At 35.0% G+C, this 70,023-nt stretch overlaps 8 protein-coding genes and 1 long non-coding RNA gene across 17 annotated transcripts in view; 4 read left to right on the top strand and 5 right to left on the bottom strand.

Moving 5' to 3' along the window:
* LOC148764762 (chlorophyllase-1, chloroplastic-like) overlaps positions 1-11,072 on the bottom strand; it is a 12,999-nt gene extending 1,927 nt beyond the window's left edge. The window contains 5 exon segments of the mRNA XM_088810208.1: positions 10,174-10,385; positions 10,496-10,614; positions 10,718-10,754; positions 10,842-10,922; positions 11,029-11,072. Of these exon segments, the coding sequence (XP_088666334.1) occupies positions 10,174-10,385; positions 10,496-10,614; positions 10,718-10,754; positions 10,842-10,922; positions 11,029-11,072 (493 nt within the window).
* Positions 11,073-16,570: 5,498 nt separating this feature from the next.
* Positions 16,571-18,616, top strand: BIL4 (Bax inhibitor-1 family protein). Its single transcript, XM_007050453.3, has 4 exons — positions 16,571-16,969; positions 17,061-17,174; positions 17,946-18,103; positions 18,215-18,616. Exons 1-4 carry the CDS (start codon positions 16,717-16,719, stop codon positions 18,419-18,421), a joined length of 732 nt encoding a protein of 243 aa, XP_007050515.1. The 5' UTR covers positions 16,571-16,716; the 3' UTR covers positions 18,422-18,616.
* Positions 18,617-19,812: 1,196 nt separating this feature from the next.
* FKD1 (FORKED 1) lies at positions 19,813-23,857 on the bottom strand. Its single transcript, XM_007050454.3, has 7 exons — positions 23,067-23,857; positions 22,818-22,922; positions 21,121-21,553; positions 20,721-20,951; positions 20,582-20,631; positions 20,411-20,468; positions 19,813-20,323 (listed from the first exon to the last, which is right to left on the bottom strand). Exons 1-7 carry the CDS (start codon positions 23,427-23,429, stop codon positions 20,073-20,075), a joined length of 1,491 nt encoding a protein of 496 aa, XP_007050516.3. The 5' UTR covers positions 23,430-23,857; the 3' UTR covers positions 19,813-20,072.
* Positions 23,858-26,827: 2,970 nt separating this feature from the next.
* LOC18613289 (2-oxoglutarate (2OG) and Fe(II)-dependent oxygenase superfamily protein) lies at positions 26,828-28,896 on the bottom strand. 4 transcript variants are annotated; one of them, XM_018113798.2, is made up of 2 exons: positions 28,441-28,896; positions 26,828-28,100 (listed from the first exon to the last, which is right to left on the bottom strand). In XM_018113798.2, exons 1-2 carry the CDS (start codon positions 28,804-28,806, stop codon positions 27,012-27,014), a joined length of 1,455 nt encoding a protein of 484 aa, XP_017969287.2. In that variant the 5' UTR covers positions 28,807-28,896; the 3' UTR covers positions 26,828-27,011. The 4 variants fall into 4 exon arrangements, with proteins under 4 accessions (XP_017969287.2, XP_088664061.1, XP_088664068.1 ...); XM_088807935.1 differs by having other exon boundaries at positions 28,452-28,667; XM_088807942.1 differs by having other exon boundaries at positions 26,828-28,110; positions 28,452-28,591.
* A 414-nt stretch (positions 28,897-29,310) lies between these two features.
* On the bottom strand, positions 29,311-35,930 carry NEK4 (NIMA-related kinase 4). 6 transcript variants are annotated; one of them, XM_018114119.2, is made up of 16 exons: positions 35,758-35,930; positions 35,600-35,655; positions 34,768-34,900; positions 34,476-34,542; positions 34,023-34,088; positions 33,815-33,861; positions 33,650-33,695; positions 33,475-33,555; positions 33,354-33,396; positions 33,182-33,231; positions 33,013-33,094; positions 32,856-32,905; positions 31,995-32,068; positions 31,765-31,816; positions 30,824-31,285; positions 29,311-30,159 (listed from the first exon to the last, which is right to left on the bottom strand). In XM_018114119.2, exons 3-16 carry the CDS (start codon positions 34,851-34,853, stop codon positions 29,527-29,529), a joined length of 1,839 nt encoding a protein of 612 aa, XP_017969608.2. In that variant the 5' UTR covers positions 34,854-34,900; positions 35,600-35,655; positions 35,758-35,930; the 3' UTR covers positions 29,311-29,526. The 6 variants fall into 6 exon arrangements, with proteins under 6 accessions (XP_017969608.2, XP_007050521.3, XP_017969607.2 ...); XM_007050459.3 differs by having other exon boundaries at positions 34,768-34,908; XM_018114118.2 differs by having other exon boundaries at positions 35,600-35,667.
* Positions 35,931-40,536: 4,606 nt separating this feature from the next.
* On the top strand, positions 40,537-41,346 carry LOC148764763 (uncharacterized). The gene is made up of 2 exons (XR_016024179.1): positions 40,537-40,754; positions 41,177-41,346. It is a non-coding gene; the product is annotated as an uncharacterized LOC148764763 (long non-coding RNA).
* A 9,508-nt stretch (positions 41,347-50,854) lies between these two features.
* LOC18613292 (sulfate transporter 3.1) lies at positions 50,855-56,455 on the top strand. Its single transcript, XM_007050461.3, has 12 exons — positions 50,855-51,349; positions 51,450-51,657; positions 52,220-52,391; positions 52,819-52,884; positions 53,494-53,607; positions 54,180-54,296; positions 54,605-54,731; positions 54,901-55,187; positions 55,297-55,487; positions 55,601-55,686; positions 55,787-55,863; positions 55,963-56,455. The coding sequence occupies exons 1-12, from the start codon at positions 51,013-51,015 to the stop codon at positions 56,146-56,148; spliced, it is 1,968 nt and encodes a 655-aa protein (XP_007050523.3). The 5' UTR covers positions 50,855-51,012; the 3' UTR covers positions 56,149-56,455.
* Positions 56,456-57,858: 1,403 nt separating this feature from the next.
* Positions 57,859-59,869, top strand: LOC18613293 (nuclease). Its single transcript, XM_018127050.2, has 2 exons — positions 57,859-58,184; positions 58,524-59,869. The coding sequence occupies exons 1-2, from the start codon at positions 58,037-58,039 to the stop codon at positions 59,600-59,602; spliced, it is 1,227 nt and encodes a 408-aa protein (XP_017982539.2). The 5' UTR covers positions 57,859-58,036; the 3' UTR covers positions 59,603-59,869.
* Positions 59,870-60,150: 281 nt separating this feature from the next.
* On the bottom strand, positions 60,151-68,334 carry NET1D (kinase interacting (KIP1-like) family protein). The gene is made up of 5 exons (XM_018127360.2): positions 68,022-68,334; positions 67,615-67,703; positions 67,226-67,504; positions 62,348-66,816; positions 60,151-61,639 (listed from the first exon to the last, which is right to left on the bottom strand). Exons 3-5 carry the CDS (start codon positions 67,326-67,328, stop codon positions 60,437-60,439), a joined length of 5,775 nt encoding a protein of 1,924 aa, XP_017982849.2. The 5' UTR covers positions 67,329-67,504; positions 67,615-67,703; positions 68,022-68,334; the 3' UTR covers positions 60,151-60,436.
* Between the last annotated feature and the right edge of the window lie 1,689 nt (positions 68,335-70,023).

The raw sequence follows: 70,023 nt of genomic DNA on the forward strand, positions 1-70,023 counted from the left end.
CTTCTTGCGTATTCTTTGAAAGAAAATTGAAGTTAAAAAAAGAAAGAGCAAATAAGAAAAGAAGAATTTAAAAGTGGATATTATAAATTAAAAACAATAATTAATTTTATATATAAAAATAGCTATTAGAGATAATTAAATACGTTAATTGATTGAAAATAGAAAAAATAGTTTAAAAAAAATCGTTGGAGATCATTAAATACATATTGATCTTAGTTTATTGAAAATAATAACAGTAATTGAGAATTAATAATATTGTAGGAATTAGGTAGTGATAAGAAAATTTAGATTTATTAAGTAAGAGAATATGTTATTTTTTTAATTATGTTGACTTTTACATGGGAAATGAGTCAAATAATTGAGAAATAATAAGAATGTGAAAGAGGAATAAAATAGATATTTATTAGGCCTAAGAGAATAGATAAATATTTTATTATCTTAAATTTTTATATTCTTAATAAAATTAATTATATTATTATTATAATAATAAAATTAAAGATCTATAAAAATTTGGGGCTTAAAGCCACTGTTTTGGTGGCTTCACCCCTAAGCTGGCATTAGTGGAAAATTATACTATACTATGACAATAGTCTATTTCCATTCTGCCCCTCGACCAAATGAATTGTTCCTCCTCTTTTCATGAGCAACTTAAGCTTTTCCCTTATCAATGATATTTTTGTTTGACTTTTCTATTTTCTTATATAAATATACATATATATATATATGTATATATTATTATATTTTATAATACTTTTTTTTCTATATTCTAACATTTCGATGATTTTTAGGCTTTATTTATTTTATTAGCTTATATGTAATTTAGTATCTTATTTCGCAAATATTTTTTTACACTATTAAACTATACTCACAGTTTTTTATTTATGAATTATTATAATGAATTGTAGCCAATAATGGTGCTTACATTTTCTTTAAAAAAAAATTAACCACTTTCTTTGTTTTTATAATAAATAAATATATTTTTTCACTTATATATTTATTTTAAGAAAATATCAATATTATGTATAATACCAAAGCTCAACTTTATAAGAATTTCACGTGCAATAATTATTTTATTTAATTATTGTTGTTTTCATTAACATTACTAATTATTGATAAGAGTAGATCATTATTTCAATATTATAGGCTAATTGAATCCAAATTAAGTTTACTTATTTTGTTCGTATCTTAGAGATAATATAGAAACGAAAATATAGATAAAACCAAGAATTAAAATGTATAATATTTTCTAATTAACTAACATCTTAATGCAATTTTTGCTAACTAAAGCAGAATTTGATAGGTCTAGAGTCTCATACTGACTAAATATTTATTATTTTGTTAAATTCGATATTTTATGATTTTTAAAATTGATATTTTAAATTTTACTAATAATAATATAAAAGTTTTTAGTTCCCGACTGCAAACATGTGAGTACTAGAGCTTTTATGATCTAAAAAGATATAGAGTATGTTAGAGAAAAGACGAACAATGAAAATTAAGCATCTTTTGGCAAATATTTTACTTTCCTCTCATTGTCATTTTTGCCTATTTATTTCTCAGAGGTTATAAACCTCTTTATATAATGAAATAATAAAAAGTAAATTTATTATTAATAAAGAAATGATGAGCAAATGTTTTATATAAAAACTAACAAAATTATAATTTTATTCAAAAAATTAAATTTTCACTACAACAAATATAATCTTCAATTAATAATTTCTTTTTTCAACTTGTTGCTAAAAAAGAAGTTTTTAGCATTACTTTTTAACAATTTTAATTACAAATTATTATAGATTTGAAAATGTAGATGTTACATTTTTTTTGCTAACTTATTATATTCTTAAGAGTTGTATTATAGAATGAGAATAAATATAAATAAACTATATCACGTAAACAATAATAAAAGTAACTCGGTATAACTGGTAGTGTTTGTGGTTGGTATAAGTAGTAGGGTTTATGATTAGTTTCACCTTGAGATGTTCTAGACATTTTGATTTGGTGATTTTAATATGGACGTAGTTGAGAAATCTTTCTATTAACTTTTATTTAAAAAACAAGTGTTTGTCCCTTTTCCCTCATTCCCAAAAAACACATGACGACACTATTTTAAATGTCACTAAGCTCCACTATGTCATTAAATCAAAATATTCGCTTACTACTTGATATTATCAAAAGTTAGCATGTGATTCTCGTGTGTCATCGACATCAAAAAAGTTGGTTAGAGAATTTGTTAGCACGTGTTGTTTAGTTTGTTAATAATTAATTAGATTGAAGGGTAGATAAGTAATTTATATTATTAGTTATAAATATTGACTATAAATAGTCTAATGTAATAGCACATTAGAGAAATGAAAAAACACTTTCTTCCAAAATATACATTTCTAGCTTTACTTTTTCTTTTGCAACTTTATTCTCTCTCTAAATCACTATTCAATCCTAGTTAATATCAAACATGGTATTAGAGCCATGGCTTGGCTTTCATCTTTAATCTTGAAGTTATTCTTTATTTTCTCTTAAGCTGTTGTTTGCAATTTGAAAATTTCATTCTTTCTTAAGCTAGATTTTTTTTATCGATTAGTTTTCTTTCTTTTTTTTTTTAGATCCAAAATTCTTCTTCTTAATTCAAGAATCCACTTTTTAAATCTAAGATTTTCTTCTCAATTCGTGAATCTTTTTTCAATTTCTACTCTTGATTCATTATTTTTTTAGAATATTTTATTAATTTGTGTTAAAAAAAGATTACTGGTTCATCAGTTTCACCTACTAAAAGTCCACAATCTCCATATTATGTTCATCATTCAGACAATCAAAGCTCAGTTATGTCAAATCCTAAATTGATTTCATCGAATTATTTGACATGGAGTTGCTTTTTGTATTAGCTATTTGCAACAAGATGAGTTTTGTAGATGGGACAATCAATGAGCCAAAATCTATAGATCCACTATTTGGTCCCTGGAACAAGTGTAACAAGTTAATTATAGTTTGGTTACTTGATTCTATTTCATCAAAAATTGCATCCATAGTTTTTTTCATAGATTCAATATAATAAATATGGGAAAGCTTGAAGGAATGGCTTTCACAGCCAGATGATTTAAAGGTTTGCAATTTACAGTTTACATTGAGTAATATTACTCAAAGACTTAGGTCAATTGATAGTTACTTTACTAAGTTGAAATCTACATGAGAAGAATTAAAAAATTATAAGCCATTGCCTTACTATGAGAGTGGAGATTGTAACAATAATTGTTTCAAGAAGTTTGTTGATCAGTTCAACAAGGATACGGTGTTTCACATTTTTAATCATTTAAATGAATCATATTCTGCCTTGATATCACAAATAATGATGCCAAGGCCCTTTTTTACTCTCAGTAAGGCATATAATATGGTTCTTCTTGAAGAATCACAGAAATCTCTATTCATTCAATTATAGCCTCTGGTTGAAACATTTGTTATGATAGTATGTTAATGGGAGAAAAAGAAATAAAAGTGATTTGGTATGTTCTCATAGCGGGAAAAATGGACATGTTAAGGAAAAGTGTTTTTGTCTAATTGGATTCCCTGTAGATTTTAAATCCATAAAGAATAAAATGAATTAGAGAAAGAATATTACTGTTGGTAATGTTACTGCTAACAGTGCTATTGTTACTGCACAACAAGATCATTAGAATTAGTGTATTAATGATTCAAGGTCTTAAATTTATTTCATAAAGTAGCAAATGCAAAAGCTAATGTTTCTTCTCCATGATCAAGATGTTGATAAGGAACTAGTGTCTTCAAATATCCATTAAGCTAATCAACCACAACTTTCTTTGGTAAATTTTGTCCTAACTGGTATGATTCTAAATCTAGCCTATTTGAATGCTAGAAATGCATATATATATATATATATATATATATATATTATCTTAATCATATTCAGGAAAATCATACATAATAGATAGCAAAACTTGGATAGTAGATACTGGTGCCTCGGATCATATAGCTTGCTCACTTTTGTTGTTTGATTCAACTAAACATATTCATAATATGACTGTATTGCTGCCAAATGATATAAATGTTATTATTAGTCATGTAGGGATAGTGAGATTGACCTTTTTTTTATTGCTTGAGAATATGTTATTTATACCTTCCTTTAAGTTTAATTTAGTTAATGTTAGTAGGTTTACTAAAGCCAAAAAGCATTTGCTTATTTTCTCTAATAGCCATTATTTTATTCAAAACAAACTAACATGGAGAATGATTGGGATTTGTTGAAGTAAGAAGAGGTTTATACTTCATGCAAACTAATTTGGACAAAGAAGTTTTATCTTGTATTAGTTCTATTCATTTCAATTTTATTGTTAAATTTTCAACTTCTGTATATATTGTCAAGTTTTCAAATTTTGTAAAAAATGGTTAATCTGTTGGTATGAAAAAATTGGCATTTTAGATTAGGACATACTCCATATGAAAAAATAAAACTAATACATCAACAATGTCTTGAAATATCCTATATAAAGAATAAATCTTGTGAGATTTGTCATATTGCTAAGTAAAAAAGATTGCATTTTCTTGTTCATATTCAATCTTCAAATTCTCTATTTGATTTGATTCATATTGATGTTTGGGGACCATATTGTGTTTCGATTTTGTATAGTTATCATTTCTTTCTTACTATAATGGATGATGATACTAGGTTTTCTTGGATACTTCTATTAAGCCATAAGTTAGAAGTCATGACAATCATACCTTCATTTTGTAGAATGAAACAAAATCAATTTTCAATCACTATAAAAGAAATTAGGTCTGATAATGCTCAAGAATTCAATTTGGCATAGCTTTATTTTAAATATCAAATTGTTCATCAGCATTCTTATGCAGACATTCCACAACAAAATGGAGTAATGGAAAAAAAATATCAACATTTGTTGATTGTGGCAAGGTCTATATTGTTTCAGTCCAAATTACCTTCACATTTTTAAGGAGATGTTGTTCTTGTAGCTGCACATTTGATAAACAAACTACCAACTCCTACTTTGCAAAACAAAACACTTATCTAAAACCCTTTTGTTATTCTCATCTCAAAGTTTTTAGATCTTTTTGCTATGCTTCCACATTATCACATAACAGAAAAAAAATTAGACCTTTGAGCTAGAAAATGTATTTTTCTTGGATATCCAGTTGGTGTTAAGGGATACAAAGTATATGATATGAAGGCAAAATGGTCTTTCATTTTTAAGGATGTTATTATTTTTTATGAAAATATTTTTCCTTACTATTGTGATTATGATATGTATGCATCTCATCATTTTGATCATATCAACATTGCTAACTATCCTAACTTTGATATTTTTTATTTTTTGCCTAATAATGCTTTTAATCATATTCCTTATTCTTCTGATTAAACATTTATTGATTCTTTTTCTCATGATACTGATTTATCTATGGATACTATTAACAATGAATTTGCTAGTCCATTTATCATACCTAAGAGAAGTATCAAATTTAAAAATCCACCTAAGTATCTTGATATATACTAATGTGACCTACCTTCTTAACCAAATCTAGTTACTGCTTACCCAAGTCAAAACCATTTATCCACCTCACAACTACCTTCATCCCACAAAGCACTTACCATTTCATTTACCAATACCTTTGTACCCTAAAGTTATCAACAAGTTATCACTCATCACTAAAAAAAAACTATGCAAGTTGAATTGAATGGTTTCGAAGAAAATAAAACTTGGATAATAATGCCTCTACCAATAGATATACATGTTGTGGGTTGTAAATGGGTTTATAAAGTGAAACTTAATTCTAATGGCAACATAAAGAGATATAAAGCACGATTGGTGGCTAAAGGCTATAGTCAGCGAGGATGATTTGACCATCAAGAGACTTTTATCTTAGTTGTTGAACAAACTACTGTCATAATCCTTTTGGCCATCTCTGCTGCAAAAGGCTGGTTTTTGAGGCACTTAGACATCAATAATGCATTCCTCCATGGTGACTTAAATGAAAAGGTTTTCATGGATTTGCCTTAATGGTATAAACTTTAAGAGGAGTATAAATGTCCACCAGGTTGTAGATTTGTGTGCAAATTACAGAAATCCCTAAATGGTTTGAAGTAGGTTTCACGGCAATGGAACTCTAAGTTCACAAAAACTTTATTGAGGTATGGTTTTGTGCAATCTAAGGCTGATTACTTTTTATTCACTAAGTTTGAAAATGATGAATTCATAGCATTTTTAGTTTATACGGATGACATTTTCATATCTAGTTCATCAATTGCAGTAATTGATAGATTAAATAGTTTTTGAATAACAACTTTAAGTTGAAAGATCTTGGCAAGTTAAAGTATTTTCTTAACATTGAAATTGCAATATTGACTCAAGGCATTTCATTGTGTCAAAGAAAGTATATATTAGAGTTGTTGTCTGAATATGGTATGCTAAGCACAAAACCAATAAGTGCCCTCATAGATTATAATAGTAAGCTAACTAAAGAATGTGATGAGGGTCAACTAGTGGATGTAACTAGATATAGGAAATTGATTAAAAAAATTGTTATATTTGTCCTTTATAAGGCCAAATATTACATATGCTTCACATATATTAGCACAATTCATGGATAGGCCTTGTCAAAACACACATGCAAGCAGCATTAAGGGTGTTAAAGTATATGAAGAAAGCACCAGGACAAGGTTTATTATTACCATCAGATTTAGATTTATAATTGAAGGCATATAGCGATAGTGATTGGGCAGGGTGCCTAAACACAAAAAGATCAATGACTAGTTGTTGTATTTTTATTGGAAAGTCACTTGTGAGCTAGAAGGCAAAGAAACAATCAATAATGGCTAAGAGCTATGACAATAGCATGTAGAGAGGTTATTTGGCTTATTTTCTTGCTAAAAGATCTGGGAATTAGTCATACTAAAGCAGTAGAGTTATTTAGTGATAATCAATCTACTTTACATATTAGCAAAAATCAAATTTATCATGAAATAACCAAACATGTAAAGGTGGATTGTCATTTTATACGAGGAAAAGTGTTACCAGGGATTGTGACTCCAAAATATGTGCACATAAAATTACAAAAATTAGATTTATTTACTAAAGCATTACAACTTGGACAATTTTATAACTTGATAAGCAGGCTAAAGATTTATGACATTCATGTGTAGCTTGAAAGGGAGTATCAGAAGTCAGCATGTAAATCTCGTGTGTCATCGACATCAAAAAATAAACATGTGTTGTTTATTTTGTTAATAAGTAGTTAGATTGAATGGTAGATAAGTAACTTAAATTATTAGTTATAGATATTGAGTATAAATACTATGATGTAATAACATACTAAAGTAATGAAAAAACACTTTCTTTCAGAATATACATTTCCAGTTTTACTTTTCTTTTGCAACTTTATTCTTTATCTAAATTTCTATTCAATCCAAGTTAATATCTGTAGATGTCCAATTTTGACTAACTATTATTTTTTTGGAAGTATGATGCTATAGAATAGGAATAAGCATGGAACAACTATTTCATATGTTGCACTATCGAAAAGGAACAAACGAGGAACAACAATTTCACACGAGGAAGTGAAAGAAACTCAGAACAAGTGGCAGGGTTCACGAGTAATCCTGACGTTTGGGATGTTGTAGAGAGTTTGGCTTGGTGGTTTACATTTAGAGGTAGTCAAGAGGAATTCTCTTGACATTTCCTCAAAGTAAATGTGCTTTACCCTTTCTCTCTCTTCATAAAGTACACGTAGGGCATTATCAAGTGTCACAACTCTACTACCCAAAGCTTATGCTCACTACTCCGTGCTCTTTTCATGAGATGTTCTTCTCACAGTGAACGTGTTCTGCTCATAACTGACACATTCTTCTATACGTGCTCTTTTAATAAGACATTAACGTGTGCTTCACGTTCTTCTATACGTGCTCTTTTAATAAGACGTTAACGTGTGCTTCCCATAACAGGCACATTATTCCATGATTGAACGTGTTTTCCTAAAAGTACTCTTCCTTTACCCAACTACTTCTAAGAGAGCCCTCCTATTTAGTATAAATATGGAAGTTTGGCAATTAAGCAAGGGGGAATAATAAAAAACTCAACAAAGATTACTTTCAAAATTCTCTCTACCTAACTCTTTCCATTTATCGTGCTCTGCCACTTTTTCCACCTTTTCTTATTCTTTACCCTTGCCACCAAAGCACTTGCGCTTCAAGAATTGCTCCAATCTTCCTTTTTGGCGCCTTTAGTGCATTCCGCTTCACTTATTACAACACATCCTCTTTCTTTACAAAAAAAAAACCTCTATGTTTTGACAATTTCGCTGGTAAAAGTTATTGCACTAAGTGAAAAAGTTACCAAGAAAGGATACAAATGCCAGAAGAGAACAATAAGCAAATGATGAAGACCATCACCCAATTTATGTCCTTAACTGCCACAACCTCTCAACCTTAACCCATGACATCCCAGAATGGCAAATTTGCCATTAACATGGTTAACAACATGAATTGAAATGGAGGAAATGGAGAGAGTATGACTGACCCACTCTTCAATACCATCACCTTTTTTATTGTTGGGAATCCCATTGCGGCAACTCTTTCAATCAGTTTTAGAGTTTTGTCACAAAAGGAAAATCAAAGAAGTTACTTGATTAGAAGAACCAAAGTCTCGATTTTTGAGAGTTTGACCTGAAGCTACCCTATCCTACCAAGGTAGCAACTAAGTCATATCTTAAGGATTATACCAACCCAAAATTCAAACAATTCAATGGCAAGACCTGTATGCTCGAGAACATATCATGAAGTTTGTGAAAACCTTAGGAGTAACAGGCTTAGACGATGATTTAAAGCTTAAGAAGTTCTCTAAGTCCCTTATTAAGAAAGCTTACACCTCACTCCCGATTCAATTGACTTTTGGAACCAAATGTGCAGGATGTTAAAAGAAAAGTTATTATCTATCTAAGATAAGGTGACCCTCATTGATCTGGGAAAGAAACATCAAAAGTCAAAAGAGGATTTTATGGAGTACATCTAACGACTTAGAGAATGGGGTACTAAATATACAAGATTCTCATGATGAAAAAGAGTTGGTCAAGGTCTGCATCCAAGGTATGTTTGATGAATATAGAGTGCATTTAGAAAATTTACCTTTTCCTACTTTTGCCATTTTAGTTGAAGTTGTGCGATGGACTAATAATATGGTGTTTAGGCAAAAAAGAGCCAATCGTTTCAACAGAAAAAACATCCCAACTGCGAATGCAATCCAAAAAAGAGGTAGAGAAAGAAGAGGTCTTCAAGAAAACTTGAGGCTAAGGCATGACAACTTCAAGAGGATAAGATGAAGAAATTACTACACCCATTCATTCTTAGTTCCATAAGACAAAGTTAGGGCACAACCACTTACGATAGAAAAAATGTCCAATCCGTGGTATTGCAATTATCATTGAGTGGTGTGTCATCCATTTGCTGAATGTAGGAACATGTAGGAACATGTATGAGATATTTCACAACAGGACACAAGTAGAAAAAGTCTTGATTAGAGATAACAAGATTCAAAATAACCTATTCCTTGCTCATCCAAATGCTTATAAGGAGGAAATAATCTCTAAGGCACTGCCCAATAAATTCATAATAGCTTTGTTTATGATTCTGCTATTAAAGGACCAAAATGCACCTTCTACTTTATAGACGCATTTTAAAAGCTCCAAGTGCTACTGCAAAACTAGAATGCCATGAAAGCTTTCCAAATGAATGTCAAAAGCATTATCTTTTATCACTAAATAAATGATGACACACAGTAAGTAGTAAGGAGAGGTGTAACAATAGTTAAACAAATAATATTTGAGTTATTCAGAATGCTTCTAGGAGAAGAAGGAGTATTGCGAGTAGCATTTGGAACACCTCCATGAGAATAAGAATTATGAATAGTGTTCAAAACACTTCTAAAAGAAAAAAGTTATGAATAGTATTTGGAACACCCCAAGGAGAAAAAGCATTATGAGTAATGTTTAGAATAGCTCTAGAAGAAAAAACATTATGAGTAGCATTTGGAACGTCCCTAAGAGAATAAGAAACATTATGAGTAGTATATAGAACACCCCTAGGGGAAGAAGAAGTATTGTGAGTAGTATTCGGAACACCTTCAGGTGATGAAACATTGTGAGAAATACTCTAGCTACTTTTTGGAGAAGAAGAAATCTTGCAAGTAACACCAAGGGTAGCTCTAATTCCAAAGTTGTTCTGAATGCTTCGAGTAACTCCAAAGGTTCCACCATAAATGGTAGTTGCATTGCTATCTTGAGTCATTCCAAAGACAAAATCAGAATTCATGTTACCTTGAACAGTCTCAAGAACACTCTGATCAACTCCAGTAATGGCGTTCACATAATCACTAACGTTTTACATGGTAAAAGGTAGAAAATTGGTCATATCTATCAAACCTTCTTGTATAGTAGTACCATCCATTTTTTCTCCCAAACATAATATTCATGTTTGGGAAACCTTTCCTCAACTGACTCATCGCTCAATTCATAATCATTCATGTGATCACATGACTCTTCTTCACTCTCAGACTCTGAGATATGCTGTTTCACCACCTTTGTAGTTGGAGTTGACTCTTTCTAGAAAAAAGAAATGATGAGTTTAATAACAAGGTGAGAATATGATGAAAAGGAAAATAAAAAAAGTAAGGTATAAATTTACTTGATGAAAGGTTATAATCACCTTAGAAGGAATCAAGCAAAGTGACACATCATTAATACTGACAGAAGAAGCATACACCTGAATCTTAGGATTAAGTACAACAAATGAGGTCCATTCATGAAAATAGTCTCCTTAATAAGCATACCAATCAACAGTGTAAGCACTTATTCTGTCAAGGACCAGGACAGTGTTGTTTTTGAACTTATTCACATTATGATTCAATACCCTAATAAGAATAGGGTAGTGCAATAAGAGAGGTTCTCAAGTAAAAGGGTCTAGGTGGAGTTGACTGATTGTATCCAAATTGGCACACCATTCTATAAAAAGAGTACACTTCAACAAAAAGTGAGTTCTTGTCAACACCTGAACTAGTCATCTCAATTATGGAAGGCAATTGAGAAAAATGAATCCACAATAAGAAGTTCAATCCATGCGAGCTCAGTTCTTTAGTCTCAAAGGGTTGCCCGTCATAATAAATAGCAAAATCACCAAAACCATTAGTCGATCGCACATAAAGCCTTATAATAAATTGATTGGCCTCATCCAACACCTTGAGAATGTTGTCTTTGGAAGTCTAGGTGGCGACCCTAAGCCCAATAATCGTTCCTTAAGGCTTTATTCATAGAGAAAGGTACAGAAGGTTGATACACATTAGAAATGAGGCACAACAACAGAATCTCTCTCACAAACACATTTGAATGAATGATAGATCTAGATAAGTCAAGACTCTATAGTGGCCAATTGATTCAGCAGTCTTAGAATGATACAAGTCTAACATTTTATACAAAGATCCTCAATATAGTGGAGTAAGAAGAAAGTTCATACCCTTAGCAATCTTGATTGCATAAAGAATAACTAAAAAGAAGACTTCATCATCTAGGCAACTTGGGAGGACATATCGAGCCAACCATATGATAAATAAAGCCACTAACTTATGAGTGTGATTTGGATACTTAAGAGGATTGCTCTAGCTATTAATATTGAACTTTTATAAAAGAGCTTTACCCAATTGGAGAAGCACGTCACCTTGGAAGTTTTTACTTGACTTTTAAACAAGTCTACAAAGAATTCCTTGATACTCTCATTGAGCCTAAAAAGTATGATGGAACAAAAGTGTGATGGAACAAAAGTCGTCTCTACCAGCACAAGGAAGTCTAAAAAAAATGCACACATTTTCAAGAGAAAAGTAAACTCTTCTTAAACAGTAATCATAGTATGTGAAAAGGTACTTTACCTTGCAAAAATAGTACACCATATTTCAATTCTAGTTTCCTTACGAATATGAAGTTTAGTGGTGACTTTTTTGGCATCAAGGACTCCATCATTGTTAAGAATAGTCATGTAGGTAGAATTCTTAAAGACTTTCTCTACCCATTCATCCCAACTAGGGACTCATTGTGAGTTAAATCCAAATTTAGTAACAAAAAGGGGGAATTCACCATGTTCGAATCTAAACTTCAATACTGACACTCGTGAGATGGAACACCGATTATCTGGAGTGACTTCACTACAAAAACAATCCCAATGATAGCCAACAAATGCACGAAGATGTCTATCCACTTATTTTGCATGCACTACTTCTCAAAAGTAATCCTCTTCTCTTTCTCTGATGACATCATCATCTCAATTTTCAAGCACAAAAGGAACTTTAGTAGTTTTCTCTACTCGAATTTTCTTAAAAAGAGAAGCTACAGTAATATTCTTTCTTTTCTTTCTCAAAGTAGCCCTACCAAGCTCACCATAGTGAACTTTTGACATAAAATAAGTCTAGCCATGAGATGAAAAAGCAAAATTCCTATAGGCATAAGCGACAAACAACTAGATAAGTGTTCATGCATTATGATTCCTACCTATGTACTATTAAGCCCTCAAAATTACAATAAAATTCCAAGTTGTTTGTTTATCTTTGTCTTGATGCTAAACAAAATAGATAAGAAAAAAATATATGAATTATTAATCATAAAACAATACATATATATACATATATATATATATATATAAATTTGATAGAGATGATAACACCATGCACACTAAACTGTATGCAAGAAATCTACGAAATAAAGGACTTCCTATGCACAGAGCTCAACCTTTAGTAAACACAACTAATTTTCATGTGTTAGTAAATAAAATAATTGCTATACTTTGAATTGTGTGTGTGAGAGAGAAAGGAAAAAGAATAGTATAAAATCCAAGATATATTTTGTCTTAGCAAAGGGACGCATACTTGTAATACAAAGAAGAATAACAAATTTGTGTATTCTCTTATGGGAAAAGGTTACGTTGCGTCATAAAAAGTAAAAGTAGTAATATAAAAATTTCCCTTCTCCTTTATGAAAGCTACATTGCAGCAGAAGATAAGAGAAACAAGTGGAAGAGAAAAAAAACAAGAAGAAGTAGTATAACACATATATATTGATTGTTGTAAAGAGAATTTATTTTTTCAAAGAAATTTAAGGGAAAATCTTAGAAGTTGAATGTGAATTTCTACAAAACTATTCTCTCTTATTTATAGACTTTGAAAAATTATTTTCTTAGTAGGAATCTAACACGTTCAATTTTCTTAGGAAATCTTTTTTAACGATAATTGCCTTATTTATGTTTATTAAACTTGAATTTAAAGTTCCCTATTGATTTTAAAACATGAAATTGTGTAAGATTAATAAATATACAATATTTACTAAAAAGTGATTATTCTCAATCATTCAAAAGTAGTTTTGCATGTTGTTACATGTAACTTATTGCCTTCAAAATTGATTAGCAATTTTTAAAATTGGGTATTTGATTGGCAGCGGCATTCATAACCTTTTCATTTTACTTGTTTTATGGAAGATGAAAAAATTGTCTAGTATTGAAATTGATATGTTCTTGTTCTATATAAGTTTCTTTGAATTCTTGGGGCTAGTATTAAAATTGACTTCATTTTGTATCAAAAAAAATATAACTAATACAAATTTTAATTTCCATGTGAAGGATATCTTCAAGTCAATGATAAGCTAAATAAAGGGTAATCTTCTATTTTTCTTTCTCCGTTATCCATAAAATTTTTATTTTCAATAATAAAATTTTCATGAAGGGGTAAAATTACGCTAAGTGTTTCCTAAAGACGTAACACTTATGGACGTTCCAAATGCGAAACGCCCAAGGACATTCCAAGTATGGAACATTCAGGGACGTTTGAAATGCAAAATGTAATGCCTATGGGAATTCCCAAGTGCGTAAAGCATAAGGACATTCTTAAGTGCATAACGCATAAAAACATCCCAAATGTGTGGAGTAACACCCAAAGATGTTCCCAAGTGCGTAACGCATAGAGATGTTAAAAAATGTGTAATGTATAAGGACATTCCAAATGTGTAGCATAACACCCAAAGACGTCTCCAAGCGTGTAACAACCAGGGACATTCCCAAGTGCACGCATAAGGATGTTCCTAAGTGCATAACACCCAGGGACACTCCCAAGCGCATACCGCCCAAGGACGTTCCAAGTGCGTAATGCCCAAAGATGTTTCAAGTGTGTATCGCCCAAGAATGTTTCCCAAGTGCTTAATTTCTAGGGACGTTTCAAAGTACATAATGCCCAAAGATGTTCTTAACCATAAACAAATTTTATAATGACAAAAAAATGATAATAAAAAAATAAATGCATAAATTTGCAAGCTATTCATTATTCTTTAAAAAATATATAAAAGCGTTATCTTGCTTTTTCTATGTGCATCTTCTTATTTTATGTATACAACTCCTTAAAAGAATTTTTATGTAAGGGGTAAAATGTAGATGCCCAATTTTGGCTAATTATTATTTCTGAAAGTATTGTGCTACAAATTAAAAATAAGCATCGAACAACTATTTCATATGTTGTGCTACATAATAGGGACAAGCGTGGAATAACTATTTCATACAAGTAAGTGAAAGTAACTCAAAACGAGTGGCAGGGTTCACTAGTTATCTTCATGTTTAGAATTAGGATGTTCTAGAGAATTTGGCTTGGTGGCTCAGCTGTGAATGTAGTTAAGAAAAATTCTCTTATCTTTTCCTTGAAGTACATGTGTTTTACTTGTCTTTTCTTTGTTAAAGTACATGTAAGGCATTATCAAGTGTCACTATTCCACTACCCAAAACTTACACTCATTACTCAACTACGTGCTTTTCTCATGAAACGTTATTCTCATAGTGAATGTGCTCTACCCATAACTAACACATTCTTCCATACGTGCCCTTCTTATTAGATGTTAACGTGCCCTTCTCATTACAAGCACCTTTTTTCATGATTGAACGTGTTTTCCTAAAAGTACTCTCCCTCTCCCCAACTGCTCCTAAGAGAGCGCTCCTGTTTAGTATAAATATAGAAGTTTAACAATTAAACAAAAAAGGGGACAGGGAATAATCAAAAACTCAGCAAAGATTACTCTTAAAACTCTCTCTAAGTTTTTTCAAATATTTTTTTTACCCAACTCTTTCCATTTATCGTGCTCCCCCACTTTCTCCACCTTTTTTTATTCCTCACTGCTTGTCATCAAAGCACTTACGCTTCAAAGACTGTTTCAATTTTCCTCTTTATCGCCTTTTGTGTATTCCGCTTTACTTATTGCAACACATCTTCTTTTTTAACTAGAAGAATGCTCTAGGATATTAAAGAGATATATGTAGTGAGATAATGCACTATTCTCATGATGAACATATTTTTCCATAATGGACTTGTTCTTGTCATGATAAACATATTCTTTCCATAATGAACATGTTTTCCCTAAATGTGCTTTTTCCATGATGTCCAATAAACATTTTCAAACCAACCGCTTCTAAGAAACTATTTTTAATTAAATAAACATAAGAAATTCAATGGATTCTCTTAGATATTCTCTATAAAACCTCCCTCTAAACTCTTGTCAAGTACTCTCTCTTTTTTTCATCCTATTCTCAACATACAATCATGGCATAATCCTTAATAGTTATCCTCGGAACATCAACCATGGTACAATGAAAATTCTTATTACGAGTCTAGAAATTGAAGAATTTAAAAGGTTGTGGTGGTGAGAAAAGAGTAGATAAGAGGTGGATAAAGGCAGGGCCGTGGACAAAAACACCAGGGCGTCAATACTCAACATTCGAACTAGGAATTAGTCATCAGAGTTCTATCAAGTTTTCCAGCCACAAGATCTATCATCTCTGTGGGTGCATTGATGGCATACAATGCATCACTTGTGCTCCCGCAAGAAGCATTGAATCAAATGCTTAGAGAATAAGGAAAGAGGATATGAATAGATAGACAATTCCAAGTGTAAAAGCTATCTTTACGTGTCAAATTAAGAATGGGTGGAGCCCAAATTTAAATGCTTGTCTTCTCACTTTTTCTTTTTATTTTATTTTATTTTAGTTGAACCAATAAAACTATTATGATCCACGTTATATCCTGTGGATTCAATGTTCTAAAACTATTATATGTAGCTTTTATTTTGTTTGGTAATAAACCATTCCCTAATAACTGAAACTGAAACTTCTAAAAACTAAAGCATAACTAAAAATGGAGCTTTGCTAGAAAACTCTTTCCAAGGAAGGAACTGAAAAGGGCATTTACTTGCAAGGAACCTTATTCTAAAAGTATATGCTTTCCTCTTTGATTAATCACTTGCAATTTTTGCATATATACTTCCGCGGACTTCCTTGGCAATAACGATATTAAATAAAAATAATAATAGAAAAAGGCATTATCCAAATCCCCCCTCGGTAGCCTACACTCTGGAATATTTCCGAGACATCAACGTTTTCTCAAATTTTTTATTTTTCCACGTGTCAACATCGCGTTCAACCTTCACGGCCCTTTCACGCAGTTACAAGACCTATCAAGAACTTTCTTCCGACCCATAACCGCCGCTTTTATAATATCCCCCTAAAACTTCCTTCTTTTCACAACCAGGGAACAAAGGAAGGGAAAAAAAAAAATCGAATACCAAAAATTCAGCCCTAAAAGTTAGCAGCGCTTTCCATAAGTCCATTCCATCCACTCTCAGCTTTTGAAGTTTAGGATGATGTGGAATCAGCCGTACCGGAAAAATGATACGGAGGCCGGACCCAGGCCTTTGTATCCGATGATGTTGGAGCCGCCGGAGATGAGGTGGGCTTTTATCCGGAAAATTTACTCAATCGTGGCCATCCAATTGTTGGCTACAATCGCGGTGGCCTCCACGGTGGTTACTGTCCGCCCGATTGCTCATTTCTTCGTCAGCACTGGCGCCGGATTGGCTCTTTACATAGTCCTAATAATCACGCCTTTCATTGGTGTGTTTCTGCTTTTTTTTTTTTTTTTTTTGGTGTTTGTAATTTGCGGCTTTTTGGTTGACTAAAACGAAAATTGGTTTGTTGTTTGCAGTTTTGTGCCCATTGTATTACTATCACCAGAGGCATCCCGTGAACTATCTTCTACTTGGAGTTTTTACCGTTTCTCTGGCGTTTGCAGTTGGATTAACGTGCTCTTTTACCAGCGGTAAGATTTGGAATGGATTTTTTAAATTGTTCTTTTATTATTATAACTTGGGCAAGGTTCTTTTATTGACTCAATGTTGAAGTTATTTGGTACAACTGTAGAACTTGAAATGATTTTTTTGAATAAAATTATAGCAATTTCTCTAACTTTGAGCTAATATTTTCCCAGAAGATGATTGTGATGTTTGCCTCTTTTAAGAATTAGATGAAGGAACTTAAACTGATTATTAGTTAATACTAAGTTAAATACTTGACTGAATTTTGTGAATGGAGTTTTTGGTAATTAAGTTGTATGGGTGAATTAATCTTCTCTTACTTTTCAAAATTGCAAGGCTTCGAATGCAATTGGAAGTTAGTTTTTGGGGCTTTTTATCTAATTTTATGCATTTTTTCTATTTATTTTCTTTGATTGTCTTTTTTCATTTTCCTTATGAATAACTGTCAAGCGTGTTGAATTTGTATTTTAAGATAGATGACTTGATCATTAGTATATAGTTTCTCAGTATGAATTTCCATTGGCAGATTAAGTAATGGGTTTCCTCTGAGACTTCTTTTTTCCCTTTACAACAAAAAAAAAAATTGTTAGTTATTGCTACTCCATTTCTATTTGACTTTTCTAGTTTCATGTATATTTGGCATTTCAATAAGAATAACTATATTAGGAGTAGCTTAACTCACTGTATAATTGGTGAATGCAGTAAATTTTTTCATATATGCTACCTATTGTAGCATTGTGTTAACAAACTTTTGTATGCATTTTGTTTGTAAGCAGGGAAGGTTATTTTGGAGTCTGTGATTCTGACAGCTGTTGTGGTCGTGGCTCTTACTCTGTACACCTTCTGGGCTGCAAGGAGAGGCCATGATTTCAACTTCCTTGGCCCTTTCTTGTTTGGTGCCATCCTTGTTCTTATGGTTTTTGCTTTGATCCAGGTACTTTGATCTTGACATGTTTAGTTAACTGTTATTTTCTTATATATATCTGTATTATATGCAAATGATTGATTTCTCATTACTGAAATGTGTTTGTCTTCCTGGCTGCAGATTCTCTTCCCACTGGGTAGATTATCTGTTATGATCTATGGGTGCCTGGCCTCTATCATATTCTGTGGTTATATCATATACGACACAGACAACTTGATCAAGCGCTACTCATATGATGAATACATATGGGCTGCTGTATCTCTGTATTTGGACATAATCAATCTCTTCCTCTCGCTGCTTACTGTTTTCAGAGCTGCAGATAGTTAAAAGAAGATCACGGTGCCTCTCCTATTTCCTTTTCCAGGTTCATAAGAAATTCTTATTGACCACATAAATGTTGCTGTTATCTTCTTTTTCCTATATTTTTTGTAAGTGGTAAATGTCCAGGATGTAAAAACGGCCAAATGTGTATTGTTACACCGGTGTCATAGTTGATAGAATGGAAGCTTTTGTTTGCTTGCATTTTTTATGGTGCGGGATCTCACCTCCTGGAAAATCTTTGCTTCTATTGATTGATAACAACTTCCAAGGGATGTAGAAGAACTAACTTAATGCTCACGTACGCTTTCTCATTTGGCTGTTGTTACTGAAAGTAATGAGGGTTCCAATTGCTTTACTTGGATATCTCTCACAGTCGGAACTGGAGTGCCGATGGAGGGGACAGTGCAGTAGGTAGAGTCAGCTGAGCGCAAACTGTGTTGGGACGATGGTAGGTAGGTAGGCAGGCATATGCCTGAGCATCATATCTAGTTATAATAGAACAATAGTTAGCGTTGTAAATTCCATTTCGACTTCTTTGTCGTTGAAGAGTTAGTCGATTACCTCTTCATCAAACAAAAAAGTGATTAAGTTTACTTGATTTATGTTGAGGGATATTACGTAACTTAAATGTTGCTTGCCTTAGGGACATTGAAGTGTGCGCGAGTCGTCCAGTCTATGATTTTCTGAGTCCAACAGTATTAGGATGAACTTGTATCTACTCGTATCTTAGCCTTTTGTGTCAATTAGGGGAGTGGTTTAATTTTCATTCGGGAAAAGTGTGATACATAACAAAATTTAATATCCGATTTTTGCGGATAACTTTATAAATTTGAATCCATATTTGATCATTTCCAACCAAATATATCTCTAAAATTTGTTTTCAATTGATATTTGACAAAAAGCGAAAGGCGACAGATAATGTGAAGGAAATGAGGTGATAAGATAACAACTTACCAAGTTTTTTCTCGTGAACTTGATTTTCTTGATTATCTTACATTCGGAATTGTTAATGCATGGCCTTATGATCTTTGCGTGTTAACTGAAGGGAAACCTAAATTCTTGCATCAGTCTTAAGCAAAGAACCGTTCCCATGTAACTTGGCTTGAGGGGAAATGCTACCTCATAAGGAAAGCTTTAATGATCGATGCCAATTGGCTGCTTTAGGGGGAATCTTTTTCTCCACTGATGGAAAAAGTGAATACAGTTTTTTGGTAAGAATTGCGTAATACTGGGACAAATCAGAAAAAAAAAAATATTAATGAATCACTTTTATCCTATGAATATATAATAAAGATGAAACCCTGTTGCTAAACCATGTAAATATTTATTGATGATTCTTTTTATTATCCTTCCTGTTGTTGCTTTGCTAAAATTTAATTATAGTTGTATAGAAATGATTGAAGTAGGTAACAATGTGCTGAAGAAAAATATACCCATAAATCATTGCAACGGGCCCAATCTTACAAATGTACAACTGTTTGATAGCTTACTAACTAGTTATACCCTTCCCAGGCCCCGGCCCAAAAAAAAAATCAGACACAGACCAGCTCAAAAGGTTTTAAGTATGCATGGCGGAATTAGATATTTGCCCCTGGTTCGTATGATCCCCTAGTTCATGTTAGCAGCGATAGAGCTAAAAGTCAGGCAGAAGAGCTAATTAGTCCAAGTTCTTGCCGCCAAGAGGCCATGTAGTTGAGGTTTGTCTCCTGTGCTTTCTTTCAGCAACAATTGCCAGAAGCCTTGAGACACCTTGAGTCCACATATCGTATTCTCTCTGACTCCTGCACTCGAACTCTACAACTCCTCTTGTTTCAGTCTTCAATCCAAAGTAATGACGTTGCTCTCCACTATCGAATAGATGTCTCCCTGGCCATGCTGGCATGTCCTTGCACACCTCCATAACCACATCTGAAACCCCAAAAAGAAAATACATATATTTAAGGAATTTCTTATGTTAACATGGACAACATTGTCTTGCTACTACAAGAAACTTACTTTTTTTCTTTTTGGTGAATGTCCCAGCAACATGCTTGCTCTTCATCTTCAAAATCACCTTCAAAAGTTAAAAATATGAATGGTTATGATGTTTGAGTAATTGCGTGGGATAAAATTCAGCTATATATAAATGGTAACATTTCTAATGTGTTGGACTAAAGCAATAGCTACCTGGCCTGTCTTATTCATATAAACAGAGACAACTTTCCAGTGAAGGTCACCTGCACATTCAGAAAATGTAAAAGTATACATGATTTGTAATCATAGTCTAGAAAATGTGTAATTATGCAAACATGAACAGACTTACTACCTTTCCGGGTTCTTTTGAGAAGTTCGCTACCCTTGGCAAGGAGCTCTTGACTACAGGCAGTAAGGAAATCCTCTCCTGGGGCAAGTTCTCCGCTGTAGTTGCGGTTTGAATGCCCGTTATGGACTTTAGCACATGATCCGGTGCTTATTCCTTTCTCTGCTGGAAGGACCGCTGCAATGTTCCAAACTTCTTTTAGTGCTCTTGCCTTTAAGGTCGCTGCCCCGCGTAAAGCTGCAAAGAAAGAACAATTCTCCTTTAATGATGGTTCATTTTAATCATAGTGAATACAAATGAAAGTCTTATGGCAGCTAATTCTTTATAATCAAGTACATGCTTATTCAAGCATCATACCTAAGAATACACTGCAAATAGAATAAAAGTTCCCGCCAGTAATCTTTACCTGTAGCTGCTGCAGCTGTAAGAGTCACGATATCATCATGTGAACGAACGTTAACAGCAGAGCTCACGACTGAAGCAAGATGGTCACGCTCAGCTCCCATAGCTTCTGCAGCCTCCACGCACTGCGCAGCTACTAGCGTTGCCGCTGAAGCCACGGCCATGTCGGTCTTCGTTGACTGTTCGTTTTTTCCAGAGATAGAAGAAGAAGCCGCGGTAGCCGCTGCAATGGCTGCTATGGCTGAGGCAACTGCAGCAACTGAGATAGCAGCGTGGAGCTGTGCATTGTGAGCTCTGGTCTCTTCTTTCTTTTTCTCCTTCCGGTCCTTTAACCATCTCCCAACCGTCTTTGCCCCGCTGGGAGTGTTAACACCGTTACCCGCACTTGCGCGGCCCCCATTGAATAAAGGTTGTATGGAGTTGTGGGTACGGAAATACTGCACGAATTGTGATTAGCCAATTTGTTAATATATCTCTTGAATATTTGAAAATGGGACACCAATGGAAACTTAATTAATCAACAATCGGTGTAACAATGACTTTATCCTTGTTAATGAACAAAAATTCTAACCTTTAATAAGTTCCATGCTGAAAAACAGATATTACTCAAGTTAAAACAAAAGGAGGTTAATAGGAAAGGAAATACAAGCACATCCATGATCATTGCTTCTTGGTAAAGTTGAGCAAACAGAAAAGTTTCTGGTTTTAATACGTGAGACTTGTAGAAGACTTTCTATGGAACAAAATCAACAGCTCATGGAAATGTGCCACTCCTGCACAGATGTGACCTGAAAACTAAAGAATCTAATGTCCCTACTCTCCGCAGTACTGTCGGGTGAAGGCTAGTGAGAGATTGTTTTGGTGAGTGGGGGTGGGAGGGGATGGTTTTGACTTTGAAGCTGGATCAAATGACCAATAACAGAAAAGCAATGACATTGTGTCACATGACATTTTCAACTGAAACCCAGCATCGTTTCCCTCTTTCCTAGTCCACATTTTCGTCACCATACCCTGATGTCTTCAAAATTTATGCCAATTTCAAAGAATTAGTTAATTAATCCACAACTTGTACAAATCAGCTGTTCACTCCAATATACTTCATCATTCCAAAGAAGAGCTTTTCCGTAAAAGAAACAATTTACAGTATGTGGCAGCGACAAAGCTGTATGATGGAGTAGACAATCACTGAATCACAGCCCGAAGCTCAAAATTGGGCCACAAGAATTAAGAAACCAGTTCGGAGCTAAAGCTTAGCCCAACAGCTGGCAATCACATTGTATAATAATTTGATGTAATAGCTGGTAAGTACTTTTTTAAAGGCCAGGAAACAGGCAACTTTAGCTGATAAGACAGACAGCTTAGAAGATTGTTAGCGAAATAAAAAGGTTTTATTGGAACAGGACAAAAGTTCCGGCTCTGTATTTGCTGTTCAGTAAGTAATCCACAGATTACTAGCATCAGAGAGGGACAAGGGATGGTGTACGTTGCAGAGAAGAGACAGAGAAAGCTGAGATGTTGGTCTCCTGCCTGTCTTACAGTGTATTGTTCAACATTTCCTTTTTCTTTCTCTTTCCTTTCTTTTCTTCCACCGAAAAGATCACCAATATAAAATATACCATATGGTACCAGTTATTTAAATTTAATACAACTATTATGAAGTAAAAAGAAAGAAAGAAGGGAAGTAGGGAATGTGTGCAAGACCTTAACGACGTCGTCGAATTCCTCAGACGGAGAAACTGGAGGGCTGTCATTAATCAAAGGTCCGCTACTATGAGAGAGCCTCCCTGACGTTAATGGTGACACTTCCTACAAATATAAACCAGCAAAATTAACAAGCAAAGCACACAGAAAGAGTAAAGACCGTGAGTCTCTAACACTTATTTGAACATAAAAAGAAACTAAAGTTAATCACCCTTTTTTTTTTCCTCATATGGGTAGTGTAGCGCTTACCGATTGTGACATGATGCGTTCAAGAACGAGTTGTGAAGTAGCAGAAGAAGTGAAAGAGAACTGATTGGCAACAGCAGCCTTATCAAGCTCCTCGGTCTCGCCATTAATATCTTCTGGTATAGAAGTGGTGGTGCAAGAAGAGCCGCTAGCAGACTTGGGAGCCGTACCGGTACTACTGACAGAATGATGATGATGAGGAGGAAGAGGGGCAAGGGCTTTGGACACTTCGAGAGCTGAAACACTCCATGACCTTGAGAGGAACTCCATTGGACCTCTTGGGCTCTCTGGTAGCTGCGTCCCGGAGATTGATAGGTGGGAAATGTGCTCCGGGCGACGACGGGTCCTTGGACTTGCCTCTTCCATGAAGTGAAGTTAAAACTTGAAAATGGAAGTGGCGTTGGTTTTTGGTTTTTGGTTTTTGGTTTTTAGACTATAAAGAAGAGAAAGGAAGAGGAATGATTTATGGGGGGTTTATATAGGGGGGAAAGGCTTTTGGCTTACGTTCGGTTTTTGGGTGTCACTTACGTTTGAAGAGTGGACCGGTCTTTCTTAATTACGTACTAAAATTGATGATAAATTAATCATTATAAAATTCAATAATTAACGAGAACTACTGATATACATTGCCCAAAGTGAGATAGTGGGTAGAAAACTTGAAAACTACATATAATAAGACAAAAAGCAATTACCCAAATCAATCATTATCCTCCAACTGGCATTCCCCCACTAATGTTCACTATACAACTGAATTATGGTGAGGTCTAGTCCAAGCTAAAGAGAAGAGGTTCAGCTACGGTCGAGACTAAAGAAGTGGAGGTGGAGGGAGTATGGTGATCTAGCATTCTAGTGACGCGTGTCACAGCTGGAAAGTTGTTTGAACATTTTTCCCTAGACGGCCGCCGAAATCCAGAAAGCAGGACCTAAAGATACTCCCTACTTGAAAAAACTAATGGTGGATGGCATGTGACTGAAAAGCAATCAGCCCCGGAAGAAAAGCTATGGTGAAAACGAAGAAAGATGCTCCGCCGCGAGACCTTAAAATCCATGGAACCGTGGGTTATTGTCAAAGTCGTTAACGTGGGGGTGGGTTTTTTTCCCAACAGTACGCAGCAGTTACGCCAGCACTATAGGTTGCAAGAAACTTGTAACAAAAATTTCCCCACCAACCAAAGAGGCATCTTCTGTTTTGGGGCATCAATTCCAATCTAATTCCAAAGCCATGCTGAATGCGAAAGAGTTGACGGTATTTGGTAACTGGTAAGTGAGTCACCACCGACTGTTTTTTACAAAGCAAATAATATCTATGAGACCCTCATAAATGACACCGCAAAAGAAGATAGCATATCGCTACGCAATCTATACGCTAACCACAAGAAAAGAAAATGTAATCCCACCTCGTAATAACACCAACCTGGCAATTTGTTGAAACCCATCTACAACCTAATTAATTGAGAAATAGTAGCAAGATTGTGTGTACCCCGTGTAGGGCTGACAATGTTACGTGAGATGGCAGGGGGAGGTGACCCAAGCGATTGTGTTCCAAGGCTGTCTAAGGTCTTGTTAATGTCCAAGGCCGACAGGCCTTGAGATGTCCAGTTGAAACGACAAATTCGAGCCTTGGACCGGTTTTATGTGTTTTTTCCCTTTTTTCACTACAGTTATGGACACAAAGCTGCCTACTCAAAGGGCTCAGGAGGGAGAGACCAATGCTAAAATGCGCGTGCCTGGATACGTCGTCATCGCTCCTTTGATCTCATCTACGATCCTCTTCCGTCATTTCCTTACAAAGGGCACAGATTTGCCCTTCTCTTTTCCCTTTTTTAATTTTTAAATTTTTTTCTGACCCAAAGGCGAAAGGAAGAGAAGGGGAACAGCTTTCTCTTTTTCTAGTCTTTTGTTTCTTGCTGCGTGACCACTGACTAAAGACACAACCTTTATTCCCTTTGCCTCGTTTTCTCAATGATCATCCCTCCTTTCGTTTTCCTTTTGCATCGCACATTTTGAATGAGTCCCTTCCAAGTTACAACTTCTCATTCAAGCGTTTATTATTTAGTATTTCGTCATAAAGATTCAAGGCTGTCCTTCAACCTTGAATGATGAATGTGCTATTACTCAGAGATACCACCTGGTTTAGAATCCAAGACGTAATCAGAGAGGCTTTGTTACAAAAAGGGCCGATCTCTAACACTCCTTGTAATGTAACTTATCTCTCTTAAGAACTTTATGGAGGCAAGTTCTCTTTCTCCTTTAAGTACACCACTTGAATCTATGATGCTATAAAGTAAATATTTAGCTCAAATCAACTTTTGATATGTTATCACAGTTGCCCTTCACATCTTTAATCCTCCACCTTCTTGCTAAAGTTAAATATATGAGACAAAAGCAACATCAAGCTTTAACTGTGGAGGACCATAAAGGCTAGACTATCAAGCCATCTAACTTTACTCTTCACATGCAGGCATTAGCTAGGAGGATACTGAAGCCAGAGAGAGAGGGGGCAGCAGACTGTAGCTTATAAGATACGGTTACAGTACTTCAGCACCCAGCAAACAGCAGATTTAACACAAGCCGAACTATAGCACGCAAAAGCCAATGTCCAGAAGCACAAAAGCTCCCAGTTCATTCCTGCATCTGGTTTTGGCATTAAGACTAAACTTTCACCTGGGTTCAGAGTGCCCAATCTATTTGACTTGGATATCCGGAAAAGCACTGTTCATGGAATCCAATCACCTGCTGTTTGAAATCAGAAATATAGCTGTTAACCAACTCACGAACAATCAGTTCTTCACTGTCCAAACTACTATTTCTGCATGAGGTGGTAATAATTAACCAGTAGATTATAGCAACCATTACAGATTTCGAATGAAATTCTTCCACTGCAATCTTAAACAGAGCAATCCTCTGTTGCATCCAAACTTTAGTACTGTACCAACTGTCTGTTTTCGCTGTCCTTCAGCCATAGTCAGGCAAATGTGCGAATTCCCGCTCAATAGTAGGTTGGTACCTGATTTTTTGAGGCTGAATACGTGGCATAAAGCTACCACTTCGTACAAATAATATGATAGGCAAATGAGCAAGTATAGCACCACCACAAAGTTACATGACGCAAAGAATTTAGATGCAGCATCCAGTTAAATGACCTAAATGACCCATAGCCAATTCTCATATATTCCAAATATAATGAATGATCATGCTTGAAGCACCAATGATAATGCTGTTTGATCATCCATTTCAAATTTAGCTTCTTGGTATATAAAAAACTCACTACCCCTTGGGCTACATAGTGAAAGGTAATTTTTTTCCATTTCATGAACTCATCCTCATTTTTCAAGATTCAAACCCTCAAAGTTTCAAGTTCTAACTATTAAGGTGTCCATGAAGGACATCCACTAAGAATTTATAATTTAACAAAAAAAGCCAAACATTGATAGCAAATTACAATAATTGAAGGAAAGACGACAACAAATCATTTAGAACAGAAGTTTTATCTGTTAAATGCTAGTAGATGCTAAGATTCAGCTCTTGAAAATGCCAAAAACACCTTCCCTATTAATGCTTCCCTTCAAGCTTTTAACTGTTTACGGTATTTCTGACCTAATATTTTTCACTGTGACCTATCAATTGTACATGAAAGGAATAGTCTAAGCATAACTTATGAATTTAACACAATTCCAGAATTCAAAACCAAACATTAGTTCACTACAGCAAAGCAACAACTGCATTTCTATGATAGAAAAAAAAAATACAAGTGAGCATATATATAGTGGGAACGAATTACTGCATTTGGCTCATACTTGTGAGAGAATGATAAGTGTAAATGCACCTGAATGTGAGTAAAAATATGGGACTTAAAACTCTTGTAAAGACATCTATATGATGAAAGACTTGCCCAACCAACATGGACATCCTATGTTCCTATAGGAAAAAAAACATCAAATGAGCTAATCATCTATTAGATTGTAAACCACTGCCACCATAATACTGCTTAGTCGTTTCACGTGAGAATTCTGCAAATGTCATCCCATCCTTAAATCGTGCTGAAAGTGGTGGAACTATTTTTTGAATTTCTTGAGTCAGCGCGTTTTGGTCCTGATCAGCAACGTTTCTCTCCTCAGCTTGCTCCAAAGGCTGACAAACTGGGTTGTAATGTTCCATAGGATAATCTGAGATTGAGAAAGTTTTACTCCATGCTGGCTGCAAAAACACAACAAAAGTTTCTCTGCATATATTATCCAACCTTGCTGGTCTGCAAACACAGTGAAGGGTTGACCGTAGTTTTCCTTTGGATAATATATCTGCTGATTCCCCAACTTGAATGATGAGACTTTCAGGAGAGGACTTCACCGTGAGGACTTTACTCTTGTTAGGATGAAAAATCTGCAAGTATGAATGCCCACTAGGCGAAGCACATTCTTGATAGCGAGAAATGGAAAATTCATTGTTTGCTGTTGTTGGTTGTGAGGCTAGAAGAAACATGGGATCAGTCAGAACAGTGAAGATACCATAGTCATAATGCCACTGTTGCCAAAGGTTGGCCTGCATATCATATGACCTAACTTCATTAACATTTGTGTCCAAGTTAGCAACTTTTGATAATCTTTGCTCACTCCTTGAATAATTATTAGCATGTCTTTTACTTGATCCCTTCCTTCGACCAGCTTCTCTAAGAACAAGGCTATCTACTATTGAATGATAATGTATAAGGCGCCCTTTTGCTGCACATGATTCCAATAAGCTTTGCTCAAGCTCATTGCCTCCAATGGCCCTATCACAAATTCGAGCAAGACAGAGTCCCAGCTCCATCATGCAAAATCCTAGTGCCTTGAACATATTCTCAAGATCATCAAATTCATCATCCTCAAAATCACTGATTCTACAGATATTTTCGTTTTCCAAATTCAAAAGGCTACCTACTCCATGACTTGGTTTAGTTTCAATTGATTCAAGACCTTGCGAGTATTTGAGCTGCATCGCGAAAGAGGAGACGTTCCTATCTGGGTTTTTCAGTGGGACATCACTCCCCAAGTTGTGCTCCTAAACATAGCTTAAACAAAGAAAACAAGACCGATGAAAACAATATACAACATCAAAAAGAATGAAAGGAAAAGAATATATTAGACAGATCTAATTTAACAGTATTTTTATAGGAGAGGAACAGGCCCTCAATGAAATCTTGCTTCGGAATTTGGAAAAAGAAAATCAACAAGTTTTGTACGTTATTAAAAGCTCCCGATCCAATACGTTAAAATTTGCAAAGTCTTCGAAAATATATTAAGACAAGGAACACAAAGAAAGGCACACAGTAAAGAAGAGGAAAATTGAAGCTAATTATGAATGAAAAAGGCAAGGCGAACAAAATGTTCGTTGAAATTACTCTGAGAATACGTTTGCGATCTTCGGGGCCAAGGAGAGCCAGCTTGCTAGCGAGAGGGAGGAGCTTTCGTCGGAAAAGAGATGCATCGGGAACGTTTGTAATAGCGAGGAGACCGGGGCCAGTGGGGCCCAGGTTTTCCATTATCATATTTTCTTGATGATGCGAACATGATGATGATAGGAGCATGAGATCGGAGTATTGAATTTCGTAGAGTTCCAGAACTTCCGCTCCTTCCATCTTTCGTTTATTCACTTCAGTGTAGCTGCGAGTGTAGACTATGTGACACTTCAATGTGGCATGGCATCCTTGTTCTAAATCGAAATCCGAAGCAGTTCGCATTGGACTTTTAAGTAATGGACAACACATAGCACATCGGACTTGTTCGACCTTGTCCGCAAAAAATAGCACTCCAGGGTCCAGGCCCAGGCTTGAAATCCCATTTACTTGCCAAATTCAAGATTTTCGTATTCGGATATAAACTAATACTACAAGCATTCAATATGACCATAGCACAACATCAAAATGATATCAAGCATCCTAACATGCTTTTATTTTTCCTGGGTCACCAAGCGGCTGATTATATGAGATTAAATCTGAATTTCGTCCTTGTATTTTCTTAAAATATTGAATTTAGTCTTTTTATTATAAATTTTATAAATCATAAGTTTTTATTCTCAAAATATATTAATGTTAATCAATTGTCAATATCCAGTTTTCCGGAGTATAATTATTAATGTAACATTGATTGAATTGAAATGAAATTTTTGAAAAAAATTTTAATAAATTTTAAAAGTATAAAAATTTGATTTTATTTTGATAAGATATAAAAATTAAATTCAGATTTTAACCATCATATAATGGAATCAAATCTAGAAAATGTTCATCTCTTTTCCACAAATTGCATATTTCAAACACAAGATCACACATTTGGAGGGGTTAATGCAAAGATCCGAATCCACATTACCAGTCACCATGCTGTCTTCGAGAAAGAAGACATCCTAATTATACTTCGAATTTCAAAACCAGGAAAAGGGACAACGTCAAATATGTACAAGTGGCACCATTGGCGAGAATTAGTATGTTACCTTAGACTTGGGTCTCCTTGAAGCTTTTAGCCAACCAGATTGCAGTTTCCCTGGGCGACACTTTCTCAGGTCCAAATGGCTTCAATAGCACCCCAAGCTCGTCATACCTTTGTTGTTGCAAGAGCCGTGCACTGAACTCAAGCAGCCCTTCTAATGCCTCTGCCCGCTGCTGATACGATGAGGTGTCGAACCGCCTCTGTCGTGACTCAGAAGATGAATGGGTGGATACAGCAGCACGATTGTGCACTGAGCCTTCGCTACCATCTTGTGCAACTCCAAGGCTATGATCACTGCCATTCATTGTCATAACAACTTTGTCCAGAATCTGGACTGTACACTTGTCCTTTGTTATAGAACGGTCAGCACTGTCGATTGATGAAGAAGAGCACTTTGCAGACGTTGATGAGGTCCCACGGATGGGTAAAAGGGGATCATCAGAAGAAGCTAAAGGGAATTCTGCGATTTTGTCAATTCGTGGAGCATTAACAGAAACATCCGGGGAGTCCACACTGCGAAGCAAACCGACATTGGCTCTATAGGGGGTCACTAAGGCTGCAGTCCTTGTTGGCAATGGAAGAGATACTCTGCGCGATGAGTAGGATGATTTGCTTGCTGGGGTATTTGAAACTGGGACCTGCACATATTAGCAGGCTAAGTATAAATGCACACAGAACTCATCATCTTCCGAAATTAACCGACCACTGAAAGATTATCATTCTCAGTTCATAGAAATATTCATGTCTAACAAAGAAGAACATGACCAATGCTTTGCACTTATATTTAGTTCTAGACTTCATAAAAGTTAATAATTTCTAAGTTTCCAAAACTCCTACTAGATATTAAACACACATATACACAGAAAATCCAACAAGATATAGGAAGAATATGAGGCAAATTTGATGACATTAAGGGAAAGATGAAACAAATATGTGACACAAGGGATAAAAATGTAAAGAACATAAAGCAGAGGACACCTATCATCTAGGAGGCTAGGATAGCCTTCGTAATTTGGTGACAATGGAAAGCTTCCACTATTTGTATATCATAGAGAAGTCCAACACTGTAGGATTATAAGCTTTTTGCATTAGTGTGACTGGTCAAGGTGTCAAACCAAAACATTCCAGGAAAGTTAAAAATTAAAAAAAAAAACATTAATGAAATATGATACTCTCTATCAATTGGAAATGTGAATAATATGCAACTTGAGAGATGATATTTTCATGTCACTGTCAATGAACCTAGGAAATTAAGATCAATTAAATTCCTCTATTTAACACAGATATAGACATGTAACTCACCAAATCATGTTTTTGACCAGTCCGGTACATCTTTGCTGGGGTTGGATGTTTTCTTGGAGTGAAGGACACTTTTGCTGGTGTCAATCTTGGGGTCTTAGCAACAGTGGGAAACTTTGTGGCTGTTGATTTGTCAATTGTAATCTCTTCATTGTCAATACTGACAGAAAATTCTGTGAACTTTTCAAACAAATAACTTGGAATTTCTTGTTCTCTTTGAGCAGAACAGAAGGAGTCTTGTTCAGCTTCAGATACGCTGGGGTTCAAAGCCCTGTCATTGCTGAATGACCGCCTTCTCCCCATGTCAGTAAGAAGCATAACATCTTGCTCCACAAATCTTGTTTTCTTTATGAAGTTGGAATCAGACCACCGGGTTGGGAAACTGTTGCACCTAGGGCTATTCAATTTCAGATGAATTTTGAGGACATATGGCTGAAGGTGTGGGTGAGTGAGTAACTCTGAAGCCTGAATGCATTTCCATTTTATTGAGGTGCTTTAGTTTGCAGATAAAGAAGTTAAAATATAAGTTTGGCAAAACCATATTGCAATCAACAAAGCTAATATACCGAAAAAGACGTCTGACATGATAGAACAAGATTTTGTTTTTCTTTTTTGACATCTCTTCCATCTCAACATTGAGGCCAGAATTTCAAAATTAAAGAGAATAACAAATCTTCTGTAGATCACATACTGATTCAAGCAAGAGTTGTAAATTTTTATTACATGATAATATACAAGGAAAGGGTCCCCATTATTAATTTCTTGAAACCAATATCTGTCAGCCTAATCACAATCATTGATAACTTGACCCACTACCACAAGTAATATAATAAATCAAGTCCAAGCAACGATTTTTCTAATACTTGTTTTTCTTCCTGAGGATATCTCCTCATGCTTGTCTCAGTAAAAGCAGTTCAAGATTAAAGAAAGGGGAAGAAACATACACTTGGTCTAAGTTCTGGATTCTTCCGTAGCATGCTCTTTATGAGTCCTCGACTGAAGAAAGGGAAAAGAAATACGAGAAAGCAACGTTATTAATGAAGCCTGAATGCAACAATAGAGATAACCATAATGATGGTTTTCTGCAATATGACAAGATTCCACTAGCATACTTTGAAAACCAATGGTATCTAGAACTTGACATTTATATGCATAAAGAGGATAGTAGACTCACAATGCACCAGAATACATGGTTGGTAAAGGAGCCACTATAGACCTATTTATTTTGTTAATCAGAGCCCGCATATCCTGATATGAAGAGAGAAACAGAAGGTAGCCATTAGGGTGCGCCAAATGCAAAAGGGTGGATGCCCATTAAAGGGATATGTGACATCCATAGATATGGAATCATTCCTTGTTCTACAAATAGCATATTAATAAGCATTTATCTTTGGATGTGATTCTATCATCTCACAGCATAATTAGCCATTTAGCTTAACACTAGTATGTTAAGATCGTGTGCTAATTTATGATGAGTGTAAGGTGATAACCCATAATATTGTGAATCCACAATTGAAGATCAATTTGCTTCTTCAACATAGGTAGACACAAATACCATTCCAAACTAAATGGTTATGCCAATGATCCTTTAGAGAATCTTCAATTTAAGACACCTATTGCAAGTCAATCTAAAATTAGGGTAATCACCTTTCTCCCAATTAAATTTTCTCCCTGGCTAACTTTAAAAAACCCTATTCAGCCGAAGGTTGGAATTATCAAATCACAAGCACCACAAGCTCTTTAATGAGGAATGAGGAGGGAGAAAAAACAGGAATACTACGCTCAACAAGGACAAGATTTTAAACTGTACAACAACTGAATCCTTTAAGATCAGCAACAGCATGAAAAATTTTACATTTCATAGCACTCAATAATTAGATGCTCATAGTTGAGTTCTTCAAGAACAAATGAATGAAAGAATAGTTTGTGGTGATTGGTTCATTAAATTCCACATTACTACGAAATTGTGATTTTGATAATGCCAAGAATTGGCCAAGAGTAAAGGTCTTAGTTTAACAGCAGATCAGCAACTTACAAAAGCTTTAAATGCAGGTTTGTGAGCAGTCATTTCATACAGGCAGCATCCTGAAAGCATGTATTACATTAGATATATGCTGAACAGAGAGGGGAGGGGGGGAAGAGAACAGTGATCAGACTCAGAATTCATTCAAATTTTAGTAGTTGCAAGGTACCTAAGGACCAAATATCTGACTTAGAACCATAAGGTATATCAGCAAGTAGCTCAGGACACATATAACTGGGAGTTCCCACAACCTGTATACAGAGCAAAAAACTATAGTATTAAAATAAAGCGAATGGTGAAACTGTATAGAAACCATATACCATCAGCCTGATACTCACAGATGAAGCAAGGTCATCAGAAGTCAACATCTTAGCAAGACCAAAATCACCTGCATACATCCACATCTTAGCAACTCACTATGTTTAAATTACAGAATGCTAGACACAGATGGAAACTAAGACATGGTAAAAAAAAGTAACGAAGTAAATTAGCCATAAAAGAACCAGTTACCTAGACGTATGTCTTGATCTTTTGTCAAAAATATATTTGAGCACTGAAACAATAATATACTTTAGAATGCCATAAGCCCATACATGAAGCTGACCAATCTTCTCTGAGAAGTACCACTGACCTTGACATCACGATGAAGAATATGGTTGGCATGCAAGTAATCAAGTGCCATTAGGAGTTGAACTAGCCACTTGCAAAGTTTCTGTACATAATTTATGAAGTTGAAGAATAGAAATTACATTTTTAAGTATTGCAAATAGCTAAGTCCTTGCAAAATAGGGCGAAAGTTTTACTACCTCCTCAGAAAAATGGACACCATTGGCTCTTTTTATAGCTTCTGCCCTGTATAATGAGCAATGTCAATGCACAGAAGTTGAGAAGAAAGAGCAAAACAACAAATCATGCCTTACGCAATTGCTGAACAATTTCAAAAACCCACTTAAATAACAAGCATAACTTACATATCTCCTCCTTCACAGTAGCCTATAATTATGCAAACATAGCAACCCTGCAAAATAAGACAAGCTACAACATTGTATACATTCTTTTTTAATTCATTGAGTGATGGTTGAAGATTCTAGAGCTTTTAAGAGGAACCAAAACATAAAAACTAAGAGACAAAGAAGCCAGAGGCAGAATAAACAGAAAAAGAAAACACTATCTACTCACCCTCTCAACCCAAGAATCTTTGTATTCCACGACAAATGGATTCTTAACCTTAGAAATAAGCTCCATCTGCATCATTGGAACCAAAAGAGAATTTTCAAACCAGAACTATTTCTTTAAACAATGAGCGCATAAGTTTGGAGTATAAAAGATGCCAATCATGGAAAAAGGAGAAAAGGAAGGGGAACAAATGTATCTTTAAATATACATAAAGTTAAGTGTCAAGTTTCCAAATGTTCATAAACAATCATATCTAGGTGTAAATATCCGCCACCATAGATGTTTTTACTTATGGCACTTCCTACACGAACCAAGCATGTATTTCATTTCAAAAATTGCTCCCACCAAGATATTTGCTCCAAATTGAGAGCAAGTATTTACACAAAAATCAACTGACAACAAATTTTATTCACATTGTTAGAAGAAGAATAAAAGGAGTATATTAAAAAAACTGACCTCTTGATGGGCAGATCTACGAGCCCTATCAGTCTGGCGAGCAAGGCGAATCTTTTTCAGGACGTACCTGAAAGGAAAGAAAAATGTAGGAAGCTTGTGACATAAGAAACATAAAAGAAATTGCCTTATCCCACATAATCCCACAATGAAGATCAAGGTTACAAACAACAGATGGAAACAAATACCATAACACAACTGAATACATGCATTTAGTCACATAAAAAGAGCACACACAAGTGCATATGTTTATAAATTAAAGGAGAGAGAGAGAGAGAGGTGCAAGTATGCTCACTTCTTCTTTTCATGTTTATGCCTCACAAGAAGAGCAGAACCAAAAGACCCTTTACCAATCTGCTCTAGAATATCATATTGCTCCATCTTGAAGGATGCTACCCCCTCTTGGGGCAACGTTTGAAAGTCTTTTACTGTTATTCTAACAAGTAAATTCACCAGACAAAATTAGTTACTACAATTGAATTGCAACAACACTAACATTTAAAACATGAGAAAATAATGACTTCTCAACGAGAAAAAAAGAAAAAGTGTACGCAGAGGTATCCTATCTATAGTAATAAATCAGATATAAGGTAAGTTACAGCGGTAACAATCAATAATGTACAGAAGCACCGGATATGAACGCATATTTATACTTAACAAAAGTCTATAAAGAAACAAAGCAGTACAGCTTTGAAAACGCCAATTTTGCCGCTTTCGGAGATGAAGACAACTCGGCCTTTAAACAGGAAAATATTTTCATTTTTACAAATTCTTTCGGCGAAAATTTATACATTCCTGAAAAGTTTTAAACTCAAGTAACTTTAAATTTTAAATTTTAAATTTTAAATTTTAAATTTTAAAGAAAACGAAAAAAAAACCGGAATGTTTCTTGTGGCATTTAAGCAGCTGTTAAGTACTGGCCTAAGTAAAATGCATTACTCTACTCTATTTTGTTTCTTTATCAACTAAAATAAGCTAAATTAAGGGGGGGAAAAGAACAAAGAGAAATCAGTTTCTTCTGTCTGTTCACAGTAAAAAAGCAAATCTTTGACGTATTGACGACGTAAATTGTTCGAGAAACGAAAATCTAAGGAGAGAAACAAGAAAAAGAAGGCAAAGAGAAGTACCTGAAGTGGAAAAAAAGGCAGCTGAAAGAGAACAAGCGGGATCCTTTTGAACCTCCCTGGAAACAAAGCTAAAAGAAATTCTTGAGTGAACTTAAAGTATACAAGTTTTTGAATTTTGATAGGGTAAAATGGAATTTCAAAACGTGGAAGATTCCTACCTAATTTAAAGCAGCAACAATCTGCTTTCTATTTTTATTTCTTCAAATATTAGTTTAGTATAAATTTGGGAGAAAGAGAAACAGAAGGAGCGGCAAACCAACTCTGGGGGGAGAAAAGAAGAAGGTGACGGTGAGAAGAATTTAAAATTCAAAAAACTGTACAAGAGTGAGAAAGAGAGGTCAAATGGCTTTTTCGACTAATTTTTGTTTTTATTTGGATTTTTGGGGGAGGCGACAAGAAAGGGAAAGGATCAAAAGAAGCGCACGGGTGAGAGGTTGAAGTTTGGATTCTCTGCAACGCGGCGCAGGTGTTAGCCACGTCACCCTGGGGGCTTGTTCTATGATGTTATCCAGACCCAAAACGGCTGTGTTTTCAATGGGCTATGCACAAGACAATCTGACGGTGAGTTGATTTTGCTACCCCACCTCTACATTGACTCCCCACCTTACAAGATTTCATCTGGACTCCTCAAGATTTGCTGCCCTTTTTGTTTTCTTTCTCAAACCAATATCACTTATAATTATAACATTTTTTTAATATAAATAATAATGGGAATATAAAGAAGACAAATATATAGACCTTGTTAGTATGAATTATTTTAATCCAATTAATAATTTTAAATAAACAAATAAAACTCTCTTGTCGACTTTTAAAGGCCAACTATAAATTTAAATAGTAATCCAAAGAGTTGAAGGCCCCGAATTGACATGGTAGGCCCAATACAGGTAATTGGATTCAATTGGATTGATGCTTGATATTCGATAATGAGTTGCCAACCTTTAAATTGGTTGAAAGTAAGTGTCTTTGGCACCAATCTACCAGATGACACCCTTCTTAAAAAAGAAAAGCATTAAACAAAAACCATGTGAATTTTGGCATTTCTAAACTTAAGGCAGTGCCACTGCCACCTTTTCTTTAAATATAAATATAAATATATATATATATATATATATATATTTGGTTTTAAGTTAATTACAGCAGCAATGTCAAAGTCTTAGGTACATGATATTTCTTCATTAGAAGGCTTCTCTTTTTCTTATCTTGTGGTACCATGTGATGTTCTCCCTCTAATATTTTAGTGATACGCAACCCACTGTGACGCTTTTGTAAAGTGGGCTAGAGGATCTTGTTGTAGGCTATCTACAATGGTGATACATGGCCTTGTAAAAGATGTGGGCTACTTTTGGGCTTTCGGTTTCAAGCTTATTGCACCTCATTAAAATGGTTAAGACCATCTTTTTTTCGTTGTGCTAGAGAAAAATTCGGAATATTCAAAATAAGGACCTTATATAACGCTCTCTCCACCAAAAATATCACCGAAGAGAAAGTCATTTGGTGCATGTGAAAAAGGGGAACGTGAAGAAATACCCATGGTAAGCTTGAGTCAAGGCATAGAGTTGCCCATAAAGCAGCTTTTCTTAAAAGAAACATAATCTTAGGGGCAGACCTATGCAACTTGTGTTGGGGATCAAAGACGAAGAAGAATAAAAAATAAAAATATTAAAATTAATCAATAATTAAAAAATTATAATATATAATAATTTTATATAACATGAAAATCAAAAATAATAATAAAAAAATTTATAATAGTCTTTTAAAAAAGTTGTATTTGATGATATTTTTTATATTCAAATTTATTAATTATTAACTCTATACTGAAAAGACTAGTAATGTTTTTCTCAATATAAACAACTAAATTATCTACCACAAACTCATCATCTATTTTATTCTAGAGTTTTGTTTTTATAATTTTCACCGCTGAAAAGGTTTTCTTTGTAGTTGTTGCAGAAACCTAAAAAGTTAAAATTATGTGAATTAATACCAATCAAGTGATAATTTTTTCACTTTGGTATTTTTGCTAATCTCTGGCATAGTTCAAAAAAAAATTTTAATATTTTAAAAACATTAGTGATAAGGTATATCAAGCTCTTAATGACTCAATTGTGTGATCATTTTATTATTTTTTATTTATAATAATTATTAAATAAAAAATTATTTTAAAAAAGCCATTAAAAATATATAATAAATAAAAACTTTTGAAAATATTAGAGGGCCGTAGCCCTCATAAATATACCACCCTGGACCCTTGATTAAAAAATATAATAAATAAATAATTTTAAAAATTCTAGAGAAATGATCTACCCTCCGCCCTAGCATGGTCAATAGTCTACAAAGATAACACATACGACAACTTATAATAACGTGCAAATATGGGAACTTTAATTGCCTGCCTAAGAATGAAGTCATCATCGAATTTTTTTATCATATAATTATGTTATTTTAAATTTAATTTAAAAGATAAGTTTCACTCTACAAACAATTTTCAAGTTCGAAAATACAATTTCGTATGGGGAAGAATATTTTTACGACATCAACTCAAAGAACAATACCACTTAATTTTATGTTATTCTAGCTTGATCTTAAGTAATCATTTGGTGCATATGAAAAACGGAAATTCAAAGAAATACAAATGGTAAGCTTAAGGAAAGGCTTAGAGTGAGTCATAGATCTGCTATTCCTTAATGAATGAGAAGTATTTTAAATTTAATTAACTGCTTGAAAAGAAGGCTCCTTAACTAGTTTATTGTGCACATTCGTAGATCTCCTAATTAGCTTGGGGATCAATTAGCTAAAGAAGGTGTTGATCGTTCAGAGGATTTCATTCAGATCTTTCTATAATCTTTGCTTTGGCTATGTTCTTTTTTGCTTAAGCTGGTTTGTTTTTCTTTGCTTTTTGAGGCTTTTGGTCTACAGTTACCTCATCGACCATTACCTCCTGATGTTCTTCCCGCTTTTGTTTCATCTAATTTGCTAAGATTTTTTTTCCTAATATTGCTCGGGATTGTGTTTCTCGTTATTTTGATGATTTCTAGTTTTGTGTAGTTCTTTTGTTTGCCTTTCTTTAACAGCTTTGGAGTTTTGGTTGTTGTTGCCTTTGTTCTGTGCAGCTTTTTTCTCTTAGTTTTTATCTTAATTTGCTGTATTTCTAAAAGGCTTACTCCGTTATGGGTAATCTCTTTATTAATACAATCCCTGCTATTCAAAAAAAAAAAAAAGGTCAATCATAGATCAACTTTTCCTTAAGGATACATAATTAGCAGTCTAATAAGAAAGCACAGACGGTAACTAAAAGGAAATATTTTTCTCCATTGGATTTAGTGGAGAACAAATTAGAGAATCTTCATCAAAAGTTGCCACATTATCAATATCTCAACAAAATGTGGAACCTTCAACGTCCTTACCATTAGACTCGACTTCCCCACAAATCTAGCTTTAAGCCATGGTCACCACCTTTCTCTCACCAAACTCAAACGTTTCAATTGCAACAACTTTAATAAACTCAACTCCTATTTTATCTCCACAGATTTCCTTTAATTGATTATAGCAGTAGTTATATTATTCAAAAGTTTGTTTTAAACATCTCTACTTTACGCCTAACTAAAAGATATACAGCTGAATATATATACTAACTTTGTAAATCAAATGAATTCATGCAATCAATCAATATTCAGACCATCTATTCTTGTTATGGTATTTGAGCGTCTTCCTCTAACGAGTTAGATCCTTTTTCTTTCCAATCTTCTATATTTTTTTTCATATGGCTTCCAACTCAACTACAAGTAATTCGTCAACAATTGTTGTTGTTCCTTCAAATCCTACTCAAAATTTAATAATGATCAATGCTGCTGCTTAGTTGCTTATAAAGCCCACGCTTCTCAACTATTTCTCATGCAATGCCCCATTTAAAGCCCTTTTCTTTGGTCTGGATCCTCTAAGATATCTCAACGGCACTTTCTCATGTCCCTCTCCAATGGCACTTTCTTATAAATGAACTTTTTTATACGATTAACATTAATCACCCACTTCTCTCAAGTTGCTACTCTACTTTTTAGAAGAGAGAGACAGATCAATAATGAACTTTCGTAAAGAAAGGGTTATCAAATTAAAGAAGGAAATTGACAAGAAAAGTATGGGACAACTCAACATAGATTTCACCACAGGAATCTTGAAAAGGAGGTTCCATTAATTTGGAGTTGGCATATGGTAGACGGCACTAGTCTCATGTCAATATCCACTGCATTGATTCTCCATTCGCATATGGAAACATATGTCGTGAGAAGAATTCGTTAAAAGCTTAAACAAAACCCAAAAAAAAAAAAATCTTACTAAGAATTCATCAAAAAAAGAATTGGTGTTGCCTGCAATTTTTGCAAGTCGGGTGGTTAAAATTTTGAAACCTTTTTCCTAGGAATTTGTTTCAAAACAAATTATAGGTCATAGATAACAGGAAACATTAGTCTGTTGACTAAGGAAAAAGACAACTTGCAACTTCACGTTGGGTTGGGTTCATTTTGTTTTTTCATTACCTGAATGTGTTGCCAGTCGACACTATGATGATTCATGAAGAGCATCCCATTTGCCAATTCCCAACTTGAAGTAGCCCCCATGAGAGCTCCACCATTGATCGTTGCTCTTGAAGTAGACAGATGTAATTTACTCCTTCCATAAATCCTCAATTAGAAGTGTTAATCATAATACTAGAGGTAGGGTCAAAATGATTCATGTATAGATCACACAATAATTAAAGCTGCAAAAGTTGGCATGGGAAATGTTCGTGGAATGGCTTCTTTGGATAAGAGAAGATCCTACATAATTTTTCAAGTTTGGACCACAGGAATATTCCAACCCATATTTCCAACATTTTTATAGCTTTTGTATACACAATATATATCCAATATGCCTAAATGTTCATGAATGTGGTCACCAGGAAAATGACAAAAGGTTAGGACTTAAATTAGGACTCAAGCAAATTAAACAGACGAAGATGGGGATATGGAAAAGAAGTTGGGAAAAAGCTTTTCTTTCCAGAGGTGGACAAGAAATTAGCACCTTTCTAGCAGCCAATAAAAGGTTGAAGGGCATGAGATATATGCTTGCTAATACACTTTCTATGATGGGAAAAAGGTGTTACAGGAACATGGGAAAATGTGATCTGGTTAGTGACAGAGAAGAAGTGGTTGTTTCTTTCGATTTTTGTTTTCAAATTCCATTTTGCAGCTCTGTATATGCCTACTTGTTTTCTTTTTGTTAGATCCGTCTTTTCTTAATTCTGAATTATTGTTGATGATCCATGGCCATAGATGATCACCCTATCCTGTTGTTGTCAGCTTATAGGCCATTCTTATTTAAATCTACTGAGATTCTAGCAAGGCACATGTATTATGATCAGTGTAGAATGGCATGTTTTGTTAGGCACGTAAAGTTTATAGGAAGACTCGACATTAGAAATAATTAAGATTACCTAACATCCATTTACTTCCCTCATTTTGGAAAGATTACAAAGGAAGTAGTTGATCCTTCTATTTCCAGATTGTCAGTTATTGGTATTGCTACTAATCATGTCATTTTGCTTTACAGCTTATCCCTTCATGTTCTAATTTTACTCCCGACTCCTAAGCAGATGAATAATGAAACCAAAAGGAGGAAGTAATTCTTAAAAACCTTGAAGCTTGTTATCCAGGAACTTGTAATGTGATATTTTTTTGGAAGAAACTAAGAGGGACAGTCGACTGAGATGATGAAGACAATCTAAGAACCCTACGCTTTGCCATCATAACACGTTCAGATTTGTTCTAGTTAATACGTAGCCAGAATCAAAAAAGAACTGATTAATTAATTTAAAGGTTGTTACACCTTTGAAACCTTTTTATTGGGTTGAATATTCTCTCATACAGAGGAAACTACAAAACAAGTTTAACACTGCTTGATCTAAGCATGCAATATTCGTAAAAAGTAGTATAATAAATTCATCATTCTGGGGCCATATTAGACCTGTTTGACCTCTCCCTGAGTCTACTCAGCTATGATGAAAGAAATGAAACATGAAATTCTTTCTCAATTTTGGGGTTTCAGTTTTTTTGTGTCTCCTATCCACTCTCTTCACCCTTTCACATGATATCAGCACCATACATTGTTTTTCCTCAATCTTTGTACCTCTCAAGCTTGATTCAACCTCAAGTGGTCACCACTTCTTTTTCCCTCTCTCACAGGCTTCCGTTCCATTTCATTGTTAATCCTTTTTGGTGGACCTCTCCATCTAAAACTTTCCTGATCCTCAAAATGGTTCTATAAAGTCTGAACCATTATGCATAACTGAATAATTAAAAGTATCATGATGGCAGAAAACAGTCCTCCCACGTAGATTTGGATGGGGTCGTCATTCTCCCAAATGCATCTACTGCTCCACATTTATGAGGCCGACGGGTCATCTAAATAGTGTAAAATGTCCCAAGTCCCAACATGAACAGGTCTTAATGGCCACAATTCAGGTAGAAGATTTGTTGGATCCTTGAGTTCCGAGCAGACCATTGGTTGCCGTTTGGAAGCCACTCCAGTTATTATTGTGTCTCCCAAATACCCAAGAAATTTTGCCAAAGTGAACCACTAATGTTAGTAAAGATATCATGAGCTGATTTGAAAATCCATCACCCAAGGCAAAATTCGAATTACTTCGAATCAAATTTGTATATGCTACAGCAGAAAATAGAGATTACAAGTACGGGGATTGACATCAGTGCAGTCTGGTGCATTAGGGAAATGAACTTTTGTTTGTCTGGAATTGATTTGCATATTAATTACAATGTCTCATAATTGGATTAATGGGCATGATCATTGAGCTAGTGTCTCGGATCTTATATTAATATCAGATGGGGTGAGTCTTTGATTTATAAGTATAAATAAAGACCTTTTTCAACCTGACATACATTTTGAATTGAAAACAAGAACTCGTGACAAGGTAGTATCAGAATAGACTAAACTTTTCATTGACGTGAAAATATTCCATGAGGTTCCTTGATCTCATGAGATACCAGGGTCAAGGTAAACCCAGACCGAGGTACAAATATCCCTCTCCTCTACAGTTAAAAAAGTTAATGCGTCGCACAATTTGATAAAATGTCACGAATTTCACATCAGTAAGAGATGAGTGAATCTTAACTTTATAAGTAAGGACTCCTTCCATCACATTACTAAGAGATAAGTAAATCTGAACTTTATAAGTGATACCTTCTTCACTTATCAAGAATGTTTTTTGAATTGAAAACGTAAGCCTGTGACACTAACATAAGTAGGGTTATAAGTTCTCCCTTCAACTTCTATTCCATGAATGCCATCTTTGATGTTTAAGCCACATCGGCATTCATAACAAACCGGAACTGGGCAAATCTTGGTTTTCAACTTAAGTTTACTTCTCAAGCAGATATACATAAATGCAACTAAATGAAGAAGCTGATGCGTTGGAATAGTTGGCATATCCATCAAAAATTTATTCACAGTAATAATAGTTACGAAGATTTTGTGGCTTGCAAGCATATAAACCTTTCTGAAAATGAATTTTAAATAAAATTAGGATGATCTTAATTAAAAGTGACTTTTTAGGTACTTTTTATACGTACGTGCTGCTTCACATTTTTGTTAAAAGTCTACTACTAGTAGACTTGCATCCATTAACACCAAATTAACTCATTTTCATTCCATTATCCTTGATTAACTAATAGTACTATAAAATATATTGACTAAATATTAAAGTAAGGAGAAAAAGCAGTAGATCGTTATACCACATAAATTAATTAACTCAATAGAGATTATTCTTTCTTTTCAATTTTGAAAGATTATTTTAAAAAAAATTACCTTTTCTATTATCTAATTTTTTGAAAATTTTTATTTTAATAATCTAACTTTAAAATTAATATTTTAATTATTAACATTTATAAATATTATTATGTTAATCATTCAATGGTTAAAAGATATATATGAATTTATCACTAGGAAATCAACATCATCTTCCCTTCATCAGGTGAGATATCCACATCAATTACTCTACCAGCTAGCTATGTGCTTATGATGATAAAAAAAAATTATAATTGAATATCTTTTAAAAATTTATTTTTTTAAAAAATTATTATTATCATGCAAACAAAATTATGTGGTAAAGCAATCAACATAGATATATCGTCAAACTAAAAGAGGGTGACGTAGAAGATTAAGTGAGAATTCCGATTTTTTTAACAAGTGAGTGACCAAAAAATAACACTAATAAACATTAATGATCAAAATATTATTTTTAAAGTTGAATTATTATTGGTTGTTGCATAATCCTCCTGTCTAAAGAGCAGAGTTCGAATCTTCCATCTTCGAATTATAACAAAAAATAAAATAAAATAAAATAAAAAACTGAGACGGGGACAGGTACGGCAACCCAAAGGAGAAAGTCCATAGCGATCTTCAAACAAAAATTGAAATCATACAAATAACCAATCATGAAATTCTTTAAAGAAACGTAGGATGGAGAAAGAAAAGAGGATGAAGAACCAACAAATGACGAAGCAAGCTCTGCTGTGCTGTCTTCCTTTTTCTTTTATGTATATTTAGGTTAATTACGGTGTTAAAGAATTTTAATGAGAGTTTATTTGGTGTTAATGAATATATGATAATAGTTAAGACTTTTATATATATATATATAATGTGATATTTACAGTTTTACTCATAATTTCTTTGTCTCTCTCTATTTTAAACTTTAGGAAGGAAAAACAATTTTTGCCTCCCACTCTTTCATTTTTTTACTTTGGACGAGGGAATTTATTCGCAGAGAGAATTTCATAATTCTAAACAAAATTATCTTGTTAATTTGACAAAATAAAATTTGAATTTGTCAAAATTCTTGAAATTTGGATAAGTGATTTTGGAAGCTAAAGCATCTCATTTCAAATTCCACATCTTGACGTGAAATTTATGGGGTTCCTCAATTTTGTAAAAAGGCATAACATTTATTGTATTTTTTTTTAGCTAACTTATTTTTTCTTTAAAAATCTTATTTTTAAATATATATTTTGACTTTTTCATATTATTAATAACATCCATATGATTTTTCTCTAAGAAAGAATAGGGTTTGAATCTCTTTTGTTCCAAAAATATATAAAAAAATAACATCTATACTCTTTCTTTCGAAAAAAACATATCTGTACTCTACAAATGTATTGACATCCATATTTCATTTTTTTTATCCTCAACATTACTATTCGATTTTTATAATTATTCATATGGTTAATTGATGAATGTTAAAAATGCCCTCATTTTAAAAATTTTCAAAATATCAAAATTCCTAATTCAAACGCATATGCTTAGTTCATAGTACTTTTGCAATTTACTTTTTTTTATAAAAAATACAAAGTAAGTAGAAAAAAAATCAACCAATTAACCAAAACGTAATTTTACAACATACATATATTGCGTGCATACTCTCAATTAAAATTCTTAATAAATAGGAAGAAATATTAAATTTTCAGAAATTTTTAAATGATTAAGAAACTATATATTATTAAAGAGAAAAATGTATATGAATGAAATTCTCTTTTGTCTTATACTTATAACGTATAATCAATATTTAAATTTATATTTTCATTACAGTGTTCAAATTATATTGCAGTCAATGACGAATTTAAAGTTTTATATAAAATATGATTAAAGGGTAACTAATTATAAGATAATCATACTATATATACAAAGTTTTATATATAATAATAAAAAAAAATTAAAAATTGAGAGGTGACCACACATCCTTGACTTCTTCCTTACATGTAATCATGAAATGGTTGAAATTGTAAGGAACTGAAATTTATCTTTATATTAGTACAAAGTGCATGAACAGTGGTAAATATATGGCACAAATGAGAATTGATGAGGGGAAACCCCTTGAGTCGTCACCGCACTTGGGAAGATATGTTTGCGTCGGTGATACGAGTAGCTAATATCCAAATTGCTTAGAAAATGAGGAGCAAATCACTGATCCAATCTCAATTTAAGATCCAAAAAGATTGTCCCATCTACTTTGTTGACAAATAGTGGCAAAAGAGATGCGAACACATCACACATTTTTTGTTTTGTACTCGACTCCGCGCTTATTTAATATCCTTTGAGCTGGCCGTTGTTTGGCATTTTATTCAGCCATGCAGGAAGGGTAAATATGGAATGCTATGAGCAGAGATCAATTTTTTGGATTTGGTAATCGTTTGTGAGGATTAGATATATGCATAGAGTTATATTTTAATTGCAAGTGGGTTTCGAACTTCGGATTCATAGGCAGGAGCTTTTACCTTCAATTATTCTTAACTTTAATGTACCAACAGTTATCCGTTCTAATAAACATTAGTGATATCATGAGTGCCAATAGCATCAAGACACAATTTTAGCCTTATATTTCTACACCCTTAACCAACACAATTCACAAGCTTTTAGCAATCAGGTTAAGTGGAAGATTTTGCAGGTGAGACGAAAAAGCAAATCCCACTTGTCAAATGGGTTACAATAAAAGTGCATTATTGAAATAAGAAATTCTCTAATTCATCATTGTGCTTATCGTTGATCAATTGCTCAACTTTTTGTAATTAAAATGATAATTGGAAGGAGAAAAACAGTTACGATCTTATGATTGTGAAAGGGATCCAGAAAGAAGGGGGCCATACATAGATTCCATATTTTCATTCAATTAGGATTTTCCGATCCTAGAAGATCGATATAACTTTCAGCTTGGTGAGCAGGATTTTCTAGAACCCCTCCCGCACCACCCCCCACCTAAAAAAAAGAACAAAAAGGAAAGAAGAAGCAATTACATTTTGAAGGTGAAATATTTTGGAAAATCTAGAATACTTAATTTATCCCATATTTTGCATTTGCTAATGTGGTAGCTTCAATTATCTGGTGCCCTTATACTCTTTTCAGTGGATTGCTTAGCAGGAACCAGCAGCCACTATGTATGATAAAACAAAGATTGGGACTTAATTAGGAGTCTGCTCAACTCTCAGCTCCGCACTGGTCTAGCAGATTTGAAGCTTTAAGCAATGAACTAATATTACTCTGATAAAATGGTCCAGAGAAGTGGGGCAGTTGGCTGAATATCCCTTATTAAGGAAAACCTTTATTCAAAAAAGGAGGAACCATGGAAACCCAAAGAAAAGAGGAGGCCAATTCCACTTATGGAATAGAATAATTTGTCTTTTTGAAGGAAAGACAAAGGGAACCACGCTTCTGTCTAAAACCGAGTCAAAGAAAGACCAGTTCGTGGTTATCTGATTATCTTTCTGACCATTTTCAAACAAAACCTCCACGTGACCCATTTGACCACGCACTAATACTATTTGAGGAGTGCGGTCTTAATTAATTTGTGTGTCACCTTATGCGGCTTGTTACGTTATTATCAGGTTCCTCCCAAGGCTGCTATGCGCTAGGAGGTGATGTTTTCTCAATTCCTACTTTCTGTGTCTCAGTGGTTTTGTAAGAAATGCTGGTAACTCCACAAGTTTTCAAAGACAAGTTACTTGTTTTTATGTTTTTTCGAACAAAATATGCTGAAAAGTTTAAGTTTTTAACCAATTTAGCCTCTGAATTATTTTCTTCTAATATGACATCCCAATAAGATATAATTGAAAAAAAAAATTCCAACTAAAGAAACATTGAAAATATTTTAACATAATATTAAAAAAGATAAACTTACAGAAAAAGGTCGTAGAACCTAGAAGTACTACATCCAGAGCTCTTATTTATAAATTATAAGTATAATATTTTAAAAAATTTAAATTATTTAAATTTTTTTTAAAAATTTATTTTTTATCATATTTAATCCAATCTTTATATTTTTATTTTTAATTAAATAAATACTTATAACTAATAGTTTACTAATTGTTATTAGTTAAAATACTACTTTTTATTTTATGTCATGCGATATTGATGTGATATATTGATGTGTCATAGTGAATAGTGATGTGGGATGGTATGATCACATGGTATTTTTTTCATTTTACATCGGTGTTACATGATATAATATGACATATATCATTTTTTTTAATACGAGTTAGTCAACTGTTATTCAAAAAGATATATTTAACTCAAAATAAAAATATAAAAATTTGATTTAACATGATATAAGAATAAATGTTTATTTAAATGTTTTAAAATAATTTTCCAATTTTTTTAAATATTATGTTTAAATTTACAATGTCTTTAAAATAACTAATATATGTTATACTAATTTTGAACTCCAATGCATTATGAGACAGGGTTGCATAGGTACTGCCGTACTGATTATTCACTTTGAAGCTTGGACCCAAAGAATATTGCTATGGCCAGCGAGGAGAATTCTGGCTTTATCCCATAATTCAGTGTGAAATAAATCAAAATGCCATTGTTAGAAAATGTTCAACAAGTTCCAAAACAGAAATATATATAATATCCGCTAGTTGACCGTTACTCAATAATTTCTAAGCTACAACAGCATTCAGATGCTGAGAATTTATGTCTGAAACCTCTTAATCATGTCAACAGCAACGTCTGATTAAGCTATTTGTTCTCCTTCAACATTTGGACTTTTATCCACAAAAATTATTCTATTCAATTTGTTCATTCATAAGATATACTCAAAACATAGAAAACGATAATTATGACACCTGAGAAGGACAAAACCTCACTTAATCATTTAATTAGAAACTAGATTAAAGGGGGAGTACCCTTCAAATCCTTCATAATTAATTGCTTCTCTTTGTTTTGTCTTATGGGAAAGAGCTTCACTCCCGTGATAGTCTCGCTTGCACTCTTCTGTTCCCCTAATGATGTTCCATTCATGTGACCATTAATTAGAAAACAGCTTCCCCTTTTCACACTACTATAACATTTAATACTCTATTAAAATATTAAGTATAGAAGAAGATTAAAGATTTAGGCTTCAATTCTTTTCTAACATAGCTTTGTCCCAAAGTCTAAAAGGAAATGACTTTTGGTTTCCCCAAGTCTAAAATTTGTAACCTAAACCCCCCCCCCCCCCTCCTTTTTTTTCTTTTAAATGTGATTAAGGGAAGTATAAACAAATTATATTCACTTTGATTTCATTCTAAAATTTCTAAAGTTCAAATATTTTATTAAATTATCTACTATTATATAAAAACCAAATAAATATTATTATTCTTTGTTGTTTTGGACCTGGTTTCAAAGGTATGATTCCTTTTAGTAATGAAAGAGATTTAAAAAAAAAAAAAAAAAAGGAGATGATAGAATCAAGCCTCAACCGTCACCAGTGACGCTCAGCTCCAGAGAGACACTTTGGACATCTTGGCCACAGAACAGGAAGAGGAGGTTGTAGGAGGTAGGGACGGTGGAGGAGGGAGGAGGGTGGTGGTGGTCGAGAAATTAATAAATGTGCGTGCTCTCTGGAGTTGGACCCATCAATAATTGTTGGGATGGATAAAATTTTTTTGAAAAGGTGACGTTGGCTTTGCATCTACCGTGAGACTGAGACAAGATTTTGCTTTGTTAATTTGGCGTCACGGGATCTTCACGAGCTGATCCAAATCCAATTCTGTTGCATTAGTTTTTCCAAGTAGAATAATAATGGAGTATGTAATGTAACTTAAGGGGTAATTTTATCACCTTACCTACCGTCAAGGATGAGGTGCCGATGTGGTCCCGCCATCACCGAGATGTTGACAAGTGGAATGACTTCTAGAGCCATAGGACACGCGCAGAACACCCGCACGTGTGCAACAGCTTCACCAGTCAGCATGGAAATTTTTAGTATAAAGAGAGAAGAATGAATGAAGAGCGACACGTTCTGCCTAATATCTAAGCTCGAATATTTTGATTCAAATTTCAACTTTATCTTTGAGTCGTCAACCCAAGTTTGTTGCTAGTATATAGAACGATGATATATATTATTCCATACGGTCATTTTTCCATCTTTGATTTAATATGTTAAATACTAGTATAATATGTGAAGCAGAAATATAAAATTGATGTGTTAATCCAACCCTAGACTTGGCCTCCATGGTACGTTCAACCGCAACACTTGCAATATCTAAGATTTTTATCTCCTCAAATGTCAAATCCATTGCACTAAAGAAGAAAAACAATTGATGAATCAAGGAGAAATATTCAGGGTAGGAGTACTGTTGTAGTTTTTTTTTAAAAAAAAATTAGCAATATGATTTTATTTTATAAAGAGCTTTACAAAAGTTGTCCAAGAAGGCAGAGATCAATACTGTCGTACTCTTGAACCAACGCAAGAAAGATATTTCCTTGGCATTAATTAGGATTTATAGTTCTCATCAATGCCATGAAGAGTCTTACACCAGATAGGTACTAGACTCGAAATGGCATCCACGCTTTTGGTTGAAAAAAATCCTATACATAACAAAACAAAAACAAAACACTTGCGCTTTGTCTTATTACCCTTGTTAGCCATCAACTTTGAGATGATAGAGGAAATCAACTCATGCCCAATACATAAGCGAATTTGACACGACGTAGTCAATAGTGTTTAAGATTAATAAATTGAGTATGGTTTGTTAGATTCAAGTTTATTGCAGGCGAGAGACGACAAAAGAAATACATCAAGATTGTGGTTTGTAGCCCGCGTTGGCAATTCCCTGCAAGCAAACGATTTGAAAGATGTAACCTTAGAGGTATTCAATTTTTAGTTAAACACTTTGGTTATACGGCCCAAACTTTAAGCGCTGACTCGACTCCTTTCCTGAAATTACAATCTAGTTTGGCACAGTAATGTTAGGTTTTTGAACAACAAAAAATCTGAAGAAAAATCTAGGATAAAAAAAACTGAACCTTGTTTTTTTTTTGGGGGGGGGCGGGGTGGTGGTGGTGGGGGATGGGATTTTGAAATCCTTTCCCTTTGATTCATTAAGTAGTGAATTTACAAAACTTAATGACCAGAACTTAATGAGAGTTTAACACGTCGCGCGTGCTGCTCCACGTCCGCAATAAACGCAGTAGAATTTGAATTATGAATAAACGTGACCTTCCAGGATTTTGCCTCCTCCTCTTGGCTGATTAAGGAGACCTTCCTCCTCCTCCTCAACACAAAACATATGCACGAGGTGGGCAGCCAAGGAATTTGTAGTAAAAAAACCTTTGAGAAGCTTATAGGGGGACGTGGCTATCTAGCATATTGTGTCAAAAATTCCGGCGGGTCCCTTAACCCACTCAAACAAGTGAAACAATCCCTTACATCATCCCCCTCTATAAAGCCAGGGTCACCCCATTTCCCATCCCCTCACTCTTGCTTCGCCATTTCCTCTCTCTTCTCTTCTCCTCCACATCTCTAACTTTTCCTCTTAATCACTGCAAAAAGCACACGCGGTTTAGCCTCGCATTTAGTGTCCAAACCTTGTGCTAAATTAGGCTAAACTAATACTTTCATGGGCAACGCTGACTACGTTTACCCTTCCGCGAATGATCAATGTGCTCATCGCGTGGCGATTCCTCCGCCACAGCCATTTTTCAAGTCATTCAAGAACTCACTTAAGGAGACGTTTTTCCCTGACGATCCACTTAGGCAATTCAAGAACAAAACGCCCTCTCGGAAATTCATACTAGGCCTGCAATACTTCTTGCCGATTCTTGAATGGGCTCCTCGTTACAGTTTACAGTTCTTGAAAGCTGACCTAATTGCTGGGATCACCATCGCCAGTCTTGCAATCCCTCAGGGTATTAGCTATGCCAAGCTTGCTAACTTGCCTCCCATTCTCGGCCTATGTAAGTTGGATTAAACATAACAAGTGATTTTATTTCCAGTATGATGAGTTGTTGTGAAAGGGTACTGAACGTTTATTATTTTTCTTTTTGGGAAATGAAGATTCAAGCTTTATTCCACCACTGGTTTATGCAATGATGGGGAGCTCAAGAGATTTGGCAGTAGGGACTGTTGCTGTTGCATCACTTCTCACAGCTTCTATGTTGGGCCAGGAAGTGAATGCTACGGAGAATCCCAAGCTTTACCTTCACCTTGCTTTCACAGCAACCTTTTTCGCTGGGCTTCTCCAAGCTGCGTTAGGCCTCTTAAGGTACGAACTAGCAAGTGTACTACATTATTTCATTAGTAGAGGTTCCGGCCAACGTCTGTTTTTACCCTTTATCAGGTCTGCAAGGTCCGCGTTAAAAATATCGAAATCACGCTTAAAAAAGGACTTATTTGGCAAAAAACCAAAAAACCAAGACTTAAAGAGGCGTCACTTTTGGTTAAATAGGCTGTCAAAAATTGACGAAAAGTTAATAACGGAACATGTATGTTGTACTTTGTCTGCTCCTTGCTGGAGTTCTTGTCCTTTGCTGCTGTCCTGTCTGGCTGGATGCGTTAGATCACGATGTATTGTTAAAAAAGAAAAATTCATGCCCTAACATTATTACAAGTAATTTTTTAAAAAAAGAAAAAAAAAACACTACTAACAGAGAATCTGCCCAGAATGCGATTGAACCATTGCTTTCACAAGGCAATTGTCATTTACCGTCAGCCTACATAATAAATTCAACAATATAGAAAAGAAACCTTGTTTTTACAGTACTGTAGTTAGCATCTTCTTAATCGATGGAAAATTTTTAATTACTCTTTTGTTTGTTAAAGCGCAGGCTAGGGTTTCTTGTGGATTTTCTTTCACATGCGACGATAGTAGGCTTCATGGCTGGGGCAGCCACTGTAGTGTGCTTGCAACAGCTAAAGGGGATTCTAGGCCTTGAGCACTTTACTCAGTCTACCGATTTTATCTCGGTCTTGCGCTCTGTCTTCTCCCAAACTCATGAGGTCAATATTTTTAGCCACTTATTAAACATACATCGTTATTCATAAACAAATATATAAAAAATTATTACTAATTAGATAGTACTAGTTTTTTTCTATATGGCATGTGATGTATATTGTTGTTATTATTCACGGGTATTTCAGTATGTATATAATACAATTATAAAAACAAATTAAATATCTATTATATATATATATATATAATTAAATCATTATATAATTGCATACCAGATCATCAATACTCGTACATCAATTTTATTTTATATATATATATATAGTACTTATAAAGAAGCTAATTAATTATACAGCAAGATATTTTTTTGATCAGATTTTTATCTTCTACTCGGTAGCTAGTATTATGAGCTACTTTTGTATATTTTAGTTTTCTTTGGTAATATAATTGTCTGACAGCAATATGTGTATTTGACAGTGGAGATGGGAGAGTGGTGTCTTGGGCGTTGGTTTCCTATTCTTCCTCCTCGTCACCAGATACTTCGTAAGAACCTTTAATCATTAATTTAATTCTTTTAGATAATTTAGATCTAATCAATAATATTTTTTTTTATGTTATATCATAAGCGCGTGTTAAATTATAATTCAAATTATTATTTCCACACTCCGATATGATGTCAACTACCAAACTTGTAGCCGCGGAAAGTAAAATAACACAAATAAGGAATGAACTTTCTAAGAAAAGGGCTATTTGATTAAGAAAAGTAGTTTCTCTTATTGGGTTGTTGTCTATAAATAATATCTTTGTTAAGTAACTTTTTACCCTTTAAAAACTCTCTAGTGTGCATCAGGGGGCTCCATTTAGCCCTAACCTGCTCCCACTTCATATACTATAAAGTTTATTATATCAAATTAGAGAAGTTGTAAAGATGTTGGATGGGTAGACTTCCATCTTCATGGCCTCAAATTTTTTCAAATTTGCAAAGACTTGGACTTTGACTTTAGAGCTTATAGAAATCGCTTTTCGAGCTTATTATATGAAAAGCAGCATGTTCTTTTCTTAATCACTTACTAGTTAATTGTTAATTTATTATAATATGCATATTATAACATAATCTACAATATGTTTGTTTGATGCTTCGATGACAAACAGAGCAAGAGACGACCCAGATTCTTTTGGATATCAGCATTGGCACCTTTGACATCAGTCATTCTTGGGAGTCTCCTAGTTTATCTCACCCATGCCGAAAAACACGGTGTTCAAGTGGTAAGCTTCTTGTTTTTTTTTTTTTTAATTCATTAGGTGGCCCTTTTCTTATCTTATTATAATCTTCTTGAACTTCAATTTACCTTTATAAAAAAAAAAGTGACGGTAGCGTTAGCAGACTAAAAAGGCTATTTGAAGGATGTTGGGTTAAAGAATGCAAATATTACTCCACCAGAACAAGATCGAGATGATAGTAAGTGCAAATGTAATTTGGGTCTTTGAGGTAACTTGTCTTGGGCCAACACTAATAATTGTTCAGTGAGCCCCCACCAATAATAGCGCTGCTGCAGCCTCTTCTCCTACTGGATTGGTCCCATCCCCTCGTGTCTCTTGCTTGCTATAGAGGGGCGGTTTCCTGCCAAATCTCCTAATAAATGATATAAGATCACATTGCGTTCCGGTCAAAAAAGACAAAAAAGACGAGGGAAATTTAGTTTTTTTTTTTTTGTAATTAACTAGAAAAATACTACTCGTACTACTACTATTACTTATTTCTGGGTCTTTTCAAAAAATGTCATGCAAGATGAAGAGTCGTGATATGGTGCAATTTTTTTGTGGTGTGACAATGGCAGATAGGAAACCTGAAAAAGGGACTGAATCCACCGTCTTTTGGGGATTTTGTGTTTACCTCGCCCTATATGACAACAGCTGCGAAAACTGGCATGATCACGGGCATCATAGCCCTTGCTGTAAGCTGCCTTTAACTTATTATCTCGACTATCTTTGCTAATTTAGTGCCCGTGAGCATTTTCGCATCCTTGTGGTTTTTTTTCACCATGGCTATGCCAAAATTTCCTCCATTTATGGGAAAATGTACCAAAATTTGAAAGACAACGAGAAAGTGAAAGAACGGGTGGACTTTTTTTTTAAGCTAACGACAGATGAACACTAGTATGCAGTATATTTTTTTCTTTCTGCAAAATTTTTTATTGTTGGACTTATATGGGAAGTTACAAAAGATTTAACTGATTGAAGCTGGTGTTGGATGTGAATACAGGAAGGAATAGCAGTGGGAAGAAGTTTTGCAATGTTCAAGCACTATCATATTGATGGGAACAAAGAGATGGTAGCTATTGGGACCATGAATATTGTTGGCTCTTGCTTTTCTTGCTATCTCACGACAGGTGAAATTTTCAAAGTTTATTCAGTTGACAGTTCACTAATTTAATCACATCTTAAGCGCAGTTCAGTTGCAATAAAAAATGAATAATAAAAGTATGAACTAAAGGGAACTTTGATATTCTTCTTGTTGGTTCCGTTTGCTAATCGTTCCACAACTATGATATTATTCAGGGCCATTTTCGCGATCAGCTGTAAACTTCAATGCGGGATGCAAAACAGCAATGTCAAACGTTATCATGGCCATTGCAGTTATGCTCACATTGCTCTTCCTAACACCATTGTTCCATTACACACCCCTCGTAGTGTTGTCTGCAATTATAATGTCTGCAATGCTTGGCCTCATTGATTATGAAGCTGCAATTCATCTTTGGAAGGTCGACAAATTTGATTTTATTGTGTGCATGGGTGCATTTATTGGTGTCATTTTTGCAAACGTGGAGGTTGGCTTAGTCATAGCGGTACGATCATATCATCCACTGCGCCCCAAACATAGCTGAAATCAACTGATTTTGTTCATCCAAGAACAAATTTTTCTAACCCTCACCTAATCCTTTGTGTAAAATGCAGGTTGCAATTTCTTTGCTCAGATTGTTACTGTTTGTTGCGAGACCAAAGACCCTTGTTCTCGGAAACATTCCAAATTCCACTATTTATAGAAACGTTGAGCAATACCCAAATACAAACAATGTTGCTGGGGTTCTTATACTTGAGATAGATGCTCCAATCTACTTTGCCAACTCAAGTTACTTGCGAGAAAGGTACTAAAATTTCAATCTCTTAACACTACATTAAACACCAAATCAAGTTATCAGACATCTTCATTTTATCAAATCCAACGTATGCTGATCAATGTGATCGCTAATCTTATCAGGATCTCAAGGTGGATTGATGAAGAGGAAGACAAGCTGAAATCTACAGGGGAAACCAGCTTACAGTATATTATACTTGATATGAGTGGTCAGTGATTTATGCAACAGGAACTGCAGCATATAAATATATATAATTTCTAGCATAAGAAAAAATTTAGTATCTCACAAGGATTCTTTTTGGTATACAGCTGTTGGTAACATTGACACCAGTGGAATCAGCATGCTTGAGGAGGTCAAGAAAACTACTGACAGAAGGGGGCTGAAGGTATTTTCTCCTGCAATTACTTGCATTCTGTTAAAATGGTGAATATCTAACACTAGGCTCTAGGTGACATGCCCTAATTTTATCTTTCTACTTTTGTAGCTTGTACTGGCCAACCCTGGGGCTGAAGTGATGAAGAAACTCAACAAATCCAAGTTCCTAGAAACCATAGGTCAAGAATGGATATACTTGACAGTAGGAGAAGCTGTTGAAGCCTGCAATTACAAGCTTCATACATGCAAACCAGACTCCAACAAAGAGGAATCACAGCCATGGAACAATGTCTAAGCTAATAGATTCTGATGGAGCAGAGCTTTTCATCAACAGCAGCATATATATTTTTTTTAATTTTTAATTGAAGGGGCAACCATGTATTACTCACTCGTGCATCCGAGAGTCATGATGCATGGCATATTAGCTAGGCATCGCTGAATCAACAAGAAATGATCAAATAGCCAAATTAAGCGTAGACGCTTCAATTTAAAGTTGGAGGGCATTTTTCCTCTTCCAACAATCATGCAAGTTGTACGATACATATCCCGGCAATGAAATTATTAACAAAGAAGCATCTCGGAATGCTGTTGAGTGTTGACAATGCTTCTGGCCACTAATATCTTGTCTATTTTTTTATGGTTTCAGTTTTTTACATATGATACCGTATATATGTTTCTTTTTTTCCAATTAACATTTTGTACATATATTTTTATCGGATTAATAAGAGATTAGACCATTTATTTGTCTAATAAATTATCAAAATACTTTTAATTCAAGTTAATCTATTAATTTGTTTACGTATAAGGGGTATTTCTGTAAATTTAATAAGTAAAATTAATAACATAAAATTTCTCGTGAGAATGGAAATTATTCACAATGTGCTAATTAAGAAAAAAATATCTACAAAATGTTAATCGAAAGTAAAAAATCGCCCAATATCATGTTAAAAAAGTTAAAATTACAAAAAAATAAAAATAAAAATTACCCTATTTATGTTTTGAATAATGTATATAATATACACATTTGGCTTAGATTAAGTTCTCCAACTCAAGCCATTAATGCCGTATCCAATTTCGCTTAGATTGGAGTTACAATTACTATATTCTCTTCTTAGGGGAAAGCTCCGGCAAATAATTCACAGAAAGCTTTGCCCACATAGTAAAATTTACTACAAAGAGAAAAGAAAAACAATAATGTTTTCCTGAGTGACAGCTTGGGGAAAACAAAGTTACCATAAATTTAGGATGCCAATAACAAAAGCTTATAGAAAAAATCTAACTTATTTGGTAGTCCATATTTAGTTACTACACCATTATCTCCTCTTCAAAAAATTAAATTATTGGAATATGCAATATCACACTTATAAGCTTCTTAAATCTTTTACTTGCTCGATGTAAAATTGAAATACATTTTTTTTAAATAACGTTAGACGTGACATTCTTCTTCACTCAATCCGATAAAACTTTCATTGTTGTCAACCATTTACTTGCCTCTCCTTTAAAAATGTTCGACATGGGTCGAGTTTCGGTTGAATTTGCTTTGATACCATTTTATCATGAAACCATTATCATTTCTTTGAAAAGTTAATATATTAGAATGTGTGACATTCATATTTATAAAATTTTCAATATTTTTTTTCCTGACCAATATGAAATTAAAACACCCTACTTTTCCTAAAACACTTAACCAAACATATATTGGTACCTATTATACTACTACAAGGAAATTTTATATCAAAATTACCATTTTACCAAAGTTTTAAAAATTAACATAGTGTAAATAATGTTAGCCCTTGTGAAGGTTTTTCCATAATGTCATCATGTTTATTGATTTAATACAACAATTTAGTTGTTTGGGATTAAAAGGAAAAAAATTAATTAGCCATTTGATTTTGTTTAAGAAAAAGTAGTAGTAGTAATGAATAAAGAAAAATAGAAAATTATGCATTTGAGGAAAGTTGGAGGGGTTTTATTTATTTTAATTTTTGGGCTGCAGAAGGGTTAATTCGAAATTTCCAAAAAAGCAAGAAAATTGACAAGAGACATTGTACAGTCTACTCTGCTTTCAATTGAGCTCCATTTTTCCTTCACTTGCTCGTGCATCAAACATATGCGGAGACCAGACCTTGTTAACTTCATTAGCCACAACAGTTGAAGAATTTTGTCATTCTCTTACGCCTGTTATGGCTCCTGCCAAGAAATCGAAGAAAACTAAGAAATCTTCGAAGAAATTGAAGAAAAACAAAAGCCTAAGCGTGGTTCCAGTGGAACCCAGAGTTAGCGAACCCGATTGGTGGGACAGTTTCTGGCACAAGAACTCTACAACCCCAGGTTCCAATTTCCAATTCTTTTTTTTGTAAAAAAAAAAAAGTTCTTTTCACATTTCATTTGAAAATAGCTTTAATTTTATCTCATTAAAGTAATGGGTTCCCATAGTCATAGCTCGATTTCCCAACATTAACGTGGTTAATTATAAGGTTGAAGCTGAATTTGGGTCACATTTTTAACTTGGATAATTGCATTAGTTTGCCATTTGTTGAAGCAAAAGAATGGACCTGAAATGCGTGAACTGAATTTGAGCAACAGGGAAACGATTTCGTTTTCTTGTCTTGGGTATTGGATTTGTTTGCTTTACAGTTAGGAATGAAATGTTTTTATTTGATCTCATAGGAAGTGAGTCCCAACTGGCCGGTCTTTCAATACCATCAAATGAGGAAGAAGGTTTCAAGTATTTCTTCAGGGCTGCAAGGAAGACATTTGATTACATTTGTTCCCTTGTGAGAGAAGACCTTGTGTCAAGGCCACCTTCAGGGCTTATCAACATTGAGGGAAGGCTTCTCAGTGTTGAGAAACAAGTTGCAATTGCCCTTAGAAGGCTAGCTTCCGGTGAGTCTCAGGTGTCTGTTGGAGCTTCTTTTGGGGTTGGCCAATCTACAGTTTCTCAAGTGACTTGGAGATTTATTGAAGCACTGGAAGAACGTGCCAAGCACCATCTCAAGTGGCCTGATTCCAATAGAATGGAGGAAATCAAATCGAAATTCGAAGTGTTATTTGGGTTGCCTAATTGTTGTGGAGCTATAGATGCAACACATATTATCATGACTCTTCCAGCTGTTCAGACCTCGGATGATTGGTGTGACCAAGAAAGCAATTACAGTATGTTCTTGCAGGCAATTGTTGACCATGAAATGCGATTTCTTGATTTTGTAACAGGTTGGCCTGGCGGCATGAGTGTATCTAGATTACTTAAATGTTCAGGATTTTTCAGGCTCTGTGAGGCTGGTGAGCGTTTGAATGGAAGTATAAGGACTTTGTCAGAAGGATTAGAAATGAGAGAATTCATAGTAGGTGGCGCTGCATATCCTCTTCTTCCCTGGCTCATAACTCCATATGAAACTAATGGCCTCTCATCCTCCATGTCTACTACTTTTAATGACAAGCATGAATCAGCAAGGTTGCTTGCAGTGAGGGCATTTTTGCAGTTAAAGGGCAGTTGGAGAATCCTTAACAAAGTCATGTGGAGACCTGATAAGCGGAAATTGCCTAGTATCATTTTGGTGTGTTGTTTACTTCACAATATTATCATTGACAATGGAGATCACTTACATCCTGATGTTGCTTTATCTGGTCATCATGACTCGGGTTATGGAGAAGAATGCTGCAAGCAGGTTGATCCAACAGGCAAAACAATGCGGGAAAACCTAGCCAAATACTTGTTGCAAAGTAAAGTGAAAGCTCCAGCAAAGTAATCGGGCAAGATAAAGAGCATCTTAGTTTGAGCCTCAATTGTGTTTTGAAAAGGTGCAATAGGGTGGACCCCTAAAACAACAATGATTTTTTCTTTGCACAAAAATGAATAACTGTTCTTAACCTACGTATTGCCTTTATTTTTTGTAGACATGAGAGCAGGTTTTGGGTATGCTGTTGGTAATTCTGTATTTGGAAAGTCCAGGTCTAGCTTTGGAATGAGACTCAAATCTATGAGCCTTTTAATGATCATGTCATAATTTTTCTTCCCTACCGTCTACTGATATGGTTCCAGTTATAGTAATGGCTTAGCTGCAAAGATTGATTTGCATTCAGTTCGGAGATTCCATTGTGGGCGTTGTATAGTTGTATGTTGTCATCCTTGAAAACCCATCTGACCTGCATACCATGTTTTGACCATAGCCATTGTACCAACTTGGCCACAATTCTGAGTATGGTATTTAATTCCAAAATTTCTTTATAAAAAAGCTCATTCCAGAGGGAAAAAACTTAGCAACTCCCAATGCAATACTAAAAAGATTAATGCATATGGAAAACAACATTTATTGACCTTGAAGAAAATAATTTCCATTAAAATCCAGATTTATGCCGAGTAAAAGTATAAAGAAGGAAACAAAAGGCCGTAAGAGAGCAGCTTCTTTCAATTAGATGGAGCCTGAAATATACAGCAGGATCTCTAAACTTGAGAAGAAAGCCTCCGTAAGAATATAAATATGTGAGACATGAAAACTAGGACGGCAGACTTATGGACAATGCAACTAAAGTCTCATTACTGGAAAACTACACTAATTATGTGCCGACGACAAGTAATAGCCTCAATCTCCTTTAGTTGGGGGTTGCACGCATGCACAAAAGGGCGCTTTCTTCCTCTTCTGGCTGGTTCTTACCCCACCATAAAGGTAGTCCCGCAATAGAACTCTTGTTTTTCGCTCTGTGATTCTGGTTCTTCCTTTGCTTTCTTTTTCATCATCAAGCTTCAGCAAGAGAAACTGTATTTTCTGCACCTCTAACTGCAAGCGCCCAATCTTTTCAGACCCTCTTCGAGCTTGTTCTGATGCTCTCCGCCTCCTAACACTCCCACTCTCATCTGATTCTAATGCAGATTTCCCATCAGGAGACCAGGAACCATCTTCAACATGTGTCATCAATTTGCGATTGACATCGAATAGCTTCATGATGGCTTCCTCAGCTTCTTCTAACTGCTCTCTAACTGTACCATATTCAATTCCCTTCCCCTTTTTGCCCGTCTCAGTTACCTCCACTTTTCTCTTCAGATCCTGCACAGTTATCTGAAGGTTAGCCAATTTTTGTGCATCAGAATCAAGTCTTTCTAAAATCTTTCTCTTGCTTCCTTCATGGTTGGGCTCTGTAAACCTCTTAGAGCTCTCTTTATCTACACCCAACTCTTTAACAAGAGATTCTGTAGAGGGATTTTTGCCCTTGTGTTCCTTCACTGAATCAATTTGTTGGTGGTCAGTTGGTGCAGCAACCATCTTCTGGGCTTTGCCGACTTTTAAGTCAATGCTACCATCATGGTCGGCAGTCTCCCACAACTCAAGCATCTGATCATCAACCTCTGCAGTTTCTCTCCTGCTTAACCCATAGGATGAGCACTCAGATATTTGATCAAGCATTATGTCTTTTGTCATCATCTCATTATCCTCTTCAGAGATTTCAGGTGTTGGCCTCTGCATTTTGACATTGTTGCTGGATCCACGGCCAAGTTCCTCCCCTTCTTGTCTAGCATTCACATGCCTCTTTGCTCTAACACTTTCTTGACGTGAGCTGCTTCCAAATCTTAACTCTTCAATCTGTGTCATAGCAGTCTCTAGTTTGGAATTTAGATTTAAGTTTTCCAGCATTGCAAGCCTTTCCATTTCCAGCACCGCTCTTTCAATAGATTTAATCTTCATATGGATACCCTGCAAGTCCAAAAAACCATCTGGAACTGAGGCAATTAGATCTTCACTTGTTTGTTGACAGCTTTCAGCATGCAATTCAGTCCCCAGATTGGCATCCTGGAAAATAAGACAAATTATAAGTCAAAGAATCACAGCCAATAACCATCCAAGTTGCCAGGACACTTTTGAAATAAATGGTAACTTACCAACAAGAAAGGCCCTTTTACATCCAACGTATTAAAGATCTAAACAGAACCAGCTTACATTTTAACAAAGGCTTACATTCTTTTCCTATTGCAAAACATCTTAGTAACATATGGAGTATCGCCTAGTCAAAAGTAAAACGAAACCAGAAACCACATCCCATTAATGCAGAGATCAATAAAACAAATAGTGAAAAAGTACATAAATTCACTATGCGGTAACATCTAATAAGGCCCCTGAAAGGTCATAGAATAATAACCAAAGTGCCAAACATTAATTCAACGCAAATACTATATAGCTTTCTCATTATAAACAAGAACTTTCAAAAAAAGATCATGCAAGTAAAAGTATATTGGTGCAAATTCGGAGAACTAGGGGCATAAATTTGCAGTCAAAAATTTTGAAAGTGAATTAAAAAACAATTAGGAACCTAAAAGAATGGTAAGCAGCAATATCAATTGCTTGTGTATTAATCACTAGATGCTCATACAGTCCACACAGGGTAGGATTAGAACTGAAGTTGTATGTTCAACCAAAAAGTATGAAGAAGGCCCATATTACGTCAGTTTATTGAAATTCAAAAAGCAGATATGAAGTCATAGCCAAGCAAACAGAAGTTACCTTTACTTCTTCATTATAATCTGTGGGAAGTTTACTATGCAAGAGAGTTCGACTCTGCAAGGATGTCACACTGTCCCTGAGAGAAATGACAGCTGGAACATATGCTGCCAACTGAGCTTTAAGTCCTCCATTCTCACCTTCCAAGATTATAACACTTTTTTCCAGCTCTTCTACCTCCATAGCTTTGGAATTACTTCTACTTTCAAGGACTTCACATTCCTTACTGAGCTCATGAGCCTTCTCTTCAAGCAATGCTTCACGGACAGCAGAGATCTGTAGCTCTCCAAACAATGCAGCAGCCTGATTTTCCCAAAGTTCAACCTCCTGTCTTCCCTTTTGTAGTTCAAGATTCAAACTGTCCTCCCTATGTTTCCTTTCTTCAAGTTCCTCATGCAACTTCGACAACTCAGCCTCCAATTTCTGATTAGCCTGCCAAATGCTTTCACTCTCCTTACTTTTATGATCATAGTCTCCAGCTAGTTTCAGAATTTGCTTCTCTCGATCTTCTCCTACCAGCTTGACCTCCTCATATTTACTCTTCAGGTCCTCCACTACCTTATTCAGTTGGGCTCTCTCCTCTTGAATTGCACTGAGCATCTGTGCTGCTTCCAAAAGCCCATTCTCCTTCTGGCATAACAGATCTTTTCCCCTCGCAACTTCATCATTTAATCGATCACCAACAGATCTAACTGAAACCAGTTCATTCTCTAATTTTTGCATTGAATCCTTGAGATGTGAGTTTTCCATTTGCATATCTTCAAACCTTCTCTCCATAACCCTCACTTCTCCCTCAAGATCATTATTGACACGTTTGAGTTTATCCAGATTGTCACTGAGATGCTTTATATCCTCAAAATTTTCAGCGATAATATCCTTGAAAATAAGAGAAATGCTACTTTGAGATATTGCTTCAGCAAAGACAACATAGTTTTCCTCTTCTAGCTTATGTTTCTCCTTGCCCAAGTCTAAAACCTCCTTCATCAAAGACCTTTTCTCATCAAGCACCTTGCAGTTCTCTTCCAATGAACTCTGGTAAGCCCTTTGCAAACCTAACAGTTGCCCGCGAACACTCCCAATTTCAGTCTGCAAAATTTCTTCTCTTTGGCCTCCCTCCATCACTTTTGATCTCAGTTCTTCATTCATATCCACAAGTTTTTCAGCTCTGCTCTGCAGTTCAGAAAACTGCTCAGATTGAACTTTCAACTCCTGATGCAGTGCATTCTTCTCTGTAGCGAGATTTTCTGCCTCTAGTTTCAGTTGCCCAAGCAGTGCAATAAGAACTGAGTTCTCAATTATGCATTGCTGATTTTCTTCCAGAGACTTTAGAAGAGAATTTTGCATCTCTTGAAGCCTGCCAAACATAAGGTCAAGAACTGGTTTGTCTTGTTTGGTCTTATCATCATAACCATGGATAGCATCAACCTCAAGAGTCCTCAACATCTGATAAAGCCCCATCCTCAGTATGGTAATTTGATCAAATAAGGATTTTATCTCCATCTGTTTTTCGGAATTTCCAAGCTCCAATTCAGAGATAAGTTTTTCTGATAATTTGGAGGCTTCCAAGAGTTTCCTACACTCGAGCAATAGAAATAAATTCTTCTCTTCCAGATCTTGTGCACATTTCTGCAAGATGAAAATTCCTACCTGAGCATTCATGGCCTTGTCCAGTTCCTCTTCATACTCCTTCTTCCTGCACAGACTTTCCCCTTGTAGAAAACTGATCTGAGATTCCATAGCAGTCACTCGGGTTCCATTCCACTGCAGAAAGCTAGCATGTTCTTGCTTTTCAGCCTCTAGTGACTCTTGTAGCTCATGTACTTCACGAAGTGTTGATTCCCTCTCTTTCTCCAGACCCACATATTTTTCTTCTAATCCCTGATATCGTTTCTCTAAATCTTCATACTCCTTCTTCCTGCACAGACTTTCCCCTTCTAGAAAACTGATCTGAGATTCCATAGCAGTCACTCGGCTTCCATTCAACTGCACAAAACTAGAATGTTCTTGCTTTTCAGCCTCTAGTGACTCTTGTAGCTCTTGTACTTCACGAAGTGTTGATTCCCTTTCTTTCTCCAGACCCACATATTTTTCTTCTAGTCCCTGATATCTTTTCTCTAAATCTTTGAGCCTTTTCTGACTGACGTCCAACTGAGAAACCAAGCCTTCTCTCTCTGTTATCAGGCCAGACTTCTCATCACCGAGCAACTGGCATGAATTGTCTAAGCTCTTCAATTTTACCCTCAATCCTTCAAGTTCAGCATTTGCATCAGAAAGGGAATTCTCCAGAAAGTTATTCTTCTCTGAAAGCTTCTCCAGATTCTCAGTTGCAATCTGTGACTGAGAAATGAGTGTGTCCTTCTCTGCAGCAAGGGTGGATTTCTCTCTCAAAAGAGATTGGCAGGATTCTTCCAATGTCTTTACCCTCCCACGAACACCTTCTAGCTCAACATTCAAATCTGAGAGTGAGTTTTCTAAAAGGGCATTTTTCTCAATGAGTTTCTCCATGATTTTCAACTTCTCTAGGAGGGCTAGCTTTTCATCTCTGTCTCTTTGGCAGACCTCTTTTAGCATTGTGTTCTCATCCTGCAATTCCTTCACAGATGATGCAAAGTTTTCTGGATTTAAGCCAACTGACTCCAGTTGTCCTGTCATATCCTGATGTCTCCTGTTAAGGTCATTGAGTTCCTCTTTCAAACAGTAAATTTCTTGCTGAAGAGCATTTCTTTGGTCCACTCTAAGTTCAACTTCTGCTTCAAGTTTTGCTATGGTCTCCCTTAAGCTTAAGATCTCATCTTGCAAATTCTTGATGGACACTGCTGAACTTATATTGAGTTCGTTCAGTCCCTTGTTCTCCTCCTTAACCCTCTGAACTTCATCCTCTAAACCCTGATTACGAGTTTCAATATCCTGTAAAATTTGAGACCTATTCTGAAGCTCCGTGGCCAGAGATCTGAGTTCTTCCTGAGATTGAGAGTGCAAATGCTGCAGCGTTTGAAATGCTGTTTCAGCCTCCATAAATCTCAAGCGCTCTTCTTGTATGGAAGTCCAAAGTCTCCCAAACTCCTTCTGCTTCTCTGTTAGTTCTTGACTTTGATCCCCCATCTTCTGCACCAAAGACTCCAATTCAGTATGCAGACTCTGATTGGTTCTCTCCAACAGACTACACCTTTCTTCAGCACCTTTTAACTTCGCAGCCCCATCATCTATCTCGCTGTTGAGCCTTTGAGCCTCCTCCTGGGCACAGGCAAGTTTGTTTTCCAGGATAGAAATTGTCTCTAAGCACTGCTGGTACTGCAGAGCAGCTGCTTCCTTATCTTTGGTCAGCTCAACAACTACTTGCTTTAAAATTTCAAGTTCACTTTCAGCTTTCTCTGCTCGTTCAGTCATCCTTCTGGCATTTTCTTCGGCATTCAATAATTTTTCTTCCAGATTCTTTATTGTCTCTAAACACTGCTCGTATTGAGCAAGCGCATCCTCTTTTTCAGCTTCCACCCTGGCAAGGTCCTGCTTTACAGCTTGCGCTTCCATCTCAGCTTTGCTTGCGCGCTCATTCAATTCTCCAGCATCCTTTTGAGCATGAGAAATACAATTCTCAAGATTATTTATTTTCTCCATGCATTGCTGGTATCGAACAAGATTAGCTTCCCTTTCAGCCTCTAATTTGGTGAGGGAATCCTTCAAAGTCTGAACTTCAGCTTCAGCTTTTCCAGCTCGTTCATTAAGCCCTTGGGAATCTTCTTGTGCACGAGAGACTTCTCTCTCTAGATTAGACAATCTCTCCAAACTCTGCCGGTACTGAAGTAGGCCAGCTTCTTTTTCAGCTTCTAATCTAGCAAGAGCATTCTTCAACGTTAAAATTTCCATCTCAGCTTTACTCACTCGTTCAGACTCAGATGGAACTTGAACCTTGAGATCAGGGCCCCCATTGTTTAGCAGACTTTGTTCTTTCTCCTCTACATCATGAAAGTTGAGGCCTTTTCTTGCCCTACCTTCAGCAAACTTTACATGGTTTGTAGCTTCTTCAGAACCAAACAAATCATTGAACTGTTTTAGACCCTTTCTGATCATTACAGATTCAGATTCTTCAGTGAATGCTCCATTCCTCTTCATAGCATGTGAAGAGAGTCCCACAGCATCCTTCTGCAACTCGTCAGGCTCAAATAATGCACGTACTGGTGGTGGCATCTCAGGCGTACGGGGATCAACCTCAGTGATAGAACCAATTGGTGAGTCATCTCCAAACACCATGGGAACTTGGTTTGGAAATGCTTCTGCCATGGTCCGATGAGCCTGACGAAGCACCCCAGTTGCATGATCATATCTTTCAGCCAATGCACGGTATGCTCGGTAAAACTCTTCTACCAATTTCATTAACTCTGGGCGTTTCTTGTAATACATCTCTGCTCGCCTAGCAAAGGAATCAGCATCTTCTTCAATGAGCTTGATCATTTGCTTGACTTTAGTATCCATGTCTGTTCAAGCAGAAGAAAACTTGATGGTCAAAATACAGGTATACAGCGAAAGATTTAAATTTCGATGCTGCAATCACACAAAATCATGACACCAAAGGAAAGCACAATCTCATTACCGCCAAGGAAAATCTCATTGGCGTCATTAATCAATTTAGCTCTTTCAAACTTAGTTTGATTAATGAAAGCCACCAAGCAGAGAAGATTATACATTTTACCTTTTGGCTCAATACAGGATCAAACAACTTATCAAGCTTCTAAACCATGGTTCCATGCTCATTTTAACTAATGTTAACTGTTAACACTCAACTATTTACAGCTTATCATGTCACTGCTTCTTGTAACAATTGCATAGTTGCAAGAATGGCAATGACACAGATGCATTTTACACTTTGTAGCAATGATCAGGTACCTGTGAGATTCTCCTGAAGCCATTTCGAATTTTTAGGGCTTATGTGGCTGTTCCACCACCACGAGTACATGCCTTTAGAATCTGCATGCTTCACAGTCGCCATGACTTTATTACTCAACACAATCACTTCCTGAATCTGACCGCAGATTACAAGTCTTAATTACGAAAACCAGGTGATGGATCAGCCCAGAACCAGTTTTTCACGACTGAAAATTAGCCAATTTTAATGTTGAGAATCGATATGAAGCCTTGAAATCTCTCAGTCCTTTTGCTTAATTCCTGATATCAACAAGCAAAAACCAAATAATTCAGTTTTGACACGAAGGAAAAAACAACTTGATCACATGTCAGGAACATAAAAAGATCAAGCAGAAACGGCATAAAATAACCTGATCAAGATAACCCAACGGTCCAAATATGTATGTAAAAAAGCAACTAGTAACCGGTAACTGTTGTCTTCAAAACTTCCACAAGTTACCTGATCAAAAAAAAAAAAAATTAAAACAGGCGGTTGAAAAAGTAAGGTAGAATCTGACAAATCAAAACAAATGCTTTAAGAGAAATTGTAGATTCGCAGTCAACAACATAGCATAGAAATTATCAAAAACCATCTGATCAGTATAAGTTTAGTCAAATTTCAAGAAGTTAAGCATACTTAAGCACTAATTAAATTACCTGAAAAGGCTTACAAAATCAAAAAAAAAAAAAGACTAAAAAATCATGAACCAAAAGAATTGATTTGCAGAGACGTTAAATTCAGCAAACAGGAAATGTAGACTAGAATAAAAAAGCTTACCATCAAAATTTTATAAAAAAAAAAAAAGAAGGTTTCTGGGTTTTGATTATCAGCGAATCCTAAAAAGATAGCTGCTTGGCTATTGCTTTTTCCTGCCTCACCCCATTTCTCATTGATCTCTCTCTGGTGCAACTCTCTTTTACTCTCTCTCTCTCTCTCTCTCTCTCTCTCTCTCTCAGCTGTTTTGGGTTGCTTTTTGGTGCTGGGCTTTGATGCTATTTGAGAAGGCTGTCAAAGAGGAAAAGAAAACAAAAAAGATGGGGCAAAGGACAAGAAGCATTAAAAACAGTAACCTCCAAACCAAAAATAAATATAGAGAAAAAGAAGTCTAAAATCTTTAGTGGTATTTATTCCTATTGATATTCGCTTTTAGTGCAGTCTTCTGGAGGAAGAGAAAAAACTTAACAAGAGCAGGATAGTGGTTAGGTGGAAGTGAAATGACGAGGTTGTCCCTTTGGGTTAAGGTTACAAAAATGTTGCCCCTCGTGTTTCTCTACGCTTTACTTTGATGATTCGTGTTTTGCATGAATTTGAGTAAACGAAAGGGAAAAAAAAAAAACAGAAGATTTTGCTACCATAACAGTCAAAACCCCCCTTCCTTCTGTCATTTTTGATTTGATCTCGCTTCAAATCTGTGGACTAATAACACTCTACATATGCAATGTGGAGAAATTTCAGCCCATAAATTTCTTTACTAGCCGTTGGTTATTACGTTTCTTATATAATGAAAAATACTAAATGCTATTTAAAAAGTTTGATAATTGCCCAAAGGACCATTCAGAATTTTGAATAATATTTGTTTCTCTCCTAATTAAACTCAGCTCTCAACCCTGGGAAAAACGAAAGAAGAAACAAAAATCAAATAAGAAGAATGCATTGTTCGCATTAGAAGAAGGAGAGTGGTGGTTTTGGTAAATGCGGGAGAGTAGGAGATGGCAGCTATGACACGGTGTCGTTCTTTTGAAAAGAAAGGTGGGTTCATTCATTCTTTGGGCGGTGGCCGAGGACGGTCGTCTTTCGTCACATGATTAAGAAACTCCTTTGGACCATTATGACCACGTGTATTATACACTATACATATCGTGAAAATTAGTTTAAGCTTCTTTCTTTCTTTCTTTTTTTTTCTTTTTCCGCACAAAAAGAAAGAAAAAGAAAATAAAGGGAACAGTTTTTTCCTGTGCTGGATTGTAAGCGGAAATAAAATAAAGGACTTATTACATTTTTTAATCCCAGCGTTCCATGGCATGCCATTTTTGACACAAGTCAGAGAGGCAAAATAGTGTGTCATTCATTTATTTTTATTATAATATAGTTGTGACTCTGTTACTACCACTAGTGCAATAATAGATTCAAATACAATCATATCCCTAAATTTATAAGGATGATCGCCATATATATATATATATATAGAGAGAGAGAGAGAGAGAGAGAGAGAGAGATGGAGACATTGGTGGTGAACTTTGATGGTATTTAATGGTGGATTTAGAGTTAAAACAAAAGGTACACAGATAGAGTTAGCTACAAACACACTCCAATAATTCATTGAATCATTTCCTCCACCTACTTCCTCATGAATGACTATCCGCCATTGATTTTAACTGTTGTTATTAATGAATTAATCAACGGAGAGTGTGGATTTTTGTGGGCTTTAACTAGACTTATATATGTTTATGCATTTGTTTATCTGATTAATAAGATCAAAATATCTTAATTTAACAAAATAAATTTTTTTGTATCGACAAAAATGTATCAATATTAATCTATATATAATACTCACCTCAGAGTTCACACAATCAATGTAATGGTTGCATCGGTGATATAAGGCTTAAATTGATTATCCAAAGTCCATCTTTTTGTTTATCAAAAATATATGCAATGTCGTTTCTGTGCGGATCATTGCTTAATTATTAATTGGATAAGCATTTTATTACACATGAAAGATGACATTTGCATGAGAAAAGTATTTATAATTATTAAAAACAGAAAACAAAAAAATACAAAT

This window comes from Theobroma cacao, chromosome 1 (assembly GCF_053813885.1).
Source record: "Theobroma cacao isolate CCN51 chromosome 1, ASM5381388v1, whole genome shotgun sequence".
Taxonomy (NCBI): Eukaryota; Viridiplantae; Streptophyta; class Magnoliopsida; order Malvales; family Malvaceae; genus Theobroma; species Theobroma cacao.

Bases quoted from the DNA above. Each gene is read 5' to 3' on its own strand.
- LOC18613289 (XM_018113798.2), bottom strand. From the start codon at position 28,806: ATGTGTTGTCCATTACTTAAAAGTCCAATGCGAACTGCTTCGGATTTC. The intron at 28,101-28,440 runs GTAATTTCAACG...AGCTATGTTTAG, and splicing joins ATCGCAAACGTATTCTCAGA to GAGCACAACTTGGGGAGTGA.
- FKD1 (XM_007050454.3), bottom strand. From the start codon at position 23,429: ATGGAAGAGGCAAGTCCAAGGACCCGTCGTCGCCCGGAGCACATTTCC. The intron at 20,632-20,720 runs GTAGTAAGTCTG...CTGAATGTGCAG, and splicing joins TCTCAAAAGAACCCGGAAAG to GTGACCTTCACTGGAAAGTT. The intron at 20,469-20,581 runs GTAGCTATTGCT...TAACTTTTGAAG, and splicing joins ATATGAATAAGACAGGCCAG to GTGATTTTGAAGATGAAGAG.
- BIL4 (XM_007050453.3), top strand. From the start codon at position 16,717: ATGATGTGGAATCAGCCGTACCGGAAAAATGATACGGAGGCCGGACCC. The intron at 17,175-17,945 runs GTAAGATTTGGA...GTTTGTAAGCAG, and splicing joins AACGTGCTCTTTTACCAGCG to GGAAGGTTATTTTGGAGTCT. The intron at 18,104-18,214 runs GTACTTTGATCT...TCCTGGCTGCAG, and splicing joins TGGTTTTTGCTTTGATCCAG to ATTCTCTTCCCACTGGGTAG.
- LOC18613292 (XM_007050461.3), top strand. From the start codon at position 51,013: ATGGGCAACGCTGACTACGTTTACCCTTCCGCGAATGATCAATGTGCT. The intron at 54,732-54,900 runs GTGAAATTTTCA...GATATTATTCAG, and splicing joins TTCTTGCTATCTCACGACAG to GGCCATTTTCGCGATCAGCT. The intron at 55,188-55,296 runs GTACGATCATAT...TGTAAAATGCAG, and splicing joins AGGTTGGCTTAGTCATAGCG to GTTGCAATTTCTTTGCTCAG.
- NET1D (XM_018127360.2), bottom strand. From the start codon at position 67,328: ATGGCGACTGTGAAGCATGCAGATTCTAAAGGCATGTACTCGTGGTGG. The intron at 66,817-67,225 runs GTACCTGATCAT...CTGCTTGAACAG, and splicing joins GCTTCAGGAGAATCTCACAG to ACATGGATACTAAAGTCAAG. The intron at 61,640-62,347 runs GTAACTTCTGTT...CTTATTTTCCAG, and splicing joins ATTATAATGAAGAAGTAAAG to GATGCCAATCTGGGGACTGA.
- LOC18613293 (XM_018127050.2), top strand. From the start codon at position 58,037: ATGGCTCCTGCCAAGAAATCGAAGAAAACTAAGAAATCTTCGAAGAAA. The intron at 58,185-58,523 runs GTTCCAATTTCC...TTGATCTCATAG, and splicing joins CAAGAACTCTACAACCCCAG to GAAGTGAGTCCCAACTGGCC.
- NEK4 (XM_018114119.2), bottom strand. From the start codon at position 34,853: ATGGAGCAATATGATATTCTAGAGCAGATTGGTAAAGGGTCTTTTGGT. The intron at 32,069-32,855 runs GTAAGTTGCTGA...TCTTCATATCAG, and splicing joins AACCTGCATTTAAAGCTTTT to GATATGCGGGCTCTGATTAA. The intron at 31,817-31,994 runs GTGAGTCTACTA...CCCTTTCTTCAG, and splicing joins ACCATGTATTCTGGTGCATT to TCGAGGACTCATAAAGAGCA.